The sequence below is a fragment of the Opisthocomus hoazin genome, chromosome 31, assembly GCF_030867145.1.
Source record: "Opisthocomus hoazin isolate bOpiHoa1 chromosome 31, bOpiHoa1.hap1, whole genome shotgun sequence".
Taxonomy (NCBI): domain Eukaryota; kingdom Metazoa; phylum Chordata; class Aves; order Opisthocomiformes; family Opisthocomidae; genus Opisthocomus; species Opisthocomus hoazin.
The window spans coordinates 3,863,500-3,935,009 of record NC_134444.1 but is presented as its reverse complement, the minus strand read 5'-3'; the positions used below and the strand labels follow the sequence as shown (position 1 = coordinate 3,935,009).

General features: G+C 49.2%; 2 protein-coding genes and 1 pseudogene across 2 annotated transcripts; all 3 read right to left on the bottom strand.

The window, feature by feature from the left end:
• Positions 1 to 9,571: 9,571 nt before the first annotated feature.
• Positions 9,572 to 10,501, bottom strand: LOC104331151 (olfactory receptor 14A16). Its single transcript, XM_009936430.2, has one exon. It carries the CDS (start codon positions 10,499 to 10,501, stop codon positions 9,572 to 9,574), a length of 930 nt encoding a protein of 309 aa, XP_009934732.2.
• A 25,236-nt stretch (positions 10,502 to 35,737) lies between these two features.
• Positions 35,738 to 40,836, bottom strand: LOC142365071 (olfactory receptor 14A16-like). Its single transcript, XM_075445515.1, has 2 exons — positions 39,926 to 40,836; positions 35,738 to 35,768 (listed from the first exon to the last, which is right to left on the bottom strand). The coding sequence occupies exons 1-2, from the start codon at positions 40,834 to 40,836 to the stop codon at positions 35,738 to 35,740; spliced, it is 942 nt and encodes a 313-aa protein (XP_075301630.1).
• A 23,772-nt stretch (positions 40,837 to 64,608) lies between these two features.
• On the bottom strand, positions 64,609 to 65,656 carry LOC142365064 (olfactory receptor 14J1-like; annotated as a pseudogene).
• Positions 65,657 to 71,510: the final 5,854 nt, after the last annotated feature.

Genomic DNA, 71,510 nt, shown 5'->3' with positions numbered 1-71,510 from the left:
TGGAGAGTGGCTTGGCAACGACATCAGCCAGTTCCCTGAGGACTCTCGGTTGCATCTAGTCAGGTCCAAATGCAGGCCTGGGACAATGTGGGACAGCCAGCAATAGAGATGGCCAAGGGCTCATGCAAGGCTGAAAGACCACATTAGACCAAGGTCTTTGTCCTGTTGGCTATAACAGTTGCATCTGCTTCCGAGGCCTACCAGGAAAAAGTTTATTTTAAGGGTCTAATCTTTGTTTCCTCCTCACCTCTCCTTGGGGAAACCAGGATGTGCTGTACAGTTTTCCTGTTGGAGAATGATGCCATCACCTCTTCTCTAAACTGAAAAGTCATATAATGCACCCTTGAATATAACACCTCATTTTTATTAGGAGCTCTTTGAAATATTTCTCCATCACTGCCCTAGAAAACAGCTCCCATTATCTGTAAAACTCTTCCAGACTTGAAGAAAACTACAGGAAGAGACATGGCTGGTTAAGGCTCGCTTTATTTTAACGAGCCCCATGGTGTATTTGGTGCCGAGTCCTTGAACCTCAGGTACTGAGAGAAGATTGCACAAACCTCTCAAAGAATCAGCATAAAAAAACAAACCCAAAGTACCTTAAAGCATTAAGGAGTTCCGTGGAGGTTGCAAACAGATTCTCCCCATGGACTTTTTAGAACAGATAATTTGAGGCCATGATTTCAGTAGGCAAAGGTGATGTGCAGGTAGCTCAGATGCTGAGAAAACCCTGGGTTTGTTTCATGAAGCAGAAAAGCCAGCCCTGGGAAGGCAAATCCTGTCCTTCACGCCTTGCTCTGGGCTGTTGGGGGACAGAGGGATGTGGGGTGTGTGATGCTGAGTGAAGGACAACGGTCTGACAGTTCCCAGCCCTACTGGGGTTGTGCAAGGAGGCTGTGAGGCCCCAGTGCCTTAGGACACTGTGTCTCCTCTTAGGCCTTGGTGGCAGGGGCAGCTGCCATAACCAAGGGGACAAAGACTTGGATATTCTTTGTGACTTCCACCTTTGCTGGAACTCTTTGTCATCTCCACCACAGGTTGTTCTACACTGTCCCACCGCTGTTTCTGTTTGCTTTCAGGCTGTAGACACCCACCTCACTTCCTCACCTTGCTCTCACTCTGCCGTATCTGTTGCGGCGGGATCTAGGACTCGACAAATATGATCCATAACAGTCAACTTTATTAGTAAAGAATCTAGATTATATAGACAGCACTCATTTGTGATTAGTCACTATACATAAACACTCGGTGCAACACTCAGCTATGACTGGTTACTATACATAAAAACATCTATCAATAAAACACCCCGGTTACATGATTAATACTCAGACTATGATTGGTCAGTACTCATAGAACGACTGTTTACCTGTAGCTGGCCTGAGAACGATTGTCTTTCCTACAGCCAGTCTGGGAAATGTTTGTTTTCCCACAACCAGCCTGAGAAAGGCCTTGAGGCCTGTGCTGCTTGAAGCCTGTGCTACTACAAACCGATCGAGTCCACGTTCAAAGTGTCTGGGCTGCTCACAATATGTCCCTGTTTCTCCAGAAACCCTACATATCCCCCTTTTTGTTTTTGAGCAACCCAGATACCGTTAAACGTATTTTTAATCACCTCTATGGCACAACTTATCAAACATCCAAAAATGAATAGCATGATCAGAATCGTAGCAACATCACTATTCCCTGTTTGACCAGATCCAACACATACTGATGCCCAGGAGACTGAGCCAGTCTGTCAATCTTGACTCTACCTCTATAATGTTCAAATTTTTGTGTAGTTTACGCAATTGTTGATGTATCAATTTTGAGTGGTCACACAAACACATACAACACATTCTTTCAAAATCTTCACACTTATGTCCTTGTGCTAAAAGCAAAAATTATTTGCCACACAATTTTGTGAAGTCGTATGTCTAATCAAATCAACACCTAAAAAGAAACTACTTAAAGCCTAAGAAGTAGCATTAGTCTTCTTGGTTAACCCATATCCCAGTTTCATCAGGGCAACTAGAGCCTGAAAGACTGCAATCCTGGGGGCTAAAAATGATGCAGTGATTATTTCACCACTATTCCAAAATTTGATATTGTGTTTGCAATCTGAGGTAAAAGCATGAATTGCTTTCTTCCCTCAGTATCTTGTATTTCGGTGACCAATTATCATGATCTGATTTGGTGTTAAAAGCAATAATCTCCCTACAAGGACCTTCCTTTATATGGGATGGGATGGACGGCTAAGCATGGTCCCTGCAAATGATAAATACTCTGTGGGGTAAAGCAAGTGGTTGATTAATCGATTTCGATATGCTCAATGTGTTAACGCTCCATACATGTGTTTGATTTCTCCCTGTATAGCTAAAAAATAAAACAAAAATCCTTTGGTATGGAGTCAAGTAACTCTATCTCTTGAGGCTCTAACTGGGCCAACGGCGGTTGAACAGTCCATAGGTCCCACATATCAGTGACTGTGCCGTTGTTCGGGGGGACCACACTGGTCAGTGCCGGTGGTATGGGCCATGAATCTAAAGGGACACAGACAAGGCATGTGGAAAAGGGGGTTCCCTGGAGATGCTATGGACAGGCAAATCGAATCTGGTCTTGACAGGTCAGCTAGCGTGACCCACACACTCATTTCGGTTGCGGTGGCACCCATACTGCTTGCATACACCCAGTCAAGCCTAAGAGGATCGTTATCATTTCCATCTTATATACCAGTCTGTGTTACAGCAAAAACAGCGGATTGAATAGATTTTACTTGTGGTATCGATTCTTTTACAGCGAATGCACAATGGCGTTAAGGTACAATAAATGTGTTAATTACCATTAACATAAATCAAATGCCTTCTGCGAAATATACAATGTGCGGTAACATATCTATAACAGTGCTTACAGACTAAACATATAGACACCTGTGGCCTAGTGAGGCCTGATACACCACTCCTTACAGTCTCAAACGAATCACTTCCCATCAAACAGTGTGTTATCACTCAAAATGTCTTCTGACGGTTCAGCAGGCGCTTTGGAGTCTTTTGTGGTTGCCTGTTGCTTGACTAACACCGGCTTAATGCACTTCGCTGGGAACCATGTAGGTCCTACATCTGTGGAAACACAAGCATACCCGTGCCCCCACATTAATAGTTCCCATGGCCCTGTCCAAGCTCCCGATTGTAAATCCCGTGCCAGCACCTTTGCCTTAGGTCGTACATCAGCATTCTGTAATGACAGAAAATGAGTTAGGATAGGAGGCGATTCTCAAGACGCCGGAAGTGTTAGGTGGTTCCAGCTGAACACGGTTTTGTGCAGACGATCACGTACCCGGACATCAGTTCCTGGGACCTTTCTATCCCGATCAGGCAGCTGTTTGCACGAGGGTCTCTTACTTTTGTCCAATCCGTAGCCAACTTACATGCCAGGTCAGCTGATGCTGCTGATGATGAGAGTTGACATAATTTTGGCCTTCAGCTTGCTACCACTTTCTCAGAGGCCCACACAAACTACAATAGTAAAAACAGACATAAGAACACAAATGCCAGTTGAAGACATAGAGATGTGAAGTGCATGCTATAACCTTCTGGGTATAAAGAAAAATCAAATTAACCTGAGAATGATATACACTGATGGTAAATCTGTTACCTAGCATATGGGTGTAGATTGATTTGCTTGCATTTTATTCTTCCTGTGTGAATGGTGGGACCAAAGCACCGCCTGACCATAATATATCATTATTGTCAATTGGAGGGGATGCATCTCACTGCATCAGGCGTTGAAATAACAGTGTATCAATAATATGAGCTCAGTAAATTTGCACTTGGGTTACAGGTATACTTATCACATATACAAACATCCCTAACATTTAGTATTGGCTAACCATATTAGTCACATAGCGACTCATTAACTATATAGGCTAAAATTACTGTACATAAAAGCACAAAGCTGCCAACATCAGCACATCTAACCTTTGTTGCATGAAATGCTTGCAGTCCTGCTAAATCAGAGTCCAAACACAAGAGTCTAAAGCCAAAAAAAAAAAAACAAAACCAGAAAACAATCAATACCCGCAGAACTTATTCCAAACCGAAAGACACAAAACCAGTTACTTCGTCCAGACAAATCCATCAGATCACAGAAACCAAATAAATCCATCAGATGACAGAAATACAAACATTGTAACATAAAATCACACGTTCATGGTCGCGACCACACACACACACAGGCACACCAAGTTTTCAGCACAAATCCAAAATATTGCAAAGACAGGACTTACAATAATATTCAACATTTAACAGACAAATTCCCAAGCTTCAGTTTGAGGAAGAGTACTTTCTTTTTAATTGTGTTTTAGGAAGGGCATTTTCCCTTCTACTCAGGGATATAACCTAATGTTGAAGCTTTCACTACGACTAACAAGCAGGCAACAAGAAACAATACTGGAAGAATGCCTTTGCCTTTTTAATGGTCTCTGCTCAGAACTTTTTGGTCCAGGGATCAGAGGTTCTCCCCGAGAATCCCTCGGTGCTGGCTGGAGGTCCTGCGATCCCTGGGATCATTGATGTGCAAGAGCAGAGTCCTACCTACCTGGGTACCCAAAATCTATTACTAGAAAGCAGCAAAATAATTAACTTTCTAAAAATTTTGGAGTTCTAGAATGCAGGCATTCTTTACTGTAGTACTGAACACACAGGGGATAATTCTACCCAAATGTGAGTACTGAAAAGACACTCCTACTAGATATTTATGCCATATTAACATACATAATAATTACATTTCTGAGAAGTGGTTAATGTTTTCGTGGCCATATGGTACCAAAAGATACATTCCAGAGTCTTCAACTCCTGTGCATCAGCACATCACCAACCTAAAAGAGGATAAGGCTGGAAAACAAAAAACCTCATAAATTATATACAAATTTGTTGGTAAATTGACATTAATTCTGGAGGTAAAAGCAATTGCAATTCTATCTGAAACCTTTTGTAAAACAGTTTTTGCTTTTGGCATTGATCTTCAGGAAAATAATAAATCTGAGTCCCTTTTAAGAAGGTAAATAGAAGGGACAATTCTTCAGTCGTATGTCAATATTTTCACCTTTCAACAGAGTGAATAACATCATCTAGATAGACCATCTGCAGTAATTGAATTATGCACACTTTTTCCCAACCAAGGCGTTGAATGCCAGAAAGATGGTTCTCGCCGCGCCGCTTGTGGGTTAGGCTGGGCCAGGCTGACGCGCTGGGCTCGGCAAGGGGGGCCGGGCCGCGCCACCAGTTGCCCGGGGGGGGCCGTGTGCCCAACCAGGTGTAAGGTTTGCTGCCCCGTCTGATGCAGTGGCTGCTGGAGCGGTGGCTGTACAGCGTCTGATGGACCGTGCAGTTTTATGTTGGAATTCACCCTGCTTTGATCTCAGGTCGGGTACGCCAATTGCTGCAGAGAGACGCCGCTGCACACCCCTGGGATGCCGGATCCCGCACCCCACTTCCCATTTCTCCAGATCCAAAGGATTGTCAGGTTTTGGCGGATTTACCTCCCGCATTTCTCATGTTGGGCTAGGAACTTTGTCGTATGTAGGGTTAAATTTCAAAAGACTGCGGCTCTGTCCTTGCTTTGGAGATAACAGAGGAGGAGTAGCAGCCGCTTCTAAGATAGTTTCTGCGGGCTTAAAAGCATTTAAAGCTGTATGCACTAATTTCAAAGTAACAATTTCTTCAGGGATTTTAAGTTGCAAGACTTTGTTCTTTTAAAATGCACTGTAATTTTTTTTTTTTTTTTTTTTTTTTGATGGAGCTTTCGCTCCTTTCTAGGTGACTGTCCCATCCTCCAGCGAGCCGGAGAGGGGGGGCAGACCCGATTCCTGTTCAGAGACTGTTGGACCCAGCCCCTGCTCACAGCTTTCTTCAGGTGGTACATTTGCAACAAAAGGACTTTTCTGAATGACTCTGGCCACTATTTTCTCTGTTAACACATCTTTTAACGCTTCATAAACCAAACGCCAAGTGGTTAATACTCGACTCGAATTCACATCACCTCTTGAAGTATGTTTAAGAGGTAATTATCCTGACACCTTCCAAGTTTAAACACTGAAAACACGCGGTGATTCCGCGGGCACTCCATTACTTCTGAGTCAGGCTAACAACAGCTCGAAAAACAGGAGCTGATAATCGCTCCTCTTTGTTGCCGACCTGCATGCACAGAGTCTACAATTCTCTGCCACACATCTAAGTCGAACAACTGATCTGTTTCCCAATTTTCTGCATTCGTTGGTATTGTGGTTATCTCGCTTACAGTTCACAAACCACTTTCTTCCCCCCGGCTAACCGGTCCTTTGACTCCACATTCCTTCCAAAAGTGACCCTTTTTTCCACAATTAAAACAACTCCTGGCCTGAATTTCCCTTTTCTGTTTTGCGACCAACGGTCGCACCGCCACCCCAACTGCAGCTGCCATCACAGTAACTACGCCTCTCCACCGTACCCCCAACCCTTCCCCGGTTTCCAACCCCCCATCCTACGGCACGGCACAAGGTGGGGCTGGAAGAGAAAATGGGTTATATGGGTTAGGGACTGGTGGCTCTGGCAAGGAAAGGTCCGTAGCCTGCCTGGGAGACTGGTCCAGGTGCATTTGCAGATTTTCTAGCTTAGATATCAGTTCGCTGAGTTGGTCCTCTCGGAGATCCTGGACGGCCGCTTTCTCGTCTACGCAACGAGTCACTGGAGATCTGGAAGACGGCGGCGTAGGCGGAGGAAGTGGAGGAGACCGCTGTACAGGATTCGGGGACGTGGGACGATCGGAAGGGGCAGCGGCGGCGCGCGGCCGACCTGCAGGCGGCAGCACCTCAGTGCACCCCTCTCCGCGGTGCGGTGGCAGTGGCAGTGATTCTGGCGGCGGGGGTGGAAACCCCTGCATCAGCGGGTCGCGCCGCGCGTGCTCCTGCTCCTGGACCGCAGGTTCCCCTGCCTCCACGGGCCACCGACTCCGACCCCCTCCTGCTTTCACAGGCAGAGGGATACTAGGACCCTGGAACAGCAGACTTGTCGCCGAGCAGGTCCCTCCTTCGGGTGTTGACGCAGCGAAAGCAGAAGCAACAGCTTCTCTCTCAGCTATCATAGCTTTCAAAGTGTCATGTATTAGCCTCCACAACGTGGAGAATTTGCTCGCTTCCTTGAATCCTGTACTAATTTCTTCCCACAGTTTCGTTCCTATATCCACCCAAGTCTGAACTTCAAAGGCAGCATTAACTGAAGGGATTAAGTCCTTTCTCCGTGCCGCAGCAACAGAGACTTCAAGGTAGCCGAGTCATATTGTAACCCTCTCACGGAGAGGATATGTTGGAGGAGCTTAACCACTGCTGACTCTTCCTATGTCAGCGTGGACTCCATCTCCTCCCCGGCCACCTGCTTGATCAGGGCAGGATTTCTGGGATTTCTTTTCCCGACTTTGCGCTAGCGACTCCCGAGTGCTGGGGCAGCACTCACCTTCGGCTGGCGTCCGCTCCCTCAGGGTTCGGTCTTCCTGGAAAAATCACCCTTAGATGCTAGTGCCGATCTGAGGGCCCCACGTTGGGCGCCATTTGTTGCGGCGGGATCTAGGACTCGACCAATATGATCCATAAGAGTCAAATTTAGTAGCAGAGAATCTGAATTATATAGACAGCACTCAATTATGATTAGTCACTATACTTAAACACTCGGCACAATACTCAGCTAGGACTGGTTACTATACATAAAAACATCTATCAATAAAACACCCCGGTTACATGATTAATACTCAGACTATGATTGGTCAGTATTCATAGAACGACTGTTTACCTGCAGCTGGCCTGAGAACGATTGTCTTTCCCACAGCCAGCCTGAGAAAGGTTTGCTTTCCCACAACCAGCCTGAGAAAAGCTTTGAGGCCTGTGCTGCTTGAAGCCTGCACTACTACAAACCGATTGAGTCCATATTCAGGGTGTCTGGGTTGCTCACAATATGTCCCTCTTTCTCCAGAAACCCTACAAATGGACAAAGGTGTGGGTGGAGGACCCAGATAAGGATGATCAGGGATAGGAAGGCCTATGGATTCTCTCAGGGCCCTGATCTTTCTCTCATGGGATCCCACCTGCCAGTGCCCTCAGTAGTGATTGTTCTCATTCCCTGATGTGCGGGGTCAGTGCTCTGCTACTCTTCTTCCCCATTTCCCTGGGGATCTGGTAGACCCCAATTTCCAGGGAAGTAGATCCGTGGCTGACACTAGTCTTCATAAACTCCCACCATACCTGTTGACCGTCCTGTAGAGAGCCTCTATATATCTAGGCTGCCCTGTCATCACACAGGACATCCCTCATTCCTCATCTTCCCTGTAGGTCTCTCCTTTAGACGTTGCATGGCTACCTACCATAAAAGCTGTGGGAGCTGTCCTTCTCCAGTTCACAGCTCTTATTCCACTGACGTCACAGCTCTGTGATGGCACATTGGGCTCCTTCAGTCTGTGCCCCAGGCTGTGGGCTTCGGTGCCCATTTGGGCTGCAGCATTTACAACCAGAACATTTGGTCCAGTGGAACCTCACGGTACGGTTAATTTAACCCCAAACAAAGGGAGAACACAAGGACAAAGGACTCTTGAAAAGACCAATTCCTCAGACATTTTCCTGGAAGCAGCTTTGTAGGAAGAGCCCTGCCTTATGCACTGCACCTGGGAGAACCCGTTTTATTGAAGAATTGCAATTGGAAATATCACACCTGAAACAATGTTGTGCAAAGGTCAGACACACAGGATCAAGCTTCAAGAGATGCAGAATAAGCTGAGAAAAAATTGTATAAATATCATTAACACAAAGTGTCTCATCCCGCCTATGGAGGGGGGGAAAGTGACTCAGGTTCTGTGAATCCCCTCAGGCTAAATTAAAATGAAACTACACCAAACGATCAATTTCAGCATTTTATTTAGAACAGAGGTAACTTGGAAAACATGGAAAGCATTGGCAACGTGCGTTCTTATCAAAAATGTTAGATGAGAGGGAGAGTAAAAGAAAGAGAGGAAAAGTAAGAGGGACAACAAAAAAGGTATCACAATCCTAGGATTCCACAATGACGACATCGGGCATGGCATCCTCTGGTGCCAGGCATGCCAGGCTCTTTGCACATGTGTCTTTTATCAGCCAGTCTCTCCACCCTTAGTCACACTTCTTTCGACTTCTATGGCAATCCTTTTACTAAGTTTGTGATCTTCTGTGCAGGCTCCAGTGGGGGGAAGATGTCACGATGGGTCTCTTAGGGGGTCTCAAGCCCCTTCCTCCAATGAACATTATATGACCTCTGGCCATATTTGGGTAAGGCACATCAGAAACATTGAAATGCTCATCTTGCTATCCTTCCACATCTTGTGTCACCTTGCTCCTTCTTTGCAATCTGCTGTTGCTGGGCATAACCCCGGCTGCAGGTGGGCACCGTCCTGCCTGCTCAGGACAGCCCTGGGGCTGAGGTAGCTATTTTATCACAATGCTTGAGGCATTAACAGACATTAACCCTTTCAGTATCTCACACAAGGGAAAACAGAAGAATCCTGGTCTTAGATACATGTGGAGAGAAGAAGAGGCAGGTTGTCATTGAAACTGCATCCACCGCGTCAGTTTCTTCAGGGCATCCTTGAGGTCCTGGTTTCTCATGCTGTAGATGATGGGGTTCATGGCTGGAGGCAGCACCGAGTACAGGACTGCCAGCACCATATCCAGGGTTGGGGAGGAGACTGAGGCGGGCTTCAGGTAAGAAAACATGGCAGTGCTGATGAAGAGAGAGACTACAGCCAGGTGAGGGAGGCACGTGGAAAATGCTTTGTGCCTTCCCTGCTCAGAGGGGATCCTCAGCACGGCCCTAAAGATCTGCACATAGGACAGCGCAATGAAAATAAAACACCCGAAGTCGACAAACACACTGACCACAACAATCACAGCTTCCCTGAGGTAGGTGTCTGAGCAGGAGAGCCTGAGGATCTGGGGAAGTTCACAGAAGAACTGGTCCACAACATTGCCCTGGCACAGTTGTAGTGAAAATGTATTGCCAGTGTGCAGGAGAGAGTTGAGAAAAGCACTGCCCCACGCAACTGCTGCCATGTGGACACAAGCTCTGCTGCCCAGGAGGGTCCCATAGTGCAGGGGTTTGCAGATGGCAACATAGCGGTCATAGGCCATGACGGTGAGGATAAAATACTCCCCTACCATCAAGAAGAGAAAGAAAAAGAGTTGTGTAGCACATCCCGAGTAAGAAATTTCCCTGGTGCCCCACAGGGAATTGGCAATGGATTTAGGAAGAGTAGTGGAGATGGAGCCCAGGTCAAGGAGAGCGAGATTGAAGAGGAAGAAGTACATGGGGGTGTGGAGGTGGTGGTCACAGGCTACAGCAGAGACGATGAGGCCGTTGCCCAGGAGGGCAGCCAGGTAGATGACCAGGAGGAGCCAGAAGTACAAAAGTTGAAGCTCCCGTGTATCTGCGAATGCCAGGAGGAGGAACTGGGTGATGGAGCTGCTGTTGGACATTTTCTCCCTTTGGGCATGGTGCACTACTCAAAAAGGAAAAGACAGTGACAATTCTGGTGAGAGTTCTCTGAGCAAAATCAAAGCCATTTCTCATAGACTGCTCCCTTGCTACACATACACACCCCTTTCCCCTTTCCTAGAAAACCTTCCCTCAGCTCCGCTGCTGGGCTTTTTGTTTTTCTGGCAGAGCGTGCCGTGGGGAGCAGGGACTCTGCTCGCAGGCTGCCGAGGAGTCAGCCCTGCTCTGCAGCAGTGGGTTCGTGGGAATGGTAAGGAAAGGGTCAGTGCTGGTGATTGACTTTGTCAAATGAAACCATTCCTAATGCAGAAGTGCTTGTCAGTACCTGCACTCCCAGTTCGATGAAACAGGGATGGCAGAAGGCACTTTAAGAAGTTTGGTGTTTTTTAGAGTTCCTGCCATCTCATCTCAGGAGTGTTGGCTGTCAGAAACCCTCAGTATTTCTGCTGCACGCAGGGAGAGCAGTGAGTCCTGCCAGGCAGGAGGACTGCTTGTGGCTTAGTGCAGAGTGAGGGGAGTTGGTCTGTCCCTCAGTCCCCACTGCTCTGGGCTTCCACCTTTCAGAGATGGAGGGCAGCAGCATCAGCATGTTATCCTGAAATGCCACCAGACACTGCTGAGAGTGGCGGGATCCACTGGTCATTCCACAGCCCCAGAGACTTCACTGCCTACAGCCCCACAGGTCAGAGTAAAGCTGGCACACCTCATTCCCATGGAGACATCTGCACAGGAGGACCCAAAAGATCGGTGCCTGACTCTTCTGCTGAAACTCTCATTTCCAGAGAGCCTGACAGCTGATAGTGGCAAGGAGAGGACGAGAGGGATTCAGGAAAGGCTTTGCCTTACCCAGCTCTGCATACCACCTCCCAGATGGCAGCAATGCAGGACAGTTGCCCTGAGGCCCTGGTCAGCAGGAAATGGGCATGTGACAGGAGAGGTACATTTTGTTTCTTCTGCTGGTGTGCTGGGTGAGGAGGTGAGTAACGGCCCAGGCCCCTGGACAGAGAGCGGTGCTGGGTGGGAGAGAAGGCAAGAGCAGTGTTGCTCAGGGAAGGAGTCTGCCCTGCAGAGGATGGCCGGGAGGTTCCCATATCTCCCCAGCAACACCGATTCCCTTAGCAATTCCCTTCTCCCTGCAGCTGTCCCTGCCAGGAGCTGTTTCTCTGGTGCCAAGTCTCTTCCCTGCCAGTGCTTATAAACTGCATCGCAGTCCCCGTGTGCCCAGCTCAGCCCTGCAACCACTCTCTGTGTGCAGTAGCTAAAGAACAGGTCACACAAACACTGAGGAAACTGGAAACATGATGCTGGTTGTATCTGTAGGCTGGCAGGGGATGAAACACTTGCTGAGGTTCTTGATCAACCTCAGGGTGACTGTTTAAGGGTCTCATACCCTTCTCTAAGCTGCACAGCTGTGTCTACATCCAAACCAGGTAAGTCACAGAAAAGTGGAAGCACAGATTCAGCAAAGAACAGATGCAAGCAGGAAACCCCTGCCATGACTGCACTCATGAAAAGGTTCTTTGGAAATGCTCTGGGCATGATCTGGAGCGGTGAGCAGCCCTGAAACACAGCACCCTCTCAACAGCAGAAGGTACCTGCCCTGCAAGAGGTTACTCCTTCCAGCCACAGCTTCTCCCCACAGCGCCATAGGGATCTCCCCGGGCAGGCTGAGTGTTGCCCCTGGCAGGAGGCAGAGTCCCTGCCCCAGCACACAGCCACTGGGGTCCAGGGACCCTGCTCTGAAGCACAGCCCTGGGCATCCCTGGCTGAAGACGTCTTCTCATTCCTTGAGCCATCCCTGACAGAAGGCAGCTGTCATGCCCTGTGCCTTGGAGAGTGCAGCAGCGAATCTCTGCTCAGGAGCATCTCCTCCTCTAGACTGTGGGAACTGTGAGAGTCCTTCTGAAAGATCCTATGAGCTGTGGGATGTACGAGGTTGAAGAGTTCACTCCACGGATAACAGCTTCACTGCTCTGCATTGGAGGCTTACCGTGTCAAGGGCTGTGAAGAAATCGCTGCTACCAAGCTCTCAGCACCCTCCCACCCCAGACTGCCTTTAACCTCTCTCTGTCTTGCCCCACTCCTCTCAGTGCCTGTAAGCTGTGCCCTCAGACCTGCTGGGCTTTGCAGAGAAGCTGCTGCTGGGCAGAGCTGTCTCTCTGCAGTGCTGTCCTGTTGCCATGAGCTCCCTCCATCCCAGGAGCCCAGCCCAGCTCAGCAGTACAAGGCATTGCTTACTCTGTCCCCTCTGGGAACCCTCCAGTTGTCCCTGGGGCTCCAGGGGAACCTGCTGTGAAACAGGCTGAAGGAATCACTGATGTTCCCTCCCTCAGCTGGGGAGGCTTCCCAGCAGTGTCATTTGCCTGTCACCTCTCAAGCTGGAGAGGAACTTTTTACAAGGGCATGCAGCCGTAGGACAATGGATAATGGCTTTAAAATAGAAGAGGGTAGATTTAGATTTGATATAAGGAAGAAATTCTTGCTATGAGGGTGGTGAGGCACTGAAATATGTTTCCTAGAGCAGTTGTGGCTGCCTCCTCCCTGGAATTGTTCAAGGCCAGGTTGGATGGGGCTTTGAGCAACCTGGTCGAGTGGAAGATGTCCCTGCCCATGGCAGGGGGGTCGGAACTAGATGATCTTTCAAGTCCCTTCCAACCATAACCACTCTATGATTATATGAGTCTATGATTCTGCTATCAGACATACAGTTAGGTCTAAAATATCACCTTTTTGCCTTATTGTTAGACAGGACACCCAGACAATGATGGGCAGGGATCTTCTTTATTCCTGCTGAGGGATAGGATTTAGCTGAGTCAATACAGGCATCTTACACTGTGTTTCTATTGCTAGCACTGGAAGGGGACTCAGCTCACTCCTGTGCCTGCCACAAACCAACAGAGGGTGGGATTCCTCTTGCCTCGGTTCAGGTGTCCATTAAACAGACACCTGCATGCGAGTTCCTTGTCTCAGCTCCTGTGTTAATTTATGCACATGGAGGTCAGAAGTTGGCTGTTCAGAGTAAATACTTGCTGGTGTCTAAGGTGCCACAAGTTGTCCAAGGCACGTGCAAGGCAACTGCCCTTATCCCTATTCACTATTTTCTTGTCAGCCTATGCTGCCATCTGAGCAAATGATGTCCTGTATCATAGGGAGAATGAAGTTTCTGTCTGTCTTTTCCATCAGCCGAGTTGACAAGATCTCTGTTGGCTATAATGCTGGATTTCATCCCCACATTCCCTAACCAAACTTTGGACAGTTACTCTATTTAATGTCCAGAGAGAGGCCTGTAGTGTTGTGGGAGATGCCAAAGCTCATGTGGCTGGCAGGTACAGCACAGAAAAGGCAGCCCCATCCAGAGCAATTGTGTGTCAGACACCCAAGACAGCACTGCAGACAGCTTTGGTACCTTTGTGCAAGAAACGGCTTGCCACCACTGCAGAGTGGCGAGGTATATCCCTTCTTGCAGAGGGATGTGGACAGACTGAATCGATGGGCCAAGGCCAACTGTACGAGGTTCAGCAAGGCCAAGTGCTGGGTCCTGCACTTGGGTCACAACAACCCCATGCAATGCTACAGGCTTGGGGAGGAGTGGCTGGAAAGCTGCCCGGCAGAAAAGGACCAGGGAGGGTTGGTCGACAGCCTGTTGAACATGAGCCAGCAGTGTGTGCCAGGTGGCCAAGAAGGCCAACGGCATCCTGGCTTTTATCAGCAATAGTGTGGCCAGCAGGAGTAGGGAAGTGGTCATGCCCCTGTACTCGGCGTTGGTGATGCCGCACCTGGAATCCTGTGTTCAGTTTTGGACCCTTCACTACACTATAGACATTGAGGTGTTGAAGCATGTCCAAAGTAGGGCAGGGAAGCTCGTGTAGGATCTAGAGAGCAAGTCCTATGAGGAGTAGATGAAAGAAATGAGGTTTTTCAGTCTGGGGAAAAGGAGGCTGAGGGGACACATCATCGCTCTCTACAACTACCTGGAAGGAGGTTGTAGCGAGGTGAGTGTCGGTCTCTTGTCCTATGTAACAAGTGACCGAACAAGAGGAAATGACCTCAAGCTGCACCACGAGAGGGTTCAATTTGATACTGGGACAACCCTGAAAGGGTTGGGAAGCACTGGAACAGGCGGCCCAGAAAAGTGGTGGAGTCACCATCCTTGGAGGTATTTAAAAGACGTCTACATGAGGTGCTTAGGGACATGGTTTAGTAGTGGACTTGACCTCGGTTTCAGAAGAAGAGCTCAGCCTCCTGACACCATTCCTGAGGAAATCCCCTTTAATTACAGAGATACAACATGGCAGACTAGCTGTACTGTCCTTCTAGGTCCACATAAAATGCCTCCAGGTCAAAAAGCCTGGGTTCAAGCCTCTGGAGCAGAGGAGTAGAAGTATGATTACTGAACAAACAAGGTTATCACGGGTAAAATGTCCAAAGCAGAAGAGGTTATGAACATGAATTGGATATTACCAGTGAAGAGACCTTGGCAGCTTATTGCTGTTGAGAGACAAAAGAATGGATCAGCTGCTTCGTGCGTCTTTGAGCTCTTGGTTCCTCATGCTGTAGATGAGGGGGCTCACAGCTGGAGGCACCAGAGGGTACAGAACTGCTTCCAATATATCCAGGAATGGGAAGGAGGTGGAGGGGGGTTTCAGGTAAGCAAGAAGGATAGTGCTGACAAAGAGAAAGATCACCAGAAAGTGAGGGAGACACATGGGAAAAGATTTGTGCCGTCCCTGCTCAGAGGGGATCCTGCACACAACCAGTGAACATCTGCACATAGGACTCCACAATGAATATAAACCACCCAAAGACTACACAGGCACTAATCACAAGAAGCCAAACTTCCCTGAGGGATGAGTGTGGGCAGGAAAGCTTGAGGATCTGGGGGATTTCACAGAAGAATTGGTCCACAGCATTGCCGTGGCAGAGTGGAATTGAAAATGTATTTACAGTGTGCAGGAGAGCAGTGAGAAACCCACTGTCCCATGAAACAGCTGTTGACACGCGAACACAAGCTCTGCTGCCCAGGAGGGTCCCATAGTGTAGGGGTTTGCAGATGGCAACATAACGGTCATAGGCCATGATGGTGAGGAGACAATACTCTGCTGAAATCAGGAAGTTTAAAACAAACACATGTGCTGCACATCCGGTGTAGGAGATGTCCCTGGTGTCCCACAGGGAAGTGGAAATGGATTTGGGAACAGTGGTGGAGATGGAGGCCAGGTCAAGGAGAGGGAGGTATAGGAGGAAGAAGTGGATGGGGATGTGTAAAGGTTGGGGACAAAAACTGATTTCCGTAATAAACAGAAGAGAAAAATGCTGAAGTAAACAGGAATTGTGGATGTGCTGAAGGAGCCGAGTACCTGATAAGGAGTTAAAAAACAGTGGTTGTGTACAGTCAGACAGCGCACAGACAGCACGTGATCAGCAAACTTCTTGGCTGACCTGATGTGTGATTTGGCTATGAATTAGACAGAAGTAGAATAGAGCACCTTGTGCAAATAGCTGCTGTACTGGGACACAAAGCTGTCAGGGAGCTAACTTCTGGGTAACGATGTATAAAGCACTGCTTGCAAAATAAACTTTGTCTCACTTGCACCACAAGTGGAGTCCGTGCAGTAATATGTCGCATCTGGACAGGCAGTGTTATGTCCTGAGCAATCCTCTGGAATGAGGGGATATTGAGAAGTTTTTTGCGGTGAGGGATATTGAGAAGGCTGGTCAGTGTCATTGGGAGACCTCTCTCAAACACCTTGGAAAGGCCAGAGCCATTAGAAAGGTTCCTGGGGACTCGGAAAAGGCAGACATGACACTAGTCTTCAAAAAGGGCTGGAAGAAGGATTGGGAGAGTTACAGACTGGTCAGCCTCACTAGGGAAGGTGTTATGGCAAGTCATCTTGCAGCCATCTCATCAGCATTTGAAGGACAAGAAAGGAATTGCAGATCACTTGTAGGAGTGAAAAGAAGAGGATGTTTATATCCGGACTTTAACAAAGCTTTTGAAAGGGTTTCCCACAGCCTCCTGATAGGCAGACTGTTGACAACTGAACTGAAAAAGTGGAATATGTGGTGGGTTGGAAGTTGGCTGAACCATGAGGGTCAAAAGTCATGATGTTGCATGGCATGGAATACGCCTTTGGTCAATTCAGGTAAGCCACTCCCAAACGCATGACCACCCTGAGCCTACCAGCTTCTGGGGGCATTGCAGAGACAGCCTTCATACGGTGCGAGCACTGCTCAGTAACAGCCAAAACATTGGTGTAGGATCAACGTCGTTCTCGCCACGAGAGCAAAGCACAGCAGGAAATGGGTTGCTATGGGGAAAGTGAACTCCATCCCAGCCAGACCCAGTACAGTGGTGTTCAGGGGTCTCTTCCAAACTGCTTTATTCTATAATCCAGTGCATGTTTCTTTGGAGAGCTCTTTGAAGAGAGAATAGATAGAGGAAGATGAGGAAACAGGGTAGACAGAAGTAGACATAGAAGATGCACCAGTATAAACAGAGCAGGTCCTCTGAGGAACATTTCTCCACTCAAACCATCAGAAGGAGAGCTGTTAGATAAATGTGAGGAAAGAAGCTTATGATTCTCTGCTCGGGTACTGGTCCACAAGGATGGTGATGGTTGGGTACAGTGTCATGCAGACAACAGTCTCTCAGGAACTCAGAAGAATTTTGTTCTCAGAGGAATTTTAGACTAAATATAAGGCAGAAATTCTTTCCTGCGAGGCTGGTGAGGCACTAGAACAGGTTGTCCAGAGCAGTAGTGTCCACCCCCTCCTTGGAAGTGTTGCATGAAGTTGGATGGTTGGAAGTATTTACGGTTGGAAGTAGGTGATCTATGAAGTCCCTTCCAACACAAACCATTCTAACATTCTATGATTCTATGATTCTATTCTATGATTCTAACTCATAATCCAGTAGGAAGACAATGGCTGTGAAGGGGGCTGTGAGGTCACTTGTGCCTCTGAAAGTGACAGGCTAGCAGCAGGAACATGGCTGAGAAAGGGACTGTGAGGTCACTTTCTTCTGAAATAGCTGATAGGTCAGCCCTGGACTCATGGATGGGACATGTGCTTTGAAGCTGCCACCTGCCAGCACCTCTGACAGGCCAGCAGAAGGCATCTGGCTGGCACAATGACCGTGAGATCCCCTCTGCCAAGGGACCTAGGCTCACTCCAGGAAGGGGGCTGAGATTTTGTTTGTCATGTCTCTCCTGAATGAGTACGTGATGGGAGAGCAGCAAGCACACGGCTTGATCATGTCTATCCAAGAAGCTGAACAGCCAGCAGCCTCAGGACGTGGTGGTGATGTTACTTCTGTCTGGTGAGGTGAAAGACAACAAGAAGGCTGGTCAGTTGGGATGTCTTCCTGAAGGGTTGTTTCTGAGATGATTGTAGGAAACAGCAGGAGAGAGAAGCACTGCCATATAGGGCAGCTTGGAAGGTAGAGGCCGGACACGAGGAGGCAGAGAAAATGTCACTCAAAGGGTAGTGCTGTGGTGCAAGAAGCCATCCAGAAGGAGTATGAGATCAGTCCATCTCTTTGTGTTTCCAAAAACAGAGGTTGAGGGTGCACGGATGTCAGTGAATGTATGGATATACCAGAGTGAGAGCAAGGTGAGGAAGTGAGATGGGTATCTACAGCCTGCAGGGAAATGGAAGGAGCTGTAGGACAGTTTAGGACAACCTGTGGTGGAGATGACAAAGGGTGCTAGGAAAGGTGGCAGTCACAAAGAAAATCCAAGCCTTTGTCCCCTTGGTTATGACAGTTGCCTCTGCCACCAAGGCCTATGAGGACACACATCATCCTAAGGCACTGGGGCCTCACAGCCTCCTTGCACAAACCCCAGTAGGGCTGGGAACTGTCAGACCGTTGTCCATCACTCCGCATCACACACCCCACATCCCCCTGTTCCCAGATCAGCCCTGAGCAAGGCGTGAAGGACAAGATCTGCCTTCCCAGGGCTGGCCTTTCTGCTTCATGAAATAAACCCATGGTTTTCTCAGCATCTGAGCTACCTGCACATCACCTTTGCCTACTGCAATCATGGCCTCCAATTATCTGTTCTACTGAGTCCCTGGGGAGAATTTGTTGGTAACCTCCATGGGGCGCATCATTGCTGTAAACTACTTTGGGTTTGGTTTTTTATGCTGAGTCTTTGAGAGGTTTGTGCAATCTCTTCCCAGTACCCGAGGTTCAAGGACTCGGCATCAAATACACCATGGGGCTCGTTAAAATAAAGCAAGCCCTAACAAGCCATGTCTCTTCCTGGAGTTTTCTTCAAGTCTTCAAGAGTTGTACAGATAATGGGAGCTGTTTTCTAGGGTAGTGATGGAGAATGACTTAAAAGAGCTTCTAATAAAAATGAGGTGTTATATTGAAGGGTGTATTTTATGACTTTTCAGTTTAGGGAAGAGGTGATGGCAGCATTCTCCAACAGGTATTGATAGAGGGTGTCTCCTCAGGAAGTCTGGACAGGCTTAACAGAGGTCCCTTGAGGTCTGACACTCTATGGACAATGCTCACCTCACCTCCCCAACCCCACCATTTCTCTCACTGGCCACCTGGGACTTTCCCTTACACCAGACATCTCCACTGCCGTCTGCAGCTGGAGGTTACAGTTCCTTTGTACCAACTCCCACCGGCTTTCCTTGGACAACTTCAGAGAGGCACAGATTTCTTTTCCTCTTTGCAAGTAAAGAAAAGTGAAGCATGACAAATTTCATCAACAACAAAACACTCTACAACCCTACGAGATGTTCTATGACTCTATGGTTTGTTTATTCAGATTCCTCCCAATTTGCCAGCTGCTGCTCTTTTGAGCTTCAGGGAGTTAAAAGCTTTCCTGTCTTTCACAGGACTAATTGTCTTCTTAGCCAGATCTTTCATTATGTTAATATCTAATTTTTTTATTTACCTGTCTAAACAATTTCTCATGAGATTATCCCTTGAAGACAGGTGACCTCATCAGAGGCAGCTTGTACTTAGCATATGGTCACAGAGTGTGTTTTGTTCTTTGTGAAAACTGATCATGCTTGATTTTTCTGCTTTCAAAGAGGAAAAATTCTTCTGTGCCTGTGTGCAGCTGTTTCTCGAAGGATAGCAGGTGGGAGATGATGCAATGGAGCTGTAACATCCAGTTGCACACTTCAGTGGAGAAGTCTGATGCAAGGAAGAGTGATGAAAGTCCCAGGAGGCCAGTGACAGAAATGGTGAGGTAGGGGAGGTGAGGAGCCAGGTTGTCCGTACAGTGTCAGACCTCAAGGAACTGCTTTTCCTACCTGTCCAGACCTCCTGAGGAGACGCCCTGGACCAATATCACCTGGACAATGCTGTCAGCTCTTTGCTAAAGTCAAGAGTAACAAAGACTATCCATTAAAATAAAAATCATTACTGATAAATGCACTTTGAAATCTTCCTCCTTAACTAGACTATGAAACCTCTTTAATTGGCTACTCAAGTCACAAGGACTTGAAGGATATTACAGGAAAGGACATGGGTCTTAACAGCTTTCTGTGTTTTACTGAGCCATATGGTGTATTTGGTGCTGAGTCCATGTACCTCAGGTATTGGGAGAAGATTGAACAAACTGCTCAAGAAGTCAGAAGCAAAACTCCAAGTACCTTGAAGCATTAACGGGCCCCACTGAGGGCCATTACGGACAAAGCCTCCCCAGGGACTTGTTATAGCAGATAACTGGAGGCTGTGATTGCAGGTAGGCAAAGGCACTGTGGAGATGGCTGTTATGCTGAGAAAACCCTTGGTTGGTTTGATGAAGCAGATATGCCAAGCCCTGACCCCCAAGGCCTTGGGAAGGAAGACTTAATCCCTCACACGTGGCTCAGGGCTCTCCTGGGGTCAGCAGGATGTGAGGGGAAGCAATGCAAATGTAGGAAAACTATACGTTTGCTGCTTTCCCCAAGAAGGAGTGAGGAGGAAACAAAGACCAGAACCTCAAAATGAAGTTTGTCCTGGTAGGCCTTAGCGACAGATGCAACTGTCATTGCCAAGGTGAGAAAATCCTTGGTCTTTTGTGGTCCTTCAGCCTCTCATAAGCCCTTGGCCATCTCTACTGCAGGCTGTCTTAACGTGCCCCGTGCCTGTACCTCATCCCTTTCAGGCTGTAGACACCTACCTTACTTTCCCACCTGTCTCAGATCCCAGCATTTCTATGACTTGTCTGATGTATCTCTGCCCGTTTCTGGCCATTCCTTGACATACAATGCCATGGGCTGAGCTAGAGTATCTCTTGATGACCTCTTGCACCACAACATGACCCTTTGGTTAAGATTTCTGTTTCCTCTCATCCAATCAGAACCTTCCCAGGTGCACTTTGTGGAGATTTCCTTCTCTGCCCACTATGAAGTAAAGCTCAATCGCCACTGAAACCACACTTCAATCAGTTGCAGACTACTATTGCATAGCCTTGAGGCTCTACTTCACCAGTCCAAAGAAGCCCAGCTCCCTCAGCCTCTCCAGACCCCTGGAAGATCTCCTCTGGACTCTCTCTGGTTCCTCCCCACTTCTCCAGAACAGAGAGCCCTACACCAAGACTCACTAGACACGATGTGGCCACGCCAGTGGTCAGTCAAGGGGATGCTCACTCCCTTGTCTCTGTTTCCATGCTGCTCCTAATGCAGCCCAGGTTACATTTGGCCTTATTAACTCTGAGCATGCGCTACTGGCTCGTATGGCATCCTCTTCATGGCCAGGCCCTTCTCCTCAAGTTCACTCCTGAGCTGCTGTTCAGGTCCCAGCCTGCCGTCATTTGAGGGGTTGTTCTGCCCCTGATAAAGGACTGACTGCTTCTCCTTGTAAAATTTCATGAGGTTTCCGCTGATCGAATCCCAGATTTTCTGAAAGTCCCCCTGGAGTGAGGCTCTGTTTTGACAGCTGCTAATGTGTGTGTACATATGGTACACTAGTTTTGCCATTTTCCACACCAAAGGTTTCTGCCATTTTCTGCATACAGAGGAAGCCAATCTAGGACCAGGAAGGAAAGGGTAGACAGATATGGGCTGTTTGCGTGGGAGGGTACGAGCATGTTCAAGGGGAAGAAATTGTGAGGGGGTAAAAAAGGAAAAAGAAAATCTGAAGAAGTAACCAGGGCTGTTGGTGGTAACTGCCAAGCAGCCCTGCATCTGAGTAAACCATCAGAGCAGGGTCCCTGCACTCCAGGGGCTTTGTGCTAGGGCAGGAACTCTGCCACTTGCCAAGGTCAGCAACATAGCCTGCACAGGGAGCTCCCCACTGCACTGTGGGGAGAAGCTGTGGGTGGAAGGATCAACCGCCTACCTGGGCAAGGTACTTCTGCTGTTAAGAGGGTGCCGCGTGTGTCACGGCTGCTTACAGCTCCCAGTCACCCCCAGGCATTTCCAAGGGGAATTCTCATGATGGACACCTCTGAAGGGTAGGTGTCTGTCTTTGTGTTTCCTCTCGTTCCCTGATCAATCCCCTGCTGCCTGGATATTTTCCTCTAGGAGGCTTTTCCTTGTGCCAGCTCTTTCCTGTGAATGCTCACAGACTCCATCCCAACCTCTGTGCACTCACCTTCTCCCCACAGAAACCTGCCTGTCTGCAGGGCACTGGCTGGGCTCATGTTCCCGTTTGCAAGTGGAAAAGGACAGGTCAGACCAACCCTGATGGATCCAGCAAAGGTGATGCTGGTGCTGTCCATAGGCAGAGGAGTGGTTGAAGGCACTTTTGCATGTTTCTGTCAGACCTAATGGTGTCTCAAAGTTCCAGCTTAGAAGTCTCAGTGACTTTTTCAAGCATGGGAGCTGCTTTTCCTTTTCTTTTTTAAAATTCCTGAAAATCAGGAAACAGAACACTCAGACTCAGAAAAGCTTCCTATCTTTATACTAAATCCTGCACTGTCCTTGTACTTGAAAAGTCCCATCAGAAATGTCCTGGGATGATCTGGAGCTGTGAGCAGCCCTGACCCATGCAGCGGCCTCTCCACAGCAGATGAACACCCTCATAAGCCATGAGTTGCTTTTTCCACACACTGCTTCTGCCTGCGCTGCTGTTAGGAGCTCCCCGGGCAGGCTGAGTGCTGACCCTGGCAGGAGACAAAGTCCCTGCCCTGGCACACAGCCCCCTTTAGCTCAGGGACGCTGCCCTGAAGGACAGCCCTGGGCACCCCTGGCTGCACACCCACCTTCACACCCTGCAGCCGTTCATGGGGGCAGCCGACATGCCGACATGCCCTGTCCCTCTGACAGTGCAGGAGGAAGCCCTGCTCCAAAACAACATCTTTTTCTCTACAAAGGAAAAACTGTGAGAGTCCTCCTGACAGATCCCATAGGCTCTGGGATGTGTCAGCTTGAGGAGATCATTGCAGGAACCACAGCTGCATTGTCCTGCAGCCAGAGACTTACCCAGTTAAAGGCTGTGGAAATTTTTCTCCAGCTGATCTCTACACTCTCCTCCCACCTCACACAACTGCCTTTAAACTCTTTCTTACTTCCCTCCACTTCCCTCGCTACCCACAGCCAGGCAGTGCCCTCAGCCCTGCTGGGCTTTAAAGAGGAGCTGCTCCTGGGCACAGCTGTCTCTCTGCAGCACTTGCCATGAGCTCCCTCCATGCCAGGAGCCCAGCTCAGCTCAGCAGCAGAGGACCAGCCCAAGGCATCCCAAGGGAAGGGATTCACCTGAGTCAGTGGAGGCATTTCATCACGTGTTTCTCTTCCCAGCATTTGCAGGAGACTCAGCTCCCTCCCATGCCTGCCACAAACCCTCAGGAGTTGGGGTTCCTCTTGCCTCTGTTCAGGTGTGCACAAAGCAGACACCTGTATGTGAGTGTGATAGAGATGGAAGGCAGGTGTGAGGTGTTCAGATGCAAATACCTGGTGACAATCGAATGTGCTAGATGCTCCAAGGTGCATGTAGGTAGCTGCAAGCTGTAATGGAGAAGCTCATAGAGACAGGGCAACATCTCAGGCATCACGTATGAGTCTGGTGGGAAATTCCTTTGATGAAGTCAAATGACAGCGAACGCTCAAAGAGAGGCCAAAAGAACATTGTCGTACTCGTCATAGTCACGGCTGCATTTAGAGCTATTCGTGTGAACTGACACAACCATGTACCATAGTGAGAGCTGGGTCTCTCCGCTCCATCAGCTAGACTTATGAGATTTCCACTGCCTGTAATGGAATTGGTCACATGTTCAGCCCCATGTTGCCTGACAGAATTCAGAGCAGGGACTCAAGCCAATGTTCACATCCAGGCCCACAGAGGTCCCTGAGATGCCCAGGCTGGCATGGACCACACAGGACCTAGAGGGAAAGCAATTCCCATTCAGGCTGTGTGCGTCACAGATGCCCCAGACGATATCACAGAGAATACAGTCTGGTGTCTGCAGGCCATTGACTGACGCCTTCAGTCAGAGGCATCAGGCATCAGATGTCATCAGAGACGTGAGGTCTGTCCCTTCTCTACACAATAGCTGCAGACATTGCATGGACATGAAGCACGTCACAAAGGGGTCTTTACTCTCTCACTTGATGATACAATCAATGAAAAGACAAATCATTTTCACAGGGTGCCTGGATACATCTTTTCTTCAAGGACAGCATCCTCCAAGCACAACAATGGTCCATATCAAAATGCAGTTGATACTTGAGAAGAAATTCGAGGGCACCAAGATGATATTTTGCTTCATCAGCGACAGCTCAAGAAGAAGCTGAGAGAATGCGGGACCACTGTTGAATTTAGCAAGAGTAGGTATGTGAAAATCTGAGACACTGCATGTCCTGTCAGCCTCAGTCACCACCAGCAAGATCTCCCAGGCCTTTGTGCTTTGAGGCAGGACTCTGGAGAAGAACAACCATCGCTGGATGGGGATCAAGCCAGGGGTTACTTGAGCAAACTACACCCTTACCAGTCCAGGGGAGTGGAGGGGTTGCATCCAAGGGTGCTGAGAGAGTGTTTTTTTCACCAAGAGGTGCTTGTTGGTTGTGATCCCAGTAAGAAGGGCATGTAGACACTGTAAGGTATCTTTGAAAACAATGTTCAGTAGGTCTGGCATTATAAGGAGAGTATCACAAAAGGGATCCTATGTTCTCTGAGATGGTGGGAACCCCAGGAGATGCAGCATTGAATGGGACTTCCCCCTGAATGTAGCAAACCAATGACAAACCTGCCACAGAAGACAGCATTCTGGTTTGTTCATTCATGCTGCCACAGGATTTTCTTACAAGGAAGCAACACTATCCATCACTTCTACAGTCCAAACAGAAACGATGTTCTCATGAGAACTTATTCCTACACTGTTAGATACAGGGAAGACCACGCAGGAGGTGTAATGTCCGGTAGAGAGTGGGAGCTACCTGCAGGCTCCTGAGTGACAATATGCTGCTGAGGTTGTCCTCTGGCCAAGAGATCTGTGCGGCACAGCACAGGTTTGAAGGCCGCGATGTACGTGCAGCACAGAGCAGTGAAGCACTAACTGCTCTATGTACAGTGGTCTTCTGGTCAGGATCAGTGCTCAGGTTTCCCTTTGAGATGGTTGCATTCAACTCTGGTGCCACAGCTGAGGTGCTGGGGCTGAAATGTGCTCTGCCAGGAGGAGCTCCATATCTTGTCACAGCATTGCCACATTTTTGGATGAAATGAGACATGGTGGGACAGCTTGCTGTGCTGTGGTTCTGCAGTGGAAGGATACAGGCTCTGTGAGAGGGGTGGCACAGAGGATGAGGACGACGGCATGTCCCGGGTACGAAGAAGTAGCTGAGACACATGGAGCTCCTCTATGAGATGAGGAAGTGGTTGAGTTAGCTTGTGTAAGTGTGGATGAGAGAGAGGAGAAGTGAAAGTGAGTGACAGTGTCTTGGCAGTTATAAACTACTAGATCAGGAAGGGTAGGCAGAAGAGGTCTTCTGACAGCAACACGAAGATCTCTCCAGGTCAATGAGCAGGTTCCTGCGGGGGATTGTACTTGCCATGGGATTTGCTGGCCAGGCAAAAAAGCAGAGTGCAAACAGCTTGGAATCCTGGGACGACGTCTTAGAAAAGCTGCCAGGTGGGCCAAAAAGGGGCATCAGCCCACCTGGACCTGGTCCTGACAATCAAGGGAGAGCTGCTCAGTGATGTAATCATCCGTGTCAGCCTTGGCTGTCGTGGCTGTGTAATAGTGGGGTCCCAAGATTAAAGGACCATGAAGAAAGCCAGCAGCAGAACACAGGCCAGGGGACTCCAGAACAGAAGACACTGCTGCACTCGGGTGACTGATACAAGTGGCTGCATGAGAAGCAGCTCTGAAGGGTGAAGGAGCCTGGGAAATTTTACAGGCCTTATAAAACAGCCTCCAGAAAGGACAAGAATGATCTCTCCAAATACCCATGATGAGAAGCAACCATCTCAGGAGGCTGCTTGTCTGCACTGACTGAGCTCCAACAAAAATAGGCAGCATGCAGGAGGTGGAAGCTGGGAAGCATCAAAGGAGGAATTTAGAAACCTTGTCCCAGAATGTAGAGATGATGCCAAAGCCAAAGCTCACGCAGTCTTGATACTTGCAGCAAGATGAGCTGATACCACTTAACCCTTATCAGCAGAACATACCAGGATAACACAGTTCTATTGCTGAACTTTGTAAGAGCAGGAGCAGACAGGGCAGAAGAACAGGCTGCCCAACCAATTGGTTGAGTCACCGTGCCTGGAGTTATTCTAGAGATGTGTATATAGGATGCATAGGGACACGGTTTCGTGATGGACATGGGAGTGTTGGGTTTACAGTCGGACTTGGTGGTCTGACAGGTCTTTTCCAATCTAAATGATTCTATGATTCTACTTATGGGCTTCTTTGCATCTGTCTTCTCCCAGACCTTGATGGCTGGCAGCATGACCGTGGAGGAGACAACCAGCAGTGGATGGGACTCAAGTCAGGGGTTACTTGAGCAAACTCAGCCTTTAACAGCCCATGGGAACAGAGGGGAATCCTCCAAGGGTGGGCAGAGAGCAAGCCAATTTCATAGCGAGGTCATTCTGCACCATTTTAGAAAGCTCAAAGATCGGGGTCAGTCCCTGATGAGTGGCTAAAAATGTCTCCAGCTATCTTCCAACACAGCCCAATGGATCTGAGGAGAACAAAAGGCTGTTTCACCTCACATTGGAGAGGATTGTGTCCCAGAGCATGGTCCCTTGGGTGACATTTCTGAGCACATGAAAGGGAAGGCAATTTGCAACAGCTAGCATGGATTAATCCAGGGTGGACAATGATGGATAACCTTCACTGCCTTCTTGTATTAAAGTGCTGGATATCTGGATGAGGGGTGACCAGTGGGTGTCCTTGATTATACTGTTGTATTCTGGACATTTGGATGAATAGATGGATGGATGGATGGATGGATGGATGGATGGATGGATGGATGGATAGATAAGGAGATGGGCAGGAACTGAGGTTGATTGTCATCCTCAAAGGGTGAGGAAAAATGGTTCACACCGTGCCTGGAGGCCTGTAACAAGCAGGCACTGCAGATGTTTGCATCTGGACTGCACATCTCAGCCTGGGAGATGGGCATTCCCTTTGCTGGGGGTGGCAGTGCCAGTCCATGCACATGGGTCTAGATTGGCAGACTCTACTGGAAGACTTTTCAGCAACCCAAATACACTGGGATTAGTGCAGAACTGGCGGTCCAAAATCAAGCATTGTATTCACTTGGTCTCTTTGCTTTGACACCTTTTCACTTCAACTACACTCCTGAAATCTCTCCAATTAACCACATAAGAACTGAAGCCGCAAGGCAAATTATGTCCAAGATTGGTAACTTAGGGTGCTTTGCGTGTCAGTGAGCCCTCTGGTGCTGGGTTGCTGAACTGCAGATCCTTAAAGACTGGCAAGCCTCTAGAAAAGTCAAAGTCACAAGCAAATGTCTGTATCCTCCCTGATTTGCGCAGGATGGACCTTCCTTACTGTCACCTTGCCAGGACAATCTCCTTCCTCCTCCTCCACCTGCACACATCCACTGCTTTCCACTGCTGGGCTCAGACATGGCTGTAAGGATTTCCTAAAGCCATCAACCACGTCCTTGTTTCTCACAGTCATCCCTCGACCCTTTCTCCCAGACCTACACATGGCCAATCACTGTTCCTCAGGGCCACTCACTCCTCAAAAGAGGCTAGAAGGGGGACTCCGCTCCCTCTAATGCAGACCACAAGCTCATGGGAGTGGGAATGTTCTTGTGCCAGTTAAGTGTGCATAAAATAGGCTCCAGCATGAGAGCTCCTTGTCTCAGCTCCCATGCTGGTTAATGGAGATGGAGAGCAGGAGTGGGCTGTTCAGACACAATGCTGGGCAACATCTAAGGTGTGAGGGGTGGGTGAAGATATGTGCAGGCACCTGCAAACTCAAATGGAGCAGTTCATAGAGACAAGGAAACATCTTGGGGCATCCTCTTGGAGACTGTTGGGTATTTCATTTGGCCAACTGAAATGACAGCGGATGCCCAAATTCTAGGCAACTGACCCTGTCCCCACTCATTATGCCCAGGGCAGCCCATAGTTTTTCCTCTGAAAAACTGCAGTCCTACGCCATAGGGAGAGCTCGGGCTTTCTCCTGAGTACAGAAGGGACAGACCTTTCTTCTCTGATGAGGTCTGATGATTCATGCTTCTGACTGACACCATCAGTCAGTGGTATGCAGGTACCAAATCCCACTCTCTGTGATGCTGTTTGGGGTGTCTTTATTGCACCCAGCCTGAATGGGAATTGCTTTCCTGTAGGTCCTGTGATGTCCCTGCAAGCCTTGACATCTCAGGTAGGTTGAGAGGCGTGGGTTTGGAAATGAAATGAGAAGAGACCCTGAACTCTGTAAGGCGATGTGGGGTTGAAAATAAAAGGCCTGCCAATGTAGTCAATGGAGACCTTGTACATAGAGCTGGTGGAAGAGAGCTCTGTGACTGTTGCAGTATTCAAGGGTGTAGTGCTGCTTGAGCCGCCCCATCACGGAAAGCGCCAGTGCCCATGAGCTGGTCTAGTGTAACTACACGTAAAGGATCATCGGCACCTAGCTGAAGGTTTTGCATCATTGCAACCTCACATTTATCCCACCACTTATCCTTCCACAACATAAAGGCAGTGAGGGGCAACACCAATTCTAACAAGGCTCGGGCATCAGCTGGCACTAATATCTGATTTTTGAAAAAGGTGGTAACCAGCGTCATAACTTGCTTGTTATCCAAACCATAGTTCATTATGTTTTTTTGTAACTGACTCACTGTTTTCCAGTCAAAAGGAGCCCATATCCGTTGATTCCCCTGCGTAAACACCGACAATGCTGTTAAACTCTTTGGTAGCATTTGTCCTTCAGTTACAGCATTTTCTATTACCCCCCTTCATTGTTGTCCCATATTAAAATTAGGGTCGCTTATCAGGGGCGTCCCATCTCCACTCCGACCTCCAGTGGCCACACCACCCCTCTCTGTACCGACGGGTCCCTGCAGACCACACCCACCGCGTGCGCAATCAGGCTTTTGAACACCGGATGCCCCCCCTCCTTGCTCTCTCCACTTCACCCCCCTCTTCCATCCCTCACGTTCGTCAACCCCCACCCCCTTACCGTATTTACTGCGTAAATAGTGATCAGCATCAGCTAAGCACATTTCGCCATTTTCCAGCATTACCCTAACCCAGCGCCGTAGCAAATGTTCTGGTGGCGAACTTTCGTTATGCTTCCATTGTTTGACCCCCCTGAAATCACCTCCCCCATCCCGTCTGACTCCCCACATATCTGCTGCTCGACTGCTCGCAAACTGTCCGTTATGGCCTCGTGAGCCTTTCGATACGCCTGTTTAATCGTGGCGTTACGGGATCCTTTACCCAGTCGTTGCATCTCGTCCAGCAGCTTTGTCATTTGATCCTGTTGCTTTCTCAATGCGTCCGTAAGTTCACTTTTATGAATCTTTGGTTATGATAGCGATGTTGGTCCTTTGGGCGAGACAGTATCCATTTGTTGAGAATCGGAGTCCTGAAGCGGCACATTCTCCAGCAGTGGTGGGACTGTAGGTGGAGCTGGTGCCCAGTCTCCCAATTCAATACTCGGTCCTCCCCAGAACTCCTTTTCACTAGGACGAACGGGATAAGCCCAGAGCGCCGTACAGGGGTCTTGGTACTCTCCCACGGGTTGACTGACTGCATAAACAGCTCTCGCGGCGGCTGCAGCCACAGTAGCATCGTCCTTCATATTGGCGATCATATTTTTAACAGTTCAGAAAACAGGGGCTAATTGACGTGCCTCTTTGTTTCCGACCTGCACAAAGTCCCACAAGTCCATCCCAACTCTGTGCCACGCATCTGGATCGAACAGCTGATCCATTGTTGTTATCAGCTTTCGGCGGCGGCACCACAATAACAGTCCCGATATCTCTCCTTCAGTTAACTGAGCGTCGGCTCGATCCGCCAATTCCAACAGGCTTTTCAGCGCAGTGTTTTCCAACACTGATACAGTGGAACCCATACTGCCGATGTTTACACCCCCCCCGGCGTGCCGCGGATCCGCTCCTGCCTTTCTCGGGCAGCCCGGCTTACCTAGCCGGCCGGCAGTCTCCTGCGCACTTCGGCTGCGATAAATCTTCAGGGTCACCACAACGCCAAGTTTCAGCATCTGTGCAGGGACAGGAATGACTCACACACTCTGATACGATGCACAGTTGGTTCCCTTTATTATTCCGCTTGTGTGGTTATATACATTTTCCATATCTGCACACGCGATCATGCTTATTCGGATAGGCTACAGACATAAATCACACGCTGTTCACATGCCCCACATTCCCTTATGATTGGTAACTATACACTAACGCCAATAGCAACAGACTGCCTCCATGTCCTTGAACACTTCTTGTTTTTGCTAACCCACACCATGTGCACTATCAGAACTTTCTCAATGGCTATTCTTAGCCGTCTTTTCCAGCAGCCTGTTCAGTTATGCTGTTTTTCTTAAGCAGCCTAGTCGTGTTAATTCTCAAGCTACATCGACCCCAACACCGGAAGTGTTAGGTGGTTCCAGGTGAACACAGCTTTGTGTAAACAGTCATGTACCCGGACGTTAGTTCCTGGGAACTTTTTATCCCAATCAGGCAGTTACTTGCACGAGAGTCTCTGTTCTACTTTTGTTCAGTCCGTAGCGAAATTACACGCCAGGTCAGCCAACGAGGTTGCTGCTGATGATGAGGTTGCGCTGCCCATGCGCTGGCTGGCAGTACACAACCGCTGGTTATTAACTCCTGTTCATGTACTCGGCTCCTTCAGCACATCCACAAGTCCTGTTTACTTCAGCATTTTTCTCTTCTGTTTGTTACAGCAATCTGCTTTTGTCCTGTTCCTCTACATCTCCCTCGTTTTTACTTAATGAATTTAAAGCAAGCACTAAATTGACATGTGTAAGCATCATTATTGGCATTATGGTCCAATAATAGCCCTGCAATACTAAATATACAGTGCAATACTAAAAATAAACCTAAGAACACAAATGCTAATAAAAGACAAATAGATGTGAAGTGCATACCATAACCTGTATTCATAGTAATCACCTAGGCTAAAATCCATGTATCTAGAACTTAGGACGCATTAACAATATAGGCTAAAATTAATGTACATAAAAGCACAAAGCTGCCAACATCAGCACATCTATTCCTTGTTGCATTAAATGCTTGCAGAGTCCCGATACATCAGAGTCCAAACACAACAGTCTGAAGTCAAAAACCAGATATAATCAATACCTGCAGAACTTACCAAACCGGAAGACACAAAACCTGTTACTTAGTCCAGACAAATCCATGAGATCACAGAAACCAAATCAATCCAACCGATCACAGAAATACAAACACGGTAACATAAAACCACACGTTTATGGTCGCCACCACACACACACACACAGGCACACCAAGTTTTCAGCATAAATCGAAACATTGACTTATGAACAGACAGGAACTTATGATGTTATTCTACATTTAGCAGACAAATTCCTGAGCCTCAGTTTCAAGGAGAGTACTCTCTTTTCAATTCTTGTTTTAGGAAGGGCACTTTCCCTTCTCCCCAGGAATATAGCCCAGTGCTGTGAAGCTTTCACTACGACTAACAGGCAGGCAACAAGAAACAACACTGGAAGAGTGCCTTTAACTTATTAATGGTCCCTGCTCAGAACTTTTTGGTCCAGGGATCAGAGGTTCTCCCCGAGAATTCCTCGGTGCTGGCTGGAGGTGCTGCGATCCCTGGGACCATTGATGTTAAAGAGCAGGATCCTACCTGGGTACCCAAAATCGATTACTAGAAAGCAGCAAAATAATTCACTCTCCAAAACTTAACCCCAGAGCCCTAGAAAGCAGGCACTCTCTACTGTAACTCCAGGTGCACATGGGACAATTCCACCTAAATATGTGTATCGTGTCATTTTTTGCCTTTTATTTTTGTTTTTTTTTTTTTTGGCTTCTTGTAGCCAGCAGCAGGTAAATAGCATCAGGATCACGTCCTGTCAGTTGCTGACAGCAATTCCGACCTTGTGTTATTAAGGACCCTATCATGTCTACCTTTGTGGTTAATGTTTTCCTGGGCGTATGAGACAAAAAGATCCATTCCAGAGTCTTCAACATCTGCACATTAGAAAACCACCGACCTAAAAGAGCATAAGGCTGGAAAACAAAACCTCATAAATTATACACAAATTTGTTGGTAAATTGACATTAATTCTGGAGGTAAAGGCAATTGCAATTTTATCCGAAACCTTTTGTAAGACAGTTTTTGCTTTTGGCATTGATCTTCAGGAAAATAACAAATCTTAGTCCCTTTTAACAAGGTAAATAGAGGGGACAACTCTTCACTCGTGATGCAAATATTTTCACCTTTCAACAGAGTGAAAAACATCGTCTAGAACGGCCATCTGAACCGTGCACAGATAATAAAGTCCAGCTGTTTGTCCACAAGGAATTCTACTGCACTAATTGAATTATACACACTTTTTCCAACCGAGGCCTTGAATGTCAGGAAGATGGTTCTCGCTGCGCTGCTTCTGGGTTGGGCTGGGCTGGGACAGCGCTCTGGGATCGGAGGCTGTTGGGGGGGCCAGGCGGGGCCACTGGTAGCCCGGGGGGGGACCGTGTGCCCAGCCAGGTGTAAGGTTCACTGACCCATCTGGTGTGGTGGTTGCTGGTGCTGTGGGCTGTGCTGTGTCTGAGGGACTGTGCAGTTTTACGCTGGAATTCACCCTGCTTTAATCTCAGGTCGGGTATGCCAATTGCTGTAGAGGGACCCTGTTGTACACTTTCGGGATGCCGGATTTTGCACCCCACTTCCCATTTCTCTGGATTTGAGGTATCATCAGGTTCTGGCGGATTTACCTCCCACATCTCTCGTGTTGAGTTAGGAATTTCATCGTATGTAGGGTGAAATTCAAAAGACTGAGGCTCTGTCCTTGCTTTGGAGATAACAGAGGAGGAGTAGCAGCCGCTTCTAAGATACTTTCTGTGGGCTTAAAAGCATTTAAAGCTGTATGCACTAATTTCAAAGTAATAATTTCCTCAGGGATTTTAAGTTGCAAGACTTTGTTCTTACAAAATTTTCTGTAAAATCTTTTAATGGAGCCTTCTCTCCTTTTCTAGGTGACTGTCCCATCCTCCAGCGAGCCGGAGAGGGGGGGCAGACCCGATTCCTGTTCAGAGACTGTTGGACCCAGCCCCTGCTCACGGCTTTCTTGCGGTGGTACATTTGCAACAAAAGGACTTTTCTGAATGACGCTGGCCACTATTTTCTCTATTAACACATCTTTTAACGCTTCATAAACCAAACGCCAAGTGGTTAATACTCGACTCGAATTCACATCACCTCTTGAAGTATGTTTAAGAGGTAATTATCCTGACACCTTCCAAGTTTAAACACTGAAAACACGCGGTGATTCCGCGGGCACTCCATTACTTCTGAGTCAGGCTAACAACAGCTCGAAAAACAGGAGCTGATAATCGCTCCTCTTTGTTGCCGACCTGCTTGCACAGAGTCCACGATTCTCTGCCAAACATCCAAGTTGAACAACTGATCTGTTTCCCAATTTTCTGCATTCGTTGGTATTGTGGTTATCTCGCTTACAGTTCACACACCACTTTCTTTCCCCCTGGCCAACCGGTCCTTTGACTCCACATTCCTTCCAAAAGTGACCCCTTTTTCCACAATTAAAACAACTTCTGTCCTGGTTTTCCCCTTTCAGTTTTGTGACCAATGGTCGCACCGCCGCCCCAACTGCAGCTGCCATCACTGTAGCCATCCCTCTCCACCGTACCCCCGACCCTCCCCCGGTTCCCAACCCCCAATCACACGTCACGGCGCAAGGTGTGGATGGAAGAGAAAATGGGTTATGCGAGTCAGGGACTGGTGGCTCCGGCAGTGACACTTCCGTCACCTTCTCGTCTGTGCAACGAGTCCTGGGAGTCCCGGGAGACGGCCGCATAGGCGGAGGAAGTGGAGGATACCACGGTACAGGATTCGGGGACATGGGACGATCGGAAGGGGCAGCAGCGGCAGCTCAGTGCACACCTCTCCGCGGCGCGGTGGCGGTGGTGGTGACTCTGGCGGTGGGGATGGAAACCCCTGCGACAGCAGGTCACTCCGTGCGTACTCCTTCTCCTGGACCGCAGCTTCCCCTGCCTCCACGGGCCGCCGACTCTGACCCACTCCTGCTTCCACAGGCCGCGCGAGGATGCTGGGACCTGCAAATGGCAAACTAATCGCCGAGCTGGACCCTTCCTCGGGTGTTAACACAGCGAAAGCAGAGGCAGTGGCTCCCCTCTCAGCTATCATACCTTTTAAAGTCTCATAGTTCAAGTTCAACCTCCACAAAGAGGAGAATTTGCTTGCTTTCTTGGATCCCATCCTAATTTCTTCCCACAGTTTCGTTCCTATATCAGCCCATGTCTGAACTTCAAAGGCAGCATTAACTGAAGGGATTAAGTCCTTTCTCCGTGCCGCAGCAACAGAGACTTCAAGGTAGCCGAGTCATATTGTAGCCCTCTCACAGAGAGGATATGTTGGAGGAGCTTAACCACTGCTGACTCTTCCTTTGTCAGTGTGGACCCCATCTCCTACCCAGCCACCTGCTTGATCAGGGTAGGATTTCCCGGGATTTCTTTTCCCGATTTTTGTGCTAGCGACTCCCAAGTGCCGGGGCAGCACTCACCTTCGGCCGGGTTCCACTCCCTCGGGGTTCGGTCTTCCTGGAAAAATCAGCCGTATATGCTAATGCCGATCTGAGGGTAATTGTTCGGGTGCCATTTGTTGCGGCGTGATCTACGACTCGACCAATATGATCCATAACAGTCAACTTCATTAGCAGAGAATCTGGATTATATAGACAGCACTCGATTATGATTAGTCACTATACATAAACACTCGGTACAGCACTCAGCTGTGATTGGTCACTATGCATAAAACATCTATCAATAAAACACCTGGGTTACATAAGCAGTACTCAACTATGATTGGTCACTATTCATAGAACGACAGTTTACCCGCAGCTGGCCTGAGAAATGTCTGTTTACCCGCAGCCAGCCTGAGAATGGCCTTGAGGCATGTGCTGCTAGAAGCCTGTGCTGTTACAAACCGATCAAGTCCATAACAGAGTGTCTGGGTTGCTCACAATATGTCCCTGTTCTTCCAGAAATCCCACAGTGGTGTTTGATTGTCCTAGTTCACTTCTTCCACGGAAAGTTTTAGGTCTTCACCTCCCCTGTCTCCTGGTTGGACACCTGTGAGTGAGGGCATTTCTTTCTCTTTTAGGTGCTTAAAGAAATTGTGAATGAAGTTCAGAGAGGTGACATGTGGTAGTGTGTGTGCCTCTGACTGCATTCATGCTCCCTAGACTTTGTGCTCCGTGATTTGTGAAAGGTGAGAAAGGACGTCTGCTAGAGGGCAATGCCACTCCTGCTTGCAGAACCCTTTCTGACTGCCAGGTGGAATGCTCAGCGGACGTGCTTCTTTCCTACTGTGTAATAAAAGGGACAGGCCATAACGACAGGGGAGGGTGACACAGCATGCAGGGGTATTTGCAAAGATTTGGAGAAGGCAGGTGAGAGAAGTCTCATTGGGATGGTGGAGGTTGTTCCTGAAGACACACACGGAAATGTCAGGGCTCTGACGGAGGTGTTCAGAGACACGAGTTTTTGATTGCACATCCACAGGCAGAGGACTTTAGCAGGCATAGTGAATCCTTGGCCCGTTCTGCAACTGACAGACACTGGGAAGCACTTCAGCTCTGCATCATCCTGCTCTGCCCGCCTCTGAGGTGCCCCACAGAGTGAGGAATGGACGCAAGGACCTCAGTTCGTGCAAGTACATCCCAGTGCTGCATCCAAGTGATTTCCCTGGGGACGTTACTCTCAACGAGAAGTAACCTAAAGACACTGTCTGTCCCACAGGCCTTCACTGCACTCCCAGAAATAGCTGATGGCATTTGTGCTCGCTTGGGTTCATCTCAGCACAAGCACCTGATGTGCATGATTAAGTCTCCCCTGCACAAGGCAAACGTGGGCCAGGGCTGGGAATGGTGGGTATTAGTGGCAGGCCTGCGATAATTGCCCTGGGGCAGCTCCCCTGGGGTGTCCAGCGCAGGCGGGCACAGACCAGACCCTGCTCTGCTGGTCCTTTCTGTCTCTCCCAGGATCCTGGCTGTGCAAAGAGTTGCAGGTTGGCCGAGGCCGGCAACAAAGGGCCACGCGGTCGCTCTACCACCTCTCCCCACACAGGAGTGGGGAGGAGAGGGGAAAGAAAAAGGCAAAAACTCCTGGATCGGGATAAGGGCAGTTGAACAGAACAGCAAATGAAGCAAACAGTAAAACTACAATACCAATAAGGAGAATATACAGAATAAATGGTGACACGCACAGAGCAACTCTCACTGCCCGGTGCCCTGTGCGCCCCTGAGCGCGACTGCCTTACCGCCCGGCCTGCTGCCCCAACTAGCACCCAGCATGACGGCACACGGTATCGAATACCCTGTTCTGTTTGTCCAGGTTGAGTCAGCCTGTCCAGCTGTGTCCCCTCCTGGCTTCTGGTGAAAATTAACCCTGTCATGGCCAAAACCAGGACAGGCTTTAAACTAAAGGAGGGTAGATTTAGAGTAGACATAAGGAAGTAACAGTTTACCATGAGGGTGGTAAAACTCTGGAATGGGTGTCCCAGAGTGGTAGTGGAGGCCCCATCCATGGAAACCTTGAAGGCTGGCTTGGACAGGACTCTGAGCAACCTGGTCTAGCTGAAGATGTCCCTGCTCACTGCAGGGGAGCTGGGTTAGATGGCATTTAAAGGTCCCTTCCAACCCAAAGAATTCTATGATTCTATGCTCTGATTGGTAGAAGGCTGGTGTCACTTTTTATGCAAGCAAAAATATGAAGAAAACTGGAAAAATTTATTTATTGTCCCTTATTATTTAAATCTTCTCCTCTTAGCTACTCACCTGAAATTTCCCAAATTAGCCATTGAGGCCTGAAGTATTGTGGAAAATGATGCACGGAGTCATGGCTTGTTATGGAGTTCTGCCTGTTAGTGAGCCCTCTGGTGCCAAGTTCCTGAACTGCAGGTACAAGCTCTACAGAAGTGGGAAGAAGACGCAAACACAGAGTTTCTGATGGTGTTGAGGCCCCGCTGAGGGCCAACACTGACAAAGCCATGAAGGGAATGACCAGTCAACTTGTCTGTCCCTGGGGTCTGCTGAAGCAAAACATTGGAGGCGCTGGTTGCAGGTGGCCAAGGCAATGTGCCAGTGGCTCTGATGCCTCGTAAGCCCTTGGTGTTTGTTTGTCACCAAGTCCTGACCCTCAGAGCCTGGTGAAGGATGTCCTTTCTCTCATGTATTGCTACAGGGCTCTACACAGGGTCAGGGTGAGTGTGTGTGGGGCTGTGACTTGGAGGCAGATTTTGTGGCTTTAAACAGAAAGCTGTGATTTTCTGGGGCTTTGGTAATGCCTGTGAATTCCCCACAACCCGTCCAGCTTCTTTCATAGCCTTGCTAACAGTCCTCAATCACCTCAGATGTCCCAGTTCCAGACATGCTTACGTCCTCAGTTTGGATCCATATCCCAGCATATTCACCTGCTGCTGCTGTAAAATCAAAACTTGAATTATTCCACTTAAGCGTGACTGCCCCTTGCTCTTTCAGCTTCTCTTCTGGCCTGTAACACACTCTCTGCTACGCACACCACACTCTCTGCCTGCACTCACACAGGTCTCACAGACCCTTCCCCACTCCAGGAGGTTCAGGCATTCTCCAGGGCCGTGTATGTTTCCAGAATTGCAGGCAAGTGTGGGTAGTGAAGGAGAGGAAGACAGAAAGGTCAGCTCATGGGGCATGAGGAGCACTGTTCAGCCACCTCCAGCAGTGGACATTTCCCATCTCCCAGGCTGAGGCATGACCGCATGATGGAAACTTCCCATGTGACGCCTGCTTTGTGCAGGGTCCTTCAGCCACACTCCCAGGACACAGCTACTCCTCCCTGACCTGCAGACATGAACTTCGTTCCGTTGCTGGGCTCTCATATGGTTGTGAGGTTGTACTAAAGCCCTGAACCTTTCTTCTCGGTAATTTATTTCCACTCTCCCTTGCATCCCTACACATTGCCAATCACTGCCTCATCACTCGCTGAAAACAGAAGCAGCTCTCCAGGCTTTCCACCTCATTCTTCGGTGATGACCATGTTTCTCCATTCACCATGCATGGATCCAAGAAACACCAGTGGGGGAAGCACATCTTGGGGAGGAGAGAACCTCCCTGAGGCACCTCTATGCTCTTTGAGGAGAGAGTGCTTTTGCAAGACTCCAGGAAGAGGGGTGATTTTGCCCACATTTATATTGCAGCTGTTTGGTGTGCAGTGGACAGGGACTGAGATGGAACTGCTACCAGGAATCTGGGACTGCAGATTCACTTTACAGCATATGGCTGGAGTGGGGTTAATTTTCTTCATAGCACCCGGTATTGTGCGATGTTTTGGATTTGTTACCAAACCAGTGCTGATAACACACCCACGGTTTAGCTACTGCTGAACAGAGCTTGCACAGTGTCAAGGGTTTTGCTGTTCCTCACACTTCCCTGCCAGCGAGTAGACTGGGGGTGGGCAAGGACTTAGGAGGGGACATAGCCAGGACAGCTGACCTCAACTGACGAATAGGATATTCCATACCATAGGATGTACAAGACTCATCCATAAACCTGAGGTGAGCAGCCAGTGCTGGAAATAGCTGCTGAGAAAGGCTGGGGGCTGACAAAGACCACCTTCCCAGTTTGTCCATGCCATGGAGAGCACAGGCTCTCATAATCCCCGCATACACCCACACGTCTTTGACCCCTCTCACGAGCCCTGACTCTGCACCACAAACCCTCCGCTGTGAGTGCTCCCCCTGCACGCTCGTGCAGTACAAGTTCTACACTGGTGTTTTTCTCTCCCAGACACTTTCCAGCCCAGCTGAGCTCCTCCCCAGCTCTCCCCATCTCCACTGACCCATCCCCAGCCCAACAGAGCACCCCAGTCATGTTGGCCCCATAGCAGTGCCCAGCACAGGGACCTGCAGAGCTCTGAGCACTCACCCCACAGCCACAGCCCCTCGGATGAGCACAGCAGGTCCTGAGGGACAGAGAGGAGTCTCAGACTCTCCATCAGCCCCAGGGCTGTGAGCAACCATGACATGAGGAGATGGAGGCCAATGTCTCCTGAGTCTGCTGGCCTTGTCTGAAAGAGAAACTTGTTGCCTAATTCTGGCAGCACCTCTGTACCAGTCCCTCTCCCAAGCACAAGACTCCTGTCCTGAGGGTTCCCCAGGCAGCTCCTGCTACACCAGTAAGAGAAAAGCCTGCCCAAACTGGGGCATGCAGAAATAGCTCTGCTCTTGACCAGGGATGTCATCTTGGGCATTGCCCTGAGTTGGCAGTGCTGCCTGCAGGGCAGTGGTTCCTGAAAGGCACAGGGACACTGTCCCAGGCAGATCCCTGTGGATCACCATCATTTTTCTCCCCACTGGGCACCCACATGTGAAGGATCCACACAAGCTCATTCCCTACAACATGTCCCCATGCCCTTCAGTGCAGAACCCCTGTAGAAGCAAAGCACAGCAGCATGCTCATAGGGGCAATTACTTCAGCCTGTTCCTGACCTCAGCTTTGGAAGAAGAGCCTGACATCCAGACACTGGTACTGACAAAATTGTCTTTTATTACAGAGATGTAACATGACAGTCCTGCTGTACCTTTCTGCAAGAGAATCATGCAAAGTCCTCTAGGTCAGACAGGCTGGGTTGTGCCTCTGGGGAAGCTGAGTGGATGCAGACATTCCTGGACAAACAGGACTGTCACAGACAAAATGCTTCGTGCACAGGATGCTAGAGAGATGAATTAGAAATTCACTTCTAAAGAGAGAAGGGCAGCTTATTTCTGCAGAGGAATAAATGACTGAATCATCTTCTTCAGTGCGTCCTTGAGCTCCTGATTCCTCATGCTGTAGATGAGAGGGTTCACAGCTGGAGGTACCACCGAGTACAGAAATGACGCCACCAGATGCAGATATGGGGAGGAAGTGGAGGGGGACTTCAGGTAGGCAAACATGGCAGTGCTGATAAGGAGAGAGACAATGGTCAGGTGAGGAAGACACGTGGAAAAAGGTTTGTGTCGACCCTGCTCAGAGGGGATCCTCAGCACAGCCCTGAAGATCTCCACGTAGGACAGTACAATGAAAATAAAACATCCAAAAGCTAAACAGACACTAAGAAGGACAAGACCAACTTCACTGAGGTAGGAGTCTGAGCAGGAGAGCTTGAGGATCTGAGGGATTTCGCAGAAGAACTGGTTCACAGCATTGCCCTTGCAGAGGGGGAGTGAAAATGTGTTGACAGTGTGCAGGAGAGCATTGAAGAACCCTGTGCCCCAGGCAGCTGCTGCCATGTGGACACAAGCTCTGCTGCCCAGGAGGGTCCCGTAGTGCAGGGGTTTGCAGATGGCAAGGTAGCGATCATAGGCCATGATGGTGAGGAGACAATACTCTGCTGCGAACAAGAAAAGGAAGAAAAACAACTGTACAGCACATCCCAAGTAGGAGATGGCCCTGGTGTCCCACAGGGAATTGGCCATGGATTTGGGGACAGTGGTGGAGATGCAGCCCAAGTCAAGGAGAGAGAGGTTAAGGAGGAAGAAGTACATGGGGGTGTGGAGGTGATGGTCGCAGACTACGGCAATGATGGTGAGACCGTTGCCCAGGAGGGCAGCCAGGTAGATGCCCAGGAAGAGCCAGAAGTGCAAGAGCTGCAGCTCCTCTGTGTCTGTGAATGCCAGGAGAACGAAGTGGGTGATGGAGCTGCTGTTGGACATTCGCTTCCCCTCAGCGTGGAGCACTGTCCAAAAAGAAAGAGACAGTGACAAGTTAGGGTAGAATTCTCTGAGAAAAGTGAAAGTCCTTTCTCCTAGACTTCGCCCACTGCTACACACAACCAACTTTTCCTCTTCAAGGAGACCTGCTTTCAGCTCTGTGGTGGAGCTCTGGTCTGTGCTGGCTGAGTGTGCTGTGAAGAGCAGGGGTGCTGCCTGCTGAGTGCTGAGGAGTCAGCCCTGCTCTGCTGCACTGGGTGCTAAGGAACAGGGATGGCAAAAGGAAGTTGGAAAAGGTTTTCTGCTGCATTCAGGGAGAACAAAGTGAGTCCTACCAACAAAAGGATTGCTGATATGGAAAGGGGAGCTGGTCTATGCATCCGTCTTCTTCTAAGCTGCCCTGGACTTGAACCTTTCTAAGATCGAGGCTGATTACACCCCTCTGTTACCCTGAAAAGCAATCAGACACTGCTAAAAGCAGAAGGATCCACTGCAGACCATGAAATGACTCACATTTTTTCAAAATTTCCATTCCCCACTTCTAGCCAAAGACTCACATGGATCATATTGTCCCCTCAAAGTTGCATGCCGCTTGGATGGACACACCAAGGAGATAGAAAAGGGTCCTAACCATGGCAACTTATTAAAAAAGAGTCAGCTTATTCCTCAGCCTCCAGGACTGCATTGCCCAGAGCTTCACAGGTTTGAGGAAATCTGGCACACCTCACTGCTGTGGGCGCTTCTGCATAGGAGGACTCACAAGGTCTGTGCCTGACTCTGCAGCTGAAACTCCCATTCCCTTAGAGCCTGAAAGCAATTTCAAGAACATCCAATGATAAGAGAGACATGGGGGCACTCAGGAAATCTTCCCCTTACCCAGCTCTGCACACCATCTCCCACCTCCCAGACATCAACAATGCGGGACAGTCTCCCTTGGGCCCTGGTCAGTGGGAAATGGCACAGGGCAGGAGAGATGCCCTTCATCTCTTCTTCTAGTTAGCTAGACTAGGAGGTGACTAACAGCCTAGGCCTTACGGGCTAAGGGCTTTGTTGGGAGGGAGAGGAGACAAGAGGTGTGCTGCTCAGGGAAGGAGTCTGCCCTGCAAGGCATTTCTGGGAGGTTCCAAGGTCTCCCCTGCAACAGCATTTATATCAGCATTTTCCTCCCTCCCTACCCACATCTCCGTTGCCTGGAGATGTCCCTGCTGGGACTTGTTTCTTTGGCACCATGCTGTTGTTCTGCCTGTGCTCACAGACCCCATCCCAGTCCCTGTGGGCACAGCTCTTCCCTGCAACTGTCTGTGTGTGCAGGGCTGAAAGAACAGGTCACATAAACCCTGGTGAAAATGGAAAGGTGATGCTGGTTTTATCTGCAGGCCGGTGGGGGGTAAAGGCACTTGCTGAGGTTCCTCATAAACCTCAGTGTGATGGCTGAAGAGTCTCAGCCCCTGCTCTGACCTGCACAGATGGGTTTCCATTGCCACCAAGCTGAGCCAGAGAAAAGCGGAATCGCAGATTCCAGAAAGCACAGACTCAGGCAGGAATCCCCTGCACTGAACGTACTCCTGAAAAGTCCCTTTGGAAATGACCTGGGCATGAGCTGGCTCTGTGAGCAGCCCTGACCCATGCAGCACCCTCTCCACAGCTGAGGGACCCTGCCCTGCTGGGAGTCAATCCTTCCACCTGCATCTTCTCCTGTGCACCTCTGGCTGCACACCCACCTTCACAGCCCTACAGCCATCCCCAGGAGAAGGCAGCAGTCATGCCCTGTCCCTCTGATGGTGAAGCAGGGAAGCCCTGCTCAGGAGCACATCCTCCTCCTCTACACTGGAGTCACTGCGAGAGTCCTCCTGACAGATCTCAGAGGCTGAAGGGTGTGCTGGCTTTTGGAGATGCCATCAGGAACACAAGCTAAATTGCTCTGCATCCAGTGACTTACTGTGTAGAGGGCTATGAAGACGTCTGCCCCAGTGAGGTCTCAGCTCAAAGACTTCCCACTCCCGTTTGCCTGTAACCTGCCTCTGCTTCGCTCCTTTCCCCTCGGTGCCTGCAGGCAGTGCCCTCAGCCCTGCTGGGCTTTGCAGAGGAACTGCTTCTGGGCAGAGCTGTGTCTTTTTGCAGCATTGCTTGGTTGCCATGATCTCCCTCCATCCCAGAAGCCCAGCCCAGCTCAGCAGCAGAGGACCAGCCCAAGGCATGACTTACTCTGTCCCCTCTGGGCTCTCTCCAGGTGTCCCAGGGGCTCCAGGGGAACCTGATGCAAAATAGCCTGGAGGAATTACTGGTGTTCCCTCCCTCAGCTGCAGAGAGACACTAAGTTTTAGCAGTGTCATTACTCCTATTTGAACAGAAGCTGGGCATGAGAATCACTTTTTTTGTCTCTTATTTATGCAAGACAACATAAAGTTGACAGGGGAGGACCTATTATTTCAAGCTAAGGGGGGGATGACTTTAATGGAGTTAATTTAGGCATTTGATGTTTGGTTTACATTCCTAGGGCTACAAACACATTCAGCTCTCCTTTGTCCATGCCATGTCTCTGCTCTGAAACAAAAACCTTTGCACACATAGAGTCTTGGACCCTTGATACCATCTTTCCTTATGACAAGTATGAGCATGCCGTTCATGTCAGAGACAGAGCTGTGGCACTGACGGAATCAATTGCCAAGCTGTGGTGGCAGAGTTTGGTACAGCTGGCCTTCAAGGACAGCACCCTCCAAGCACAGGGACAGTCCAAATGACAAACCAGTCTAAATCTGTAAGGCAATTCCAGGGAACCACAATGAATACTGACTACATCAACAGTGGTTAAAAGAATAACAGAGACACTGTGTGGCCACTGCAGAATTCAGTAAGAGCAGGCGTAGATAGGTCTGGGATGCTCCATGTCCTCTTTGCCTCAGTCTCCAGCAGCAAGCTCTTCCAGCCTTTTGGGCTCCGAGGCAGGACTCTGAAGGAGAACATCCAGTAGTGACAGGGGGTCAAGTGAGGCATCACTTCAGCAAGTGCAGTCCTCAGCAGTCTACAGAGCAGGAGGGGCAGCACCCCAGGGAACTGAGACAACGCCCCGATGTCACAGTGAGGCCACTGTCCGTCACCGAAAAGTCATGGAGGCTGAAGGGACTCTGAGTGAGAACACTCAAACATTGCAAGCACCTTTCAAAGTGCCCAAGGGACAAATGGCTGTGCCCCAGAGCGTGGGCACTTGGGTCACATTTCTGGGTGTCGGAAAGAGAAGGTGACTGGGTTTACCCAGAGGAAATTCTGCCTGGCCATCCTCTTTGCTTTCTGGTTTGGACTTGGGGGAGTAGCTTTTAACTGGAAGTCATCTAGGCTTTCAACATTATTTCCCACAACGTTCCTGTTTCCAGGATGGGATTTCATGGTCTGTGTGGGTGGATAAGTAGTGGTAAGAAAAATCAGCTGGCTGTTTGGGCATGGGGAGACTTGGCCAATATTTTGTACTTAGCCTGGGGACCTGTAGCTAGTAGGGAACGGCAAGGCTCTATCCTGCAACCTGCCCTGTTCAGCGTATTTTAATGACCCAGAGGAGATGAGAGAGTGCTTTTTCATAGCATTTGTAGAAGACATCACATTGAGGAGTGCAGACACTACACTGGAGGGCAGGCTTGCCATCTCAAGGGACATTGACAGACTGGAGGGAGGAGCCAATAGAAACCTCATGATAGCCATTAAGTCCTGACCTTGAGGTGGACTAAGACCCGGCAATGATTGAGCCCAGGGACTGCTCAGGCTTGTAGAAGCAATGTGGGAAAGGGTCTTGATGTCTCTGAGTTTCTTTAGGTAAACATGAGCCACCGGCAAACAAGGCCCACAGCATCCTGGGCTGTATGAGCAGGAGCACAGCCAGGACACTCAGCACTTTTTACACGGTATCCAAAATATATCTGACCATGCCAGAGAGACCTTGATAAACTGGAACCAGTTCAATGTAGCAGCGCTGAGGCCATCGGCATGGGAGAACTTAGGTAGTGTGGGAAGAAGCTGAGACGGCTGATCTTGTTCAGCCTGGAGAAGTGAAAATCTTGAGGGGCACATACAGCAGCATTGCACAATTCCCAGCAAGATGGAGTTAGGCTCATGTCCATGACATAAGCGCAAGCGGCAATGGGCTGCAACAACAGACACGAAGGCTAGCTATAGGGAGAAACCTTTCTAGCATGAGGATGCTCAAGCACTGGAAGCTTTTCCCCAGGGAACGTGCCCTGCTTCTATCCTGGAATGCAATCAAGATGTGTTTGGATAAAGCGCTGAGTACTCTGGTCTCACCCTGCTTTGAGCAGGAGGTTGGTCGAGACACCTTCTGGGGTCCTTTCCAGCCTGAATGTTGCTGCCCAGAATAGAGAATAACTGTTGAGAAGGAAATTAAAGAGTTTGAGTTCATCGTCATCATCAAGAATAAGAAGCAGTTCCCTTGCAGCACTGTCCTGTTACTGATATTAGTGACACTAGAACTAATTCCAAAACATTCTTGAGAGCATCTTTATTTTGCCGTGGCACCAGAGCTCAGCCTGCTCAGATACTGAAAGACCTGTCTGAAGTCTCTCCAAACTTCATCTCTGCAGGCTTCTGTCATCCACGCTTTTTTAAACCAGGACAGTTTCCCCCATCCCTTCAGCACACTGCCTGCTCTCTGTCTGCAGCTGGGTGAAGTCAGGGCATGCCCTTGCACAGCCTTCCCTACAAAAGTCCCCTCCACCTGCTGTTCCCACTTGTACCACCTCCCATTATGTGTGACTCCATCTGCAGAGCTCCACTGGATGGGCAGTTTTCCTCTTTCTTTCACACCCACTCACTTTCACAACCTCTTTGTATTGTATTCATATCAAATATTGTCTCAGGAAAACCATTTATCCTCCACTGCTTCATCCATTTCACCTTGCAGGTTGAGATATTTCCGCTCTTGGAGCAGACATCAGGCGAAGGTGCTGCAGATATAGAAATGCCTTTTCTTTCTGCATATACATGAGGGTTAAAAGAACAAACCAGAACTTGCGAGGCTAGTTTTACACAGAGACACAGGTTCAACCTGGCAAAGCAGTTTAAATCCATAAGTGCTTATAGCCAATTGACAAAGAGAGGAAAAAATGAATGAAGCTGTATGGTCTGGACTCAGAAAAAGAGTCTTCAGTAAAGAGAAAATCTCACAGCCTATGAATTTTTTCTTTAGTTGGTCTATGAGAAGTTTGGGTTCTCATGTGTTTTGGCTCAAGCTTGCTGCATTTACATTTTCAGCAAGAGGAGAAGTTCCAGTTCCATATTTAAACTCCCTTGCCAAACCTGTGTAGAGAATCAGGGCAGTGGTGTCATACAACAGACAGTGTCAGACAGAAGATGGAAGTCATGTAAACTGAAATGGGTTGGGCTCAAATGGGAATTCAAATCCTGAGCTGATAGGACAACACTGGCTGCAGTTACACATAAGTTATCCGACATGGCTGTGAGTCCAGACCTAGTCGATGGAGTTTAACACATCGATGAAGAGGACAGGATGTCAGGAGATAGGGAGAAGAGAGCATGCTTCCGTTTCCCAAATCCCATGACAGTGCCTTAACCATCCTTCTCTTGGCCTCTGGTGTCCCATTCCTTGAGATGCAAGCCTCGTGGGTATTCTGCTGGTAGTGCATCAACAATCCTTCCGGTATTTCTATGATTTCCCTAAGAGTTGCAGTATCTACTTGTTGGAGTGGGAACTCGGAAACGGTAAAAACGATACCATCCCGATGTGAGTAAGATCGTTCTTCTTTATTAGTCATCTAAACAGGGTTTATATAGCGAAGCAATAACAGCATCTGATTGGTTAGTTATCTTAACCATATATAGTCAAAATAGCTACAGCTTGCTGTCATTGGTGCAGAGCTGCATCTCGATGCGGAAGCGACGATAAGGCAGGAAGCAGCGACGTGGCCGGAATCGGCTAAGGCAGGAAGCAACAACGTGGTAGTTCCCTTGCCCAGCGTTCCGTGTTCACCACTCTACTTCTGTAGCAGTGTTCCGTGTTCAATACTTTCAAGGTCTATCTCCGTTACCAAGCCTGGGTTGCTCAACAGCACCAAACTATATCCCCTCTCGTCCAGCCAGGACTCCACAATTCCCCCTTTTTGGTTTTTTTTTTGAGCAAGCCAGGTATAGTTGATGAGGTTGTTGATGATGATGAGAGCTGACATAATGTTGGTCTTCAGCTTGCTACCACTTTTTCAGAGGGTCACACAAACTATAATACTAACAGATATAAGAACACAAATGCTAATTGAAGACATAGAGATGTGAAGTGCATACCATAACGTGCTGGATATAAAGAAAGATCAAATTAACTTGAGAATGATACGTACTGATGGTAAATCTGTTACCTAGCATATGGGTGTAGATTGATTTACTTGTATTCACTTTTCTTGCTGGATTTACTTGTATCCAATTTTCTTCCTGTGTGGATGGTGGGACTAAAGTACCGCTTGACCACAACGTATCATTATTGTCAATGGGAGGGGATGCATCTCATCGCGTTAGGCCTCGAAATAGCGGTGTATCAATACTATGAGCTCAGTAAATTTGCACTTCGGTTATAGGTATACTTATCACATATACAAACATCCATAACAGTTAGTATTGGCTATCCATATTAATCACCTAGGTTAAGATCAATGTATCTAGAACTATGACTCATTAACTATATAGGCTAAAATTAATGTACATAAAAGCACAAAGCTGCCAACATCACCACATCTACTCCCTGCTGCATCAAATTCTTCCGAAGTCTTGATAAATCAGAGTCCAAATACAACTGTCTAAAGTCAAAAACCAGATACCTGCAGACCTAACCAAACCAGAAGACACAAAACAGTTACTTAGTCCAGACAAATCCGTGAGATCACAGAAACCAAATGAATTCATCAGATCACAGAAATACAAACACGGTAACATAAAACCACACGTTCATGGTCGCGACCACACACACACACATGCACACCAAGTTTTCAGCACAAATCCAAATATTGCAAAGACAGGACTTACAGTTCAACATTTAACAGACAAATTCCCAAGCTTCAGTTTCAGGAAGAGCACTCTCTTTTCAATTCTGAATTAGAAAGGATGCTTTCCCTTCTCGTCAGGGATATAGCTCGATGCTGTGAAGCTTTTACTATGACTAACAAATAGGCAACAGAAACAATACTGGAAGAATGCCTTTGCCTTATTAATGGTTCGTGCTCAGAACTTTTTGGTCCAGTGATCAGAGGTTCTCCCCGAGAATCCCTCGGTACCGCTGGAGGTCCTGCAATCCCTTGGACCATTGATGTTCAAGAGCAGCGTCCTACCTGGGTACCCAAAATCTATTACTAGAAAGCAGTAAAATAATTAACTTTCTAAAACTTAATGTTGGAGTTCTAGAAAGCAGGCATTCTTCACTGCAGTACTGAACGCACAGGGAATAGTTCTACTCAAATGTGTGTACCGAAAAGACACTCCTATTAGATATTTATGCCATGCTAACATACGTAATCATTACATTTCTGCAAAGTACTTGTCATTCTCCATTTCTCCCCCCACCTTTTTTATTTTTTTTTGTATATATATATATATATATGTCTTTTGTACATGCATATTGGCACCTCTGGGCAGTTGTCGGGAGCCCTCAGGTGAAGGTTCATACTTTTCCTCACGGTGTCTGCTAGTTGACCTTTGCTCTTGTGCAGACGCAGTTCTAAAATCACGTATACCATGTCCTCCAAGATTGCTTCGTTATACAAAAGCTGTTGTGGGAAATAATTGCCAAATATGCAAGGAATGTATTAATTGGTGTGGATGGTGCACCCACTGCAGTCATCAGAGTACTTGCGTTTGCTGCAATTTTTTCAGTGTTCCCTGTGTAATGGGATCATCCAGAGTGGATCTCTTCTGCTTCCATGTCAGAGGTTGCTCCCTGAGAGTGAGCGTGGTCACCTCTGACATCAGATTCTGCGTTACTTTCTTTCAGCTCATGATATGGCTTCACATATTTTGCCGGTAACCTTGGAGGGCCTGTTGAAAGAAGAACACACGCATAGCCTCTTCCCCACGTTGTTAGTTCTACAGGACCTGTCCATTGTGATTCCCCAAATTCTTTATACCATACCTTTGGTCGAACCACAAATGGAGGGACCATCCCGAATTGACGGTCAGCTGCTGTTGTAAATAATTGATCATCAGAACAATTTTAAAAATTAAGTACATATAATGCTTTGTCTAACTGTTCCTGTGGGGTAACACTGCCCATGGGATTCCCCCTTTTTTTCTTTATTTAGCATAGCTCTGAGGGTCCCGTGGACGCTTTTGACAATGGCTTGTGCAGTAGAAGAATGTGGTATACCTGTAGCATGTTGTATACTGCAGTCCTGTAACTCATCAGCTCGTAAACCACGAGGGTTCACTCCTGCACACAATGGTGCGGGTGTAATACATTGACAGTCAGGGCATGCATGAACATGTGTTGTGGCTTGCCCCTGGGGCAAAGCAAATTGTTTATGCAAGGAAGAGGCATTTTGATGAAAGAAGTCATGAGATAATCGGGCTTGTTTGAAACTGTGTGGCAGTACTACTGCCATTGTCAATTTATCTGCTACAGCCTTTCCTTCAGTTATTGGTCCTGGTAGAGTAGTATGTGACCATATATGCATTATAAAATATACATGTACACGATTTTCTAATTTCAATAGCAAGGAAAAGAAATTGTTTGTTATTGACTTCTCTTATCATTGCATCTGCAATGCGTTGAACAATACTCACAACATATGCAGAATCTGTGACAACATTGAGTGGTTCAGTCGAAAACAATTCAAAGACGTGCAAGGCCGCTGATAGCTTAACAATTTGTGTGGATCCTTCAACGACTAAAATAAATGATTACTAATCGGATGAATTTGTTTGTTTCCGAAACACTGTTCGTGCTCCTTTAATAGGAACAGAAACACATCGGTGATTTGGCTGCAATGAAATTTGAGAGAGGGAATGTAGCAGCTTATGTTGTGGAAGGGTATAACGTATGTTATTTAAATAATCAGCTAGAGCGGCTTGCAGAGATAAGGATTCACTGTATAATACCACAAAGTCATCTTTAACCATCAGCAGGCAAATAGTATCAACTTGCTGACAGTGATTCCAACCTTGTGCTGTTAAGGACACTATGATGTGTACCTTTGAGGTCAATGTTTTCATGGGCGTATGAGACAAAAAGATCCATTCCAGAGTCTTCAACTCCTGCGTGTTAACACACCACTGATCGAAAAGAGGATAAGGCTGTAAAACAAAACCTTCATAAATTATATACAAATTTGTTGGCAATTGGACATTAATTCTGGAGGTAAAGGTAATTGCAATTTTATCTGAAATCTTTTGTAAAACAGTTTTTGCTTTTGTCATTGATCTTCAGGAAAATAATAAATCTGAGTCCCTTTTAACAAAGTAAATAGAGGGGACAAATCTTCAGCTGTAAAGTCAATATTTTCACCTTTCAGCAGAGTAAATAACGTCATGCAGGTAGACCATCTGAACCTTGGAAAGATAATAAAGTCCAGTTGTTTGTTCACAAGGAATTCTACTGCAGTAATTGAATTGTATACATTTTTTGTAACCAAGTCCTTGAATGTCAGAAAGATGGTTCTCCCCGTGCTGCTTCTGGGCTGGCCGGGACGGGCTGGCGCGCTGGGATCGCGCGAAGGGGGGTGGGGGGAAAAAGTGTGGGGGTGGGGGGGGAACCGTGCCGCCGGTTGCCCAGGGGGAGCCATGTGCCCCACCAGGTGTAAGGTTCGCTGACCCGTCCGATGCGGTGACTGCTGGCGCAGAGGCTGTACAGTGTCTGAGGGACTGTGCAGTTTTATGTTGGAATTCACCTCGTTTTGACCTCAGGTCGGGTACGCCAATTGCTGTCAAGAGACCCTGTCGTACACTTTCAAGATGCCGGATTTTTACACCCCACTTCCCATTTCTCTGCATTCAAAGGATCGTCAGGTTCTGGCAGATTTACTTCCCTCATTTCTCGTGTTCGGTAGGAATTTCGTAGTATATAGGGTTAAATTTCAACAGACTGCTGCTCTGTCCTTGCTTTTGAGATAAGGACAGAGGAGTAGCAGCTGCTTGTAAGATAGTCTCTCTAAGTTTTAGAGCATTTAAAGCTGTATGCACTGATTTCCAAGTAATGATTTTCTCAGGGATTTTAATCTGCAAGACTTTGTTCTTTCAAAGTTCACTGTAAAAAAATTCTTTAATGGAGCCTTTGCTCCTTTTCTCAGTAACTGTCCCATTCCCCAGCGAGCTGGGGGGGGGAAACAGACCTGATTCCTGCTCAGGGTCTGTTGGACCCAGCCCCTGCTCACAGCTTTCTTCAGGTGGTACATTTGCAACAAAAGGACTCTTCTGAACGACAGTGGCCACCTTTTCTTCTGCTTTTATTTCATAGTAAGGGTCCAGATGTCGCATCGCCTCATCTACCGCCCATTGTATCCACGCTGATCCCCACAACAAGAACTGAGTAGGAGTTAGCAACAGTTGCATTAAATTCCGACAGTCATACATGCACATCAAGTCAGCAGAAAAAATCCAGGTAACGATTTGTCGAGTGGCCTCAGCCTTCACCCCATATTGCGTTATGGTGCTACGGGCTTGTTGCAAAATCTTCCAGTCATGTGATTCCCATTTGCTTTGTCCATTAACCTGTACCACAGGACAGGCTAAGGCTTGGGTACCTCCCATAGTGGTGGCAACGTTCCACTGCTAAACATTTCGGAGAGGAAGCGCATTTTCCCGATGGGGGGGGTTTGGCAATGATTGACATATGCTGGAACTGCAAACTCATGTCTTGCAGACGCTGCAAAACTGACTGCAAAAGATCGCACGCTGTTTTTCCTTACAATTCGCTCTGGCCGCCATCAGAGGGCGTCGGGAGTGGACACACCTTGCTGGAGGGTGGCACTGGTGGATAGAGAGGAGGGGCTGATGTTGCAGGCCGCGCCCCAGGAGGGGCCGATATCGTAAGCCACGCCCCTTCTCCCTCCCCCTCTGGGGGTGGTACGAGCCGCTCCTCCCCTCTTCCGGAAGACAGTCGCACTTCCACGCCTGACTGCTCCCCTCTCCCCGCATCCGGCTCGCATTTTGACGTGATCTCTCTAGTGGCAACTTCCGGTGGGCCACCCCCCTATGTGCCCAGACCGGAACCGCGCTCCGCACTCGCCCGAATCTCGGCAATTGGGTTACAAGTGATCCCAGTCATCCCTCTAACAGCAGGTAGCCTGAAAACCCGTGATAATGTCCCAGGCTTAGGCACATGACCTTTCCCAGGCTGCGGAGCTAGCATCTGAGCTGCAGAACACACCACCTCTCCTTCAGCTTTCATGGCTTTTAAGACCTGTAATACTGTTCACCAGAGCTCGCGGATGGCTTTTATCTCCTTTTCCTCCTTTTCCTCCCCTGTTATTGTCCTTTCCCACATTGTCTCTCCTAACTCTTGCCATTCCGAGACGGAAAACAGTAGCGGGGTATCCGCAAAGTGACCCCACGGCCGCCCCAGTTTAATCAGCTTCATGAGCTGCTTTGCTGTTGCGTCTGTTCCTCTCTTAGAGAGAATACCGATGAGCAACGTAGCCGCAGCATCCACCTCCACGCCTGCAATCACGGCCTCCACGTTAAAATTTAGCTGCACGAGGCAGCCCCAGTGTGGCTCGAAAATTCCTGGGAGTTGGCCGTCCGTGTCTGCCCTGCGCGTTCGCACCCAGGCAGGACCCTCCCAGCCATTGTTCCCACGCCCCCTCTCTAGCTGCTCACCGCAGACTGAGGGACTCCTGCAGGGAAACCGTCCATCCTCTGCTACCAAATGTTGGTGTGGGTTACGGATCTGTTGTAACGATGTGACCCCAATATGATTATGATCGTTCACCTTTATTAGTCAGCAAAAACGAGGTTTATATAGCAAAACTATTACAGCATCTGATTGGTCAAACCCCCAATCCATATATAGGCAAAACTACTGCAACTCGTTGTGATTGGTGCAGAGCTACATCTCAATGTGAAAACAGTGCTGTGGCAGGAAACAACAGCGTGGCAGGAAGGAAGTGACAGTGTGGCAGGAAATGGCGACGTTCCCCCTGCTCCAGTGTCCCGAGCTCGTCGCTCTACCTTCCCAGCAGGGTTCCATGTCAGCCGCTCCCAAGGCTCACCTCTGGATTGGAACCTGTGTTGCTCTACGCACCAAGCTATGTGCCTTCTCGTCCAGTCAGGACTCTACAGGTGTCCTGGTGGTTGACAGGTTAACCATGAGCCAGCAGTGTGCCCTGGTTGCCAAAGGCCAATGGCATCCTGGGATGCCTGAGGAGGAGTGTGGCCAGCAGGTCGAGGGAGGTTCTCCTTCCCCTCTACACTGCCCTAGGGAGGCACCATCTGGAGTACTGCGTCCAGTTCTGTGCTCCCCACTTCAAGAAATATGAGGAGCTAATGGAGAGTGTCCAGCAGAGGGCTACGAGGATGGTGAGGGGACTGGATCATCTCTCCTACGAGGAAAGGCTGAGGGAGCTGGGCTTGTTCAGCCTGAAGAAGAGAAGGCTGTGAGGGGACCTAATAAATGCTTATAAATATCTGATGGGTGGGTGTCAGGAAGATGGGGCCAAACTCATTTCAGTAGTGCCCAGTGACAGGACAAGGTGCAATGGGCACAAACTAAAGCACAGGAAGTTCCGTCTGAACATGAGGAAGAACTTCTTCCCTCTGAGGGTGACGGAGCACTGGACAGGCTGCCCAGGGAGGTTGTGGAGTCTCCTTCTCTGGAGATATTCAAGACCCGCCTGGACAAGATCCTCTGCAGCCTGCTGTAGGTGACCCTGCTTCGGCAGGGGAAGTTGAACTAGATGACCCACAGAGGTCCCTTCCAATCCCGAATATTCTGTGATTCTGTAATTCTGTGATTCTATGAAAACACTGGCACACAAGTAGAGACCCTGCTGTGGTGTCCTTCATGTACATGCACTGCCTGCATCTACATCATAGACATGGGATGGACCTTGTCTCACTGCAGTGGTGGCATTCGGTCACTTGCTCACACACACCAAACCTGTCTGAGATGCCCTGGGGTGTCGGTTCTGTACCAGCTTGGCATGTGGATAGCTGTCCTGTAGGTCCTGTGCTGTCCAGCCAGGTTTACGCTCTGGTGTACTGGGCAGATTTGACATCTGTGGTAGCTCTGCAGGCCTCTATTTGGCCATTAAGCTGAGCAGGTGCCCTGGACGAGGTTACACAATGTAGGGATGTCCATGGGAAGATACAAGTGACACTTGGTGGAGTCATAGGAAAGTTATGGAGAAGAGAAGGACAGACGGAGCTGCCTCTGTGGAACATGGCTCCATTTGGTCAGAGGAATACCTCTATCGGCTGCCCTAAGCATACTGAAAAGGGAAAGGTTTGGTTCTCCTAAATGGAACCATTTTCTATCATTTCATCTGTCCAACGGGATTCCCCACCAGTGTCCGAGTCAATGTGCCCAGATGCTGCCCTGGCTTCCACAACTGCTCCATTAGAGTTTGCAGGTCACTTCTGGCCGCTGTCTCCATTATTAACATGGCAGTTTATTTAAGGAGCTGACACCTCTTTAGTGCAGCTGAGCTGAGGAAAGAGGAATCCCAGCTCCTGGGGGTCTGTGGGTGCACCAGAGAAGCTGAATGCCCCTGAGGCCTCAGGAATCCTGAGGAGAGCTGAGATGCCTCCATTGAGGTTGCTCCATCCCTGTCCTGCCCAGCTGGAAAGGATCCCCTGCCTGTCCCTGCCTACATGTCCTGCCTGACCCTGGGACAGGCATGGGGGTTTGCAGAGGGGAACATGGACACCTCCTGTAGTTCCACACACCCTGGCAGAGCAATCCCCACTGCAGCCATCAGCCTGTGCAGTGTTCAGAGAGGGACAGTCAGTGATTATTTCAGCCTGCTTCCAATTGTGTTCCTTCTTTTGCTCTGCTTGTCAGTACAGCTTTTGATTCAGCTGTTAGCATCTTCCTTCTTCTCACTTTGCACTTCAAATTCTCTCTTCACCCTTCAGGAGAGGGGAGTGAGCAAGTGGTGGGTGGGGGCTTAGTGGCTGCATTATGGACTTTTTTCTATTCTCAGTAAAACCATTAGCAGTAAAATGCTCTAAAATCTCTTCTCCTTTTTGGTTATGAGAAATTTAATTTCTTTAAATTTATTCTTGTAATTCATTCTTAGTTGGCAAGACAGCTATAACTTTACAGTCTTTAGGTTCTGGCACAAAGTTTCTAGAGAGTGCTTTTCCTCCCGTGGCTGACTCTTTGTTACCATTTTAAGACAACATCTCTCAGACAACACTACCCTAATTCTTTTCTGCTCTCTGTCTTTCATCCTTGTTTCAGTGTGTGTCTGTGTGAGGAGCTTATTTTTTTACCAAAATAATGTCATAGAACTGATCCCTAAGTGGTCCAAGCACAAAGCAGGCCAAAGTTTTGTGTGATGAACACTGATACAACACCATTATGTCTTTTTGGATCTCTGAACACCTAATCTTTCAGCAGAATAGTCAAACATATACAGGAATAGCTTTGCTGTAGGTCCTGTGCTGTCCCTGCAAGCCTTGGCATCTCAGGTAGTTCGATGAGCCTGCACTTGAAAAATAAGTGAGAAGAGACCCTGAATTCTATGAGGTGATGTGGGAATGAACATGAACGGCCTGCCAATGTAGTCAGTGGAAACGCCATACATACAACTGGTGGAGGAGAGAGAGAGCCCTAGCACTCTCTATGGCACAGGACTGCAGTTGTTCAGAGGAATAACTCTATAGGCTGCCCTGGACATAATGAGTGGGGACAGATTCAGTTGCATTGAATTTGGGCATCCGCTGTCATTTCAGTTGGCCAAATAAAATACCCAACAGTCTCCAAGAGGATGCCCCAAGATGCTGCCCTGTCTCTGTGAACTGCTCCTTTTGACTTTGCAGATGCCTGCACAGATCTTCACCCACCGCTGACACCTCAGATGTGTCCAGGCGTTTTGTCTAAACAGCCCACTCCTTCCCTTCATCTCCATTAACCAGCGTGGGAGCTGAGACAAGGAGCTCTCATGCTGGAGCCTATTTTATGCACACTTAACTGGCACAAGAACATCCCCACTCCTGTGAGCTTGTGGTCTGCATTAGAGGGACCTGAATCCCTTTCCGGTATTTTTAGAAAATGATAAGGTCTCGCCTCAGCCTCCTCTTCTCCATATTAAAAAAAATCCCAGTTCCCTCAGCCACTCCTCATAAGACCTATTCTCTATACCCTTCACCAGTCTCGTTGCCCTTCTCTGGACATGCTCTAGCACCTCCATGTTCTTCTTGTAGTGAGGGGCCCAAAACAGAACACAGCACTTGAGGGGTGAGGTGCAATATTTCCACATAACCCCAACAAGACACACCCCACTATTTAGCTTCTGCAACCTCCCCCTGTACCTGAACCTTTCCCAGTCTCAGCTATGTCCCATGTGGGGCTTTACAGACTGCCCTTCTCTGTGGTCTGATGAGGCATTGGCCAGGAAAGAGGCTGGGCAGGGCTGGCTCTTCCCCCCATGCTGCCCCTGAGCCCACCAGGAGGCTGGAGGTGGCTTTGCAACAAGACTCATTCATAAAGATGAAGTGAGCAGCCAGTGCTGGAAATAGCTGCTGAGAGAGGCTGGGGGGTTGACAAAGGTCCTTGGCCGCCTTCCCAGTTTGTCCATGAAATGGAAAGCACAGAATGGCATCCCATGGCATTTGACCCCATTGCGCAAGCCCTGGTTCTGCACCACAAGGCCCTGGTGTGAGTGCTCACCCTGCATGTTCATGCAGTACAAGTTTTACACTGGTGTTTAGCAGACACTTTACAGCCCAGTCGAGCTCCTCTCCAGCTCTCCCCACCTCCACTGCCCCATCTCCAGCCAGCAGAGCAGCCCAGTCACGCCGGCCCCATAGCAGTGCCCAGCCCAGGGTGCTGCAGAGCTCTGGGCACTCACCCCACAGCCACTGCCCCTCGGACGCGCACAGCAGGTCCTGAGGGACAGAGAGGATCTCAGGCTCTCCATCAGTCCCAGGGCTGGCACCAGCCATGGCATGAGGAGACAGAGGCCAGCATCTCCCTGTGTCTGCTGGCCTTGTCTCAAAGAGAATGTTATTGCCTATGTCCTGGGTTTGGCCAGAACAGGGTTAATTTTCACCGGAATCCAGGAAGGGGCACAGCCGGGGGGTGGGGGCTGACCCCACCTGGCCAAACAGAGCCTGGTATTCCATACCATGTGACGTCACGCGGGGTTCCGGTGGGGGGGGCGGCGCGGCGGGAAGGCACTCGCGGCTTGGGGGGGCGCAGCGCCGGTCCTGTTTCGGGAGAGCGGCTGTCTGTACGGTTCGTTGTTGTGCTTTCTCCTTATGTGTATCGTTGTTGTTCCTGTTTTCCCTCTGTTTGCTGTTCTGTTAAACTGCCCTTATCCCGACCCACCAGTTTCTGCCTCTTTCTTTTCATTCTCCTCCGCACGCTGGCGGGGGGAGGGGCGGCCGCGTGGCGCTTCTGTTGCCGGCGGCAGCCGAAACCGAAACATTAAATTGGCGCCCAAGCGTGGGGCAGGGATAACGGCAGGGCTGAGCAGCGGGTGTTAAAACTGTTTTTCTTAGATTTGCTTAAATTTTGTTATACGCATTTTTCTGTGTTAAGTAGTCGCCGGTAAAAAAAGGAAAAAAAATATTTCTGACTTTGATCAAGTGGCTCTGCTATGTAAATCCGTACATGCACTATGTGTTCATTGCCATGCTGTTCATCATCACTGGAAAAAGGATTAAGATGATGATTTTGCTGTACTGTACGATATCGACTTATGATATGATAACATCACTGTGCATGAAATTAGTCTTGTATTTGCATGCGGCACTGCGGTCATTTCCGTACCTCGGATCCTATGTCTTAGATTTTGTTAATAATCAAACCCAGTCTGTGGGGAAAACCGAAGGGGATACCTTCCCCCACTCTTTCGCCCCCCCTCTCTTCCTCAGGCTGGTCCTAACTGCTTTTGAGAATTTCGAGTACCCGTGGGATGCTCAGGGCAGCACTCTCCTTTTGTTCTGCCTGATGAACGGGTTCTGGGTTTTGTTTAGGGTTAAGCAAGTCGTTAAGAACATCGTGCAGAGACCTGCCCCGGGGCCGGATAGCTGTGAGTGGCTGGGTGTGTGGGACAGCATGGGCAGATGTCTAGAGCAGTGGGCACCACCGGTGTGTTTTAAACTCACCCCTGAACAAATACAGAATCCGGACAATCTGGTAAAATATCTGAAAAAAGTGTGCTGCCACCCTGGGAACTCCAGAGAGACACAGATCACCACAATGTGCTGGGGTCTGGCCCATGCCTACCGAGCCATGTTCAACACTGTTCAGTGCCTTAAAGGGGAAAGGGGGGGAAGCGAAGCGGCAGGCGCTGCAACTGGCGCTGCCCCCCCAGCCGGCCCTGTAGCCCCTCCAGCCCAGCAGGCAGTCACAGCCCCCCCGACTGGCACTGCCGCTGCCACAGCTGCAGGGTCTGCCTCGGTTTCCCTGGCAGGCACAGCAGCTGCTTCAGCCCCAGCTCCAGCTGCAGGCAGCGCGGCTGAGCCCAATGACCAACCTGTGCCGGTAGCAGTCGCCCCCGTAAAACTAAAGAAAGATGCAAAGAGAGCAGATCGCTCTGGGAGGGATGACGATGAGCCAGGGTCATCACGGGAGATAGAGACAGAGATCATCACCCGGTCCCTGTCCCTGGGCGAGCTGTGAGACATGCGGAAAGATTTCAGCCACCACCCAGGCGAGCACATTGTCACCTGGCTGCTGCGGTGCTGGGATAACGGGGCCAGCAGCTTGGAATAAGAGGGCAAGGAAGCCAAGCAGCTGGGATCCCTGGCCAGGGATGGGGGCATTGACAATGCCATTGGGAAAAAAGAACAAATCCTCAGCCTCTGGAGGAGACTTCTGTCAGGCGTGAGGGAGAGGTACCCCTTCAGTGACGATTTTGTATGCTATCCTGGCAAGTGGACCAATATGGAAAAGGGTATTCAGTACCTGAGGGAATTAGCTGTGCGGGAGCTGGTTTACTGTGACACAGACGATGAGCAGGTACCCACAGACCCAGATAAACTTAAGTGCTCACAATCCATGTGGAGGAAGTTTGTGCGGAGCGCACCCTCCTCACATGCTAACTCACTGGCAGTTGTAAACTGGAAAGGTAAAGACGCACCAACAGTGGATGAGGTGGCTGTCAGACTCCGGCAATACGAGGAAAGTCTCTCTTCCTCCCTTGTCTCAGCTGTGAATAAACTGTCCCGACAGTTCCAGCAATTCAAAGAGGATATGTCCTACTCCCCACCTGTGCGGGCCCGCATCTCAGCTATTAGGGGCAGGATTTTCTCTGCTCAGGAGAGAGAGTACAGAGGCTACACACCACGGGACACCCTGTGGTTTTACCTGCGTGATCACGGAGAGGACATGAGGAAGTGGGATGGAAAACCCACCTCAAGTCTAGAGGCACGAGTCCGTGAGTTGCGAGGTAAAACAATCACCAAAGGAGATTCTGTTAGGAAAAGTGAAGCTCCAGTTTCCAGCAGCCAGCTCTCCAGACCAGGTAGACAGTTTGACCTTGATTCCGATCCTCTGGAGGGGACCTCCAAGTCATTTTTACAGCAGGTGAGCAGCAAATTCTCTGACGAGGATTAGAGGGGCCCTGCCTCCAGCCAGGTGGAGGAAAGGGACAACCGTGTTTATTGGACGGTGTGGATTTGGTGGCCTGGCACGTCAGATCCACAAGAGTATCAAGCTCTAGTGGACACTGGTGCACAGTGTACTTTAATGCCATCAGAGTTCAAAGGGTCAGAGTCCATTTGCATTTTGGGAGTGACAGGGGGGTCCCAAGAGCTGAGTGTACTGGAGGCTGAAGTGAGCCTCCCTGGGCAGGACTGGCAGAAGCACCCCATTGTAAACTGGCCCCGAGGCTCCGTGCATACTTGGGATAGACTATCTTAGGAGAGGGTATTTCAAGGACCCAAAGGGGTATCGGTGGGCTTTTGGCATAGCTGCTGTGGAGACGGAAGAAATTAAACAGCTGTGCATTTTGCCTGGTCTCTCGGAGGATCCTTCCGTTGTGGGGTTGCTGAGGGTTGAAGAACAAGAGGTGCCCATCGCAACCACAACGGTGCACCGGCGACAGTATCGTACCAACCGAGACTTCCTTCTCCCCATTCATCAGCTGATCCGTCCACTGGAGAGTCAAGGAGTGATCAGCAAAACTCACTCACCCTTTCATAGTCCCATATGGCCAGTGAGAAAATCTACGGGAGAGTGGAGGCTGACAATAGACTACCGTGGCCTGAATGAAGTCACACCACCGCTGAGTGCTGCCATGCCAGACATGCTAGAACTTCAATATCAGCTGGAGTCAAAGGCAGCCAAGTGGTATGCTACAATTGACATCGCTAATGCATTCTTCTCCATCCCTTTGGCAGCAGAGTGCAGGCCACAGTTTGCTTTCACCTGGAGGGGCATCCAGTACACCTGGAATCGACTGCCCCAGGGTCAGGTGGAAACACAGTCCCACCATCTGCCATGGACTAATCCAGACTGCACTGGAAAAGGGTGAAGATCCAGAACATCTGCAGTACATCGATGACATCATTATATGGGGTGACACAGCGGAGGAGGTTTTTGAGAAAGGGGAGAAAATAGTTCAGATCCTTCTGAAAGCCGGTTTCGCCATTAAGCGAAGTAAAGTAAAGGGACCTGCGTAAGAGATCCAGTTTTTGGGAATAAAATGGCAGGATGGGTGCCGTCAAATCCCAATGGATGTCATCAACCAAATAGCAGCTATGTCTCCACCAACCAGCAAAAAGGAAGCACAGGCCTTCTTAAGTGTTGTGGGTTTTTGGAGGATGCACATCCCAAATTACAGCCAGATTGTAAGTCCTCTGTACCACGTGACCCGAAAGAAGAATGATTTGGAATGGGGCCCTGAGCAACGACAGGCATTTGAACAGATTAAACGGGAGATAGTTCATGCCATAGCCCTTGGTCCCGTCCGGTCAGGGCAAGATGTTAAAAACGTGCTCTACACCATAGCCGGGGAGAATGGCCCAACCTGGAGTCTCTGGCAGAAAGCACCAGGGGAGACTCGAGGTCGACCCCTGAGGTTCTGGAGCCGGGGATACAAAGGATGCGAGGCCCGCTATACTCCCATTGAAAAAGAGATTCTGGCAGCATATGAAGGCGTTGGAGCTGCTTCAGAAGTGGTCGGCACTGAAGCACAGCTCCTCCTAGCTCCACGATTGCTGGTCCTAGGCTGGATGTTCAAAGAGAGGGTCCCCTCTACGCATCATGCCACCGATGCTACGTGGAGTAAGTGGGTCACTCTGATCACCCAGTGCGCCCGAATGGGAAACCCCAGTCGCCCAGGAATTCTGGAGGTCATTATGGACTGGCCAGAAGGCAAAGATTTTGGAGCATCGCCAGAGGAGGAGGTGACACGTGCTGAAGAGGCCCCACTGTATAACCAGCTGCCAGAAGATAAGAAACAGTATGCCCTGTTCACGGATGGGTCCTGTCGCATTGTGGGGAAGCAGCGGAGGTGGAAGGCTGCTGTATGGAGCCCTACACGACAAGTCGCAGAAACTGCCGAGGGAGAAGGTGAGTCCAGCCAGTTTGCAGAGGTGAAAGCCATCCAGCTGGCTTTCAACATTGCCAGTCGAGAGAAGTGGCCAGTGCTCTATCTTTACACAGACTCTTGGATGGTGGCCAATGCCTTGTGGGGGTGGCTGCAGCAATGGAAGAACAACAACTGGCAGCGCAGAGGTAAACCTATCTGGGCTGCCCCATTGTGGCAAGATATTGCTGCCCGGCTAGAGCAGTTGGCTGTAAAAGTCCATCACGTGGACACCCACGTCCCTAAGAGTCGGGCCACTGAAGAACATCAAAACAACCACCAGGTAGATCAGGCTGCTAAGATTGAAGTGGCTCAGGTGGATCTGGACTGGCAACATAAGGGTGAACTGTTTATAGCTCGGTGGGCCCATGACACCTCGGGCCACCAAGGAAGAGACGCGACATACCGATGGGCTCGTGACCGAGGGGTGGACTTGACCATGAACACCATCGCACAGGTTATCCATGAATGTGAAACATGCGCTGCAATCAAGCAAGCCAAGCGGGTAAAGCCTCAGTGGTATGGAGGACGATGGCTAAAATATAAATATGGGGAGGCTTGGCAGATTGACTATATCACCCTGCCACAGACCCGCCAAGGCAAGCGCTATGTACTCACAATGGTGGAGGCCACCACCGGATGGCTGGAAACCTACCCTGTGCCCCATGCCACCGCCCGGAATACCATCCTGGGCCTGGAAAAACAAGTCCTGTGGCGACATGGCACTCCCGAAAGAATCGAGTCGAACAACGGGACTCACTTTCGCAACAGCCTCATAGACACCTGGGCCAAAGAACACGGTATTGAGTGGGTGTATCACATCCCCTAACATGCACCAGCCTCTGGAAAAATTGAACGTTACAATGGGCTGCTAAAAACCACTTTGAGGGCAATGGGGGCTGGGACTTTCAAAAATTGGGATACCCATTTAGCAAAGGCCACCTGGTTGGTCAACACCAGAGGGTCCAGCAACAGGGCTGGTCCTGCCCAGTCAAAACCTCAGCGCCCAGTAGAAGGGGATAAAGTCCCTGTAGTGCACATGCGGAACATGTTAGGGAAGACGGTTTGGGTTAGTCCTGCCTCGGGCAAAGGCAAGCCCGTCCGCGGGATTGCCTTTGCTCAAGGACCTGGGTGTACCTGGTGGGTAATGCGGAAGGATGGGGAAGTCCGATGTGTACCTCATGGGGATGTGATTTTGGGGGACAATAGTCCATAAATAAATTGTATAAAGTTAGTTGTTAAATAACCCTGTCACTGTCTGTTATCACTGTTATAATTGTTATATTTTATACCAGTAGTAGCACAGTAAGAATTGTCCAGATTAAACAAGGATGGACTTTTTCGATGAAAACCTAGCAGAGCACAGCGATGATAGAAGTGGACCTGGTTTTCAACAACTGGCATCCAGCAACTTCATCAAGATCAACATCTCCTGCAGACTGTGGGCACGGGCAGCACCAGATACATCAGCCGTGAGCTCCGGATGCAGCAAGTGACCGCCCACCACCACACATCACCTCTCCTGCCACGGAAGACCATTATGACAGATGGAGCCTGAAGTCATGGATTAAATAAACTCAACGGACACTTTAGAGTGATGATCCATAGACTAAGGGAATGATATCTGGAGACAGGAGAAGTGGTGGTGATCAACCGGACAATGGGGGACCTGGGCATGACGTAGATGGTATGGAATAAGGGGTGGATAATGTCCTGGGTTTGGCCAGAACAGGGTTAATTTTCACCGGAATCCAGGAAGGGGCACAGCCGGGGGGTGGGGGCTGACCCCACCTGGCCAAACAGAGCCTGGTATTCCATACCATGTGACGTCACGCGGGGTTCCGGTGGGGGGGGCGGCGCGGCGGGAAGGCACTCGCGGCTTGGGGGGGCGCAGCGCCGGTCCTGTTTCGGGAGAGCGGCTGTCTGTACGGTTCGTTGTTGTGCTTTCTCCTTATGTGTATCGTTGTTGTTCCTGTTTTCCCTCTGTTTGCTGTTCTGTTAAACTGCCCTTATCCCGACCCACCAGTTTCTGCCTCTTTCTTTTCATTCTCCTCCGCACGCCGGCGGGGGGAGGGGCGGCCGCGTGGCGCTTTTGTTGCCGGCGGCAGCCGAAACCGAAACAGCCTAATGGCCTCAAGTTGTGTCAATGGCCTCAGATTGCATCACGAGTGGTTTACGTTGGATATTAGGAAAAGTTTCTTTACTGAAAGAGAGTTTGGGCATTGGAACAAGCTGCCCAGGACAGTGGTGGACTCACCATCTGTGCAGGGGTTCAAAAAACATGTGGATGTGGCACTTCAGGACATGGTTTAGCAGGCATGGTGGTGTTGGGATAACGGTTAGCCTTTATGATCTTAGAGGTCTTTTCCAACCTTCATGATTCTATGATTCTATGACTCTGTGCTTCTATGCTGGCAGTCCCTCTGTACCAGTCTCTCTCCCGAGCATGAGGCTCCTGCCCTGAAGGTTCCCCAGGCAGCTCCTGCTACACCAGTAAGAGAAAAACCTGACCAAACTGGTGCAAGCAGAATTAACTCTGCTCTTGTCCAGGGATGTCATCTTGGGCATTGCCCTGAGTTGGCAGTGCTGCCTGCAGGCCAGTGGTTCCTGAGAGGCAGAGGGACAAGGTCCCAGGCAGATTCCTGTGGTTCACCCATCATTTCCATTTGCAATGGGCCACCCACATGTGAAGGATCTGCACAGGCTCAGTCCCTAACACATCGCCCCATGCACAATTATGTTGAACTGATGGAGAAGCAAAGCACAACAATGTGCTCATAGGGGCAATTACTTCATCCTGTTCCTGATCTCAGCTTTGGAAGAAGAGCCCAGCACCCAGACACTGATACTGAGAAAATCCTCTTTTATTACAGAGATGCAATAAAGCAAACCAGCTGTACCGTCCTGCCAGAGCAATCTACAAAGTCCTCTCGGTCAGACAGGATGGGTTCGTGCCTCTGGAGAAGCTGAGTAGATGCAGACATTCCTGGACAAATAGGATTGTCCCAGATAAAATGCTCAATTCAGAGGATGTTTCAGAGATGAATTAGAAAATCACTTCTGAAAAGACAAGAGCAGCTTATTTCTGCAGAGGGATAATTGACTGAATCAGCTTCTTCAGTGCGTCCTTAAGCTCCTGGTTCCTCATGCTGTAGATGAGGGGGTTCACTGCTGGAGGCAGAACCGAGTACAGAACCGCCACACATAGATCCAGAGATGGGGAAGATGTGGAGGGAGGCTTCAGATGGGCAAAAATGCCAGTGCTGAGAAACAGGGAGACCACGGCCAGGTGAGAGAGGCAAGTGGAAAAGGCTTTGTGCCTTCCCTGCTCAGAGGGGATCCTCAGCACGGCCCTGAAGATCTGCACATAGGACAGCACAATGAAAACAAAACAACCAAGTGCTAAACAGGCACTAAACATAATATGTTCAGCTTCCCTGAGGTAGTCTGAGTCTGAGCAGGAGAGCTTGATGATCTGGGGAAGTTCACAGAAGAACTGGTCCACAATATTGCCATGGCAGAGAGGGACTGAAAATGTATTCATGGAATGCAGAAGAGAATTGAGGAACCCACCCGCCCCAGGCAGCTGCTGTAATGTAGACACAAGCTCTGCTGCCCAGGAGGGTCCCGTAGTGCAGGGGTTTGCAGATGGCAACGTAGCGGTCATAGGCCATGACAGTGAGGAGACAATACTCAGAGGAGATAAAGAAGAGAAAGAAAAAGGCCTGGGCAGCACATCCCATGTAGGAGATAGCCCTAATATCCCACAGGGAATTGGCCATGGTTTTTGGGACAGTGGTGGAGATGCAGCCCAAGTCAAGGAGGGAGAGGTTGAGCAGGAAGCAGTACATGGGGGTGTGGAGGCGGTGGTCACAGGCTATGGCAGTGATGATGAGGCCGTTGGCCAGGAGGGCAGCGAGGTAGATGCCCAGGAAGAGCCAGAAGTGCAAGAGCTGCAGCTCCCGTGTATCTGCGAATGCCAGGAGGAGGAATTCAGTGAAGGAGCTGCTGTTGGATATTTGCTTCCACTCAGCATGGAACACTGTCCACAAAGAAAGAGACAGTGAATAGTTAGGGTAGAATTCTGTGAGAAAAGTGGAAGTGCTTTCTCCTAGACTCACCCCCATTGCTGCACACCACCCACTTTTCCTTTTCTAGCAGACATTCCTTCAGCTCCGTGGCTGGAGCTCTGGTCTGTGCTGGCTGAGTGTGCCGTGATTAGCAGTGGTGTTGCCTGCTGTGTGCTGAGGAGTCAGCCCTGCTCTGCAGCAATTGTTGCTAAGGCATGGGGATGGCAAAAGGCTATTAGAAAATGTTTTCTGCTGCATTAAGGGATAAAAAAGTGAGACGTACTAGCAAAAGGATTGCTGGTATGCAAAGAGGAGGGTGTGTCCCTCCTTCTTGTTCCCAGTTGCCCTGGACTTGCACCTTTCTAAGATGAAGAGCGATTACACTCCTTTGTTATCCTGAAAAGCAACTGTACACTGCTGAGAACAGAGGCATGCACTGCAGACCATGAAATGATGCACTCTTTTTCAAAATATCTGTTCCTCACTTCTAGCCAAGGACTCACATGTATAGTAGTGTCCCCTGGAATCTGCATGCTGCTTGGATGGACACACCAAGGAGATAGGAAAGGGTCCTAATCATGGCAGCTTATTAAAGAAGAGCCAGCTTATTTGCAGACCTCACAGACTGCATTGCCCAGAGCTTCACAGGTTTGAGGAAAGCTGGCACACCTCACTGCTGTGGGCACATCTGCATAGGAGAACCCACAACGTCTGTGCCTGACTCTGCAGCTGAAACTCCCATTCCCAGAAAGCCTGACAGCAATTCCAACATCTGAGCAAGCATGGGAGAGACACAGGCGGGCACTCAGGAAAGCTTTCCCTTACCCAGCTCTGCACACCATCTCCCAGACATCAACAATGCAGGACAGTTGTCCTTGGGCTCTGGTCAGTGGGAAACGGGCACATGGCAGGAGAGATGCACTTCATCTCTTCTGCTGGTCTGCTGCACAAGGAGGTGACTAATGGCCTAGACCCCAGCGGCTAAGGGTTGTGCTGGCTGGGGAGCAGACAAGAAGTCTGTCGCTCAGGGAAGGAGTCTGCCCTGCAAGGCACGGCCAGCAGGTTCCCAGGTCTCCCCTGCAACAGGATTTTCATCAGCATTTCCCTCCTTCCCTATCCTTGTCTCTGCTGCCTGAAGCTGTCTCTGCTGGGACTTCTTTCTTTGGCTCCGTACTTCTTCCCTGCCTGTGCTCACAGACCCCATCCCAGTCCCTGTGGGCACAGCTCTTCCCTGCAACTGTCTGTGTGTGCAGGGCTGAAAGAACACGTCACACAAACCCTGGTGAAAATGGAAAGGTGATACTGGTTTTATCTGCAGGCTGGTGGGGGGTGAAGGCACTTGCTGAGGTTCCTCGTAAACCTCAGTGTGATGGCTGAAGAGTCTCAGCCCCTGCTCTGACCTGCACAGCTGGGTTCCCATTGCCACCAAGCTGAGCCAGAGAAAAGTGGAAGCGCAGATTCAAGAAAGCAGAGACTCAGGCAGAAATCCCCTGCACTGAACGTAGTCATGAAATGTCCCTTTGGAAATGACCTGTGCATGAGCTGGCTCTGTGAGCAGCCCTGACCCATGCAGCACCCTCTCCACAGCTGACGGACCCTGCCCTGCCAGGGGTCAATTCTTCAACCCTCACCTTCTCGCCACAGCGCTCCAGCACACAGCCCCTGGGGTGCAGAGACTCTGCTGTGAAGGACAGTCCTGGGCACCCCTGGCGGAGAAGGCAGCTGTCATGCCCTGTCCCTCTGATGGTGCAGCAGGGAAGCCCTGTTCAGCAGCACAGCCTTCTCCTCTGCACTGGAGTCACTGCGAGAGTCCTCCTGACAGGTCTCACAGGCTGTAGGGTGTGCCAGCTTTTGAAGATGCCTTCAGGAATATGAACTACATTGCTCTGCATGCAGTCACTTACCGTGTAGAGGGCTGTGAAGAGCTCTCCCCTAGAGAGGTCTCAGCTCAAGGTCTTCCCACTCGCGATGGCCTATAAGCTGCCTCTGCCTTGCTCCTCTCCCCTTGGAGCCTGCAGGCAGTGCCCGCAGCCCTGTTGGGCTTTGCAGAGGAGCTGCTCCTGGGCAGAGCTGTCTCTCTGCAGCACTGCCTGCTTGTCATCTGCTCCCTCCATCCCAGGAGCCCAGCCCAGCTCAGCAGCAGAGGACCAGCCCAAGGCATGACTTACTCTGTCCCCTCTGGACTCCCTCCAGGTGTCCCCGGGGCTTCAGGGGAACCTGCTGTGAAACAGGCTGGAGGAATAACTGATGTTCCTTCACTCAGCTACAGAGACACTTACTTTTAGCAGTTTCATTACTCCTATTTGAAAAGGAGCTGGGCATGAGAATCACTTTTTTGTCTCATATTTAAGCAGGACACTGGAAAAGTGACAGGGAAGGATCAGTTATTTCAGGCTGGGGGAGGATGACTTTAATTGAGTTAATTTAGGCATTTCATATTGGACTTGTGTTGCTAGGGCTAGAAACACTTTCAGCTCTCCTCTGTACACACCATGTCTCTGCTCTGAAACAAAACCTTTGCACACACAGGGTCTTGGACCCTTGATAGCAGTTTTTCTTTTGCCAAAGATGAGCTTGCCTGGTTTAGCAGCATCTGTGTTTCATCCCAACTGTGCAGCAATGCTCAGCCAGGGTCACAGACGGGATGAGCTGGATCCGTTCATGTCAGAGACAGAGCTGTGGCACTGACCGAACCCATTGCCAGGGTGTGGTGGCAGAGGTTGGTACAGCTGGCCTTCAAGGACAGCACCCTGCAAGCACAGGAACAGTCCAAATGACAAACCAGTCTAAACCTGTAAGGCAATTCCAGGGAACCACAATGAGTGCTGACTAATTCAAGAACGGTTAAAAGAAAAACAAAAGGGCTGTGCCCCAGTGCATGTGCACTTGGATCACATTTCTGGGTGTCAGAAGAAGGTGACTGGGTTTACGCAGAGCAGATTGTGCCTGTCCATCCTCTTTGCCTTGTGGTCCGGAAGTGAGGGGTACTGCTTCTAACTGGAAGTCAGCAATGCTTGCAGCATCATCTGTCACAACATTCTTCTGCCCAGGATGGGATTTCATGGTCTGTGTGGGTGGATGAGTAGATGGGTAAGAGAAACTAACTGGATGATCGGGCATGGGGAGGCATGGCCAATGTTTGGTACTCAGTCTGGGGACCTGTAACTAGTAGGGAATGGCAAGACTTTGTCCTGCAACCTGCCCTGTTCAATGTGTTTTTATGACCCAGAGGAGATGAGAGAGTGCTTTTTCATAGCATTTGTAGAAGACATCATATTGAGGGGAGCAGACACTACACTTGAGGCCGGCTTGCCATCCCGAGGGACACTGACAGACGTGAGGGTTGAGCCAATAGGAAACTCATAACAGCCATGAAGTCCTGACCTTGAGGTGGACTAAGAACCTGCAATGATCGAGCCCGGGGACTGCTCAGGCCTGTAGCAGCTCTGTGGGAAAGGGTCTTCTGCTCTCTGGGTTTCATTAGGTAAAACATGAGCCATCAGCAAACAAGGCCCACAACATCTTGGGCTGTATGAGCAGGAGCACAGCCAGTCTGCTCAGCACTCTTTACATGGTATACACAATATTTTCCCTAGGTTTTGACATCCCACCATGCCAGAGAGACCTTGATAAACTGGAGCCAGTTCAATGTAGCAGCGCTGAAGCCATCAGCCTGGGAGAACTTCGGTAGTGTGAGTAGAAGCTGAGATGGCTGTTCTTGTTCAGCCTGGAGAAGTGAAGGTCTTGAGGGGGACATACAGCAGCATTGCACAGTTCCCAGCAAGATGGAGTTAGGCTCATATCCGTGACACAATTAGAAGAGATAATGGGCTGCAACAACAGACACTAAGGTTAGCTATAGGGAGAAACCATTCTAGCATGAGGTTAGTCAAACACTGGAAGCTCTTTCCAAGGCAGTGTGCGTTGTGTGTATCCAGGAATGCAATCAAGATGTGTTTGGATAAAGCCCTGAGTAATCTGGTCAAGACACCTCCTGGGGTCCCTTCCAGCCTCAGTAATGCTGCCTGCCCTTCCTCTTCATGTTTTCAAAGTGCGGAAAACTCCCAGGTTCTCCCTGACCCCAGAAGGAATTCACAGGAGGCACAGAGTTGCTCCACAGGTGCCCCCAAACAGCCCTGACCACATCCTTTTCTTCCTTTTTCATTTGCCCAAAGCCATGTTCTTCCCTTTTACTACACTGATACCCTCCAAAACTAACAGCCTACCATGTTAATCCTTTCAGAGCAGGTCACTCAAGAAATGTCAGCATCCATGTAGAGAGTCTATAGATGAGCCAGGTATTGAAGCCATCATTGCTGAGGGACAGATGAGGCTTTTGAACAGTTCAATGACCCTGGGAACCACCATGCCTTCCCTCCTGAGATTCCTGGAGACAACTATGCTTTTTGTCCAGCAAAGTGTGATTCTTCTTTAGTGGTATGGGCCAATCTGCTGACATATGCAATGTTTAAGTTTGTGAAGAGAATCAAAACCATCTTATTGATTCTGTTAGTTTCTTTTCACATGCTGAAATGCAGATGCAGGGACCTGAGAGCTTCCATGTTCCCTTCTGCACAGTTAGGACTTCAGAGACTGGAAATGCAGGTAACGGTGTTGTATCAGTATAACAGAAGACAATTTTACCTTTCTCTATTTCTTTCACAAACCTGGGATCTGTCCCTCGGTCTCCTTCTGCTGAAAAGGAAACAGCTCCCCTACTCCATCTTCTCCTCCTGATGACAATCGGAAGAAAATACATGGAGATGGCAGGATTTAGGGGCAAATATGTCTAAGGGCTGTAAGCTTTAGATGATAACAGAGAGGTACATAGCAGTGAGAGGAAAAACACTGTTCTAAGAACATCATGCGAGAGGCTAGCTACTGAGAACTCAGAGTGATTTTGTCAATAGAGAATATCTCTTGGGAAAGAAATTAAGGCATTTTAGTTCATTGCCACCATCAAGAATAAGAAGCAGTTCCCTTGCAGCACTGTCCTGTTACTGATATTAGTGACACTAGAACTAATTAAAAAAACGTTCCTGAGAGCATCTTTATTTTGCCATGGCACCAAAGCTCAGCCTGCTCAGATACCAAAAGGCCTGTCTGAAGTCTCTCCAACCTTCATCTCTGCAGGCTTCTGTCATCCAGGCTCTGTTAACCCAGGACAGTTTTCCCCATCCCTTCAGCACACTGCCTGGTCTCTGTCTGCAGCTGGGGGAAGTCAGGGCGTGCCCTTGCACAGCCTTCCCTACAAAAGTCCCCTCTACCTGCTGATCCCACTTGTATCACCTCCTGTTATCTACTGCTCCACTCTCCTTCAGCAGAGCTCCACTGGGTGGGCAGTTTTCCTGTTTCTTTCATACCCACTCACTTTCACAACCTCTTTGTATTGTGTACATATAAAATGTCGTCTCAGGAAATGCATTTATCCTCCACTGCTTCATCCAATTCACCTTGCAGGCTGAGATATTTCCTCTCTTGTAGCCAACATCAGCCGAAGGTGTTGAAGATATAGAAATGCCTTTCTGCATATACATGGGGGTTAAGAGAGCAAAGCAGAACTTGCTAGGCTAGTTTTACACAGAGACACAGGTTCAACCTGGCAAAGCAGATTTAATCCCTAAGTGCTTATAGCCTATTAACAAAGAGAGAGGAAAAAATACTTGAAGGCATGTAGTCTGGACTCAGACATACACCGTCAGTAAAGAGAAAGTCTCACAGCCTGTGGTATTTCCTCTTTGGTTGGCCCAATGGGAAGTTGGGTTTTCTGGGTGTTTTGGCTCAAGCTTGCCGCATTTACATTTCCAGCAAGGGGAGAAGTTCCAGTTCAGTATCTGAACTCCCTTGCCAAACCTGTGTGCAGATCCAGGAGAGTGGTGTCATACAACAGTCAGTGTCAGATGGAAGATGG

Excerpts from the sequence above, each read along its gene's own strand:
- LOC104331151 (XM_009936430.2), bottom strand. The coding sequence starts at position 10,501 with ATGTCCAACAGCAGCTCCATCACCCAGTTCCTCCTCCTGGCATTCGCA.
- LOC142365071 (XM_075445515.1), bottom strand. The coding sequence starts at position 40,836 with ATGTCCAACAGCAGCTCCATCACCCACTTCGTTCTCCTGGCATTCACA. Across the intron at positions 35,769-39,925 it reads GCACTGAAGAAGATGATTCA|AGGCGGGCAGAGCAGGATGA; the intron begins GTCATTTATTCC and ends GGGGCACCTCAG.